The following is a 72,089-nucleotide window of genomic DNA, read 5'->3' on the forward strand; positions in this document are numbered from 1 at the left end:
TCCCTGTCTTCTGGAGCAGGACCTATTCCTGCATCTGCAGGACCAGTCAGTGCATCTCCAGCGTCCAGTCAGATGACCCCCGTCAGCATGTCGCCCAGAACCATGCCTCTGCCTCTGAAGCCACCGCAGATACCCAAAGCAGCAGGCGCACCCAGTCAGTCCAGATCCAACAGGGAAAGCAGCCCCAGCAGAGGTGAAGCTGCATCCAGAGCCCCGACCCAGGAGGGATCAGGTGCAGAAGTTCTTAGAAGCATAGGATCCCCAGCGCTTGACCCGATGCAGGTGATGATCCAGGGGATGGATGTTCTGCGTCAGGACGTTGAGGATCTGAGGAAGGACAAATAGAACCTGATTGCACATATCGTAACCGCGGTTCAAACCAAGCCAACATCAGCACCAGAGGCTTCTACTAGAACCAGCGGTGGAGGGTCGAGTCGATCAATTCCGTCAGAACTAGTCACCAGACTGGACCTTGCAGGAGTAGCACCCAGCGAACCAATTGAGCCCAGAGGATTGGGATGTCTATCATTTGATAATCCATCCAGTCTGCAGCAGACAACAGGTAATGCTTTATTTAACACTCCATCAGGATCTGATCCTCCACCTTTTTCAGGTACCCCCGCACACCAGACGTCAGGATGGCAATATGGACTTGTCATCAGCACAGCAGCTCCATCCTGCAGCCAGTTCACCAGTGGAGCCTGGATCGGAGGGCTACAGCAGACACCAGGATGGCAACCTGGATCCATAATCAGTGCAACACCAGTAACCAGTCATCTAGCACCAGGCCAATTTTCTGGAGTGCCCTGGCTAGGAGGTACACCTGCAGGTTCTTTTCCGCCTATTTCTAACCCTCTTGCAGGAGCAGGTAATTCGCTGGAGCAGCAATACCCGGAGCTGAGGGAGCTGATGTATAGGATACCAGGCGTAGCCCGTCCGTTGGAGAAAGCAACCAGAGACAGCTACGCAGACTCCCCATTCGTGGATGACATAGCCCTAATTGGTGTTCCTAAAGGATGTGTGCCTCCAGCCATGGCGCTTTATGATGGAACCACGGATCCACTTGACCATATCAACCACTACAAACAAAAAATGATTGTAATAACCGCGATCGGGCCCTTAAAGGAAGCTTGTATGTGCAAAGGATTTGGGTCAACTTTGTCTGGAGCAGCCCTGCAGTGGTTCGTCGGCCTGCCCAACAAGAGTATAGCTAACTTCGCCGACCTAGTTAATGCATTCAACTAGCAGTTCGCCAGCAGCATAAAGTCTGAGAAGGAGACCAGTGACCTCTACCGGATAGTGCAAGGGTTTGAGAAGTCCACCCGTGATTACTTGAACAGGTTTAACAAAGAAAAAGTGGCAATTTCGAGGTGCGATATAACAACCGCTAAACAAGCCTTCCGCCAAGGACTGCACCAGGATTCAGAGCTATACAAGGACCTGACCATGCATCCATGCACTACGTTTGAAGAGGTACAATCAAAGGCGATTGTTGTCATGAGATTGGAGGAAGACTCTGCACCAATCAGAAGCATCTATGATTCAGACCCAGTATCCAGAAAAGCTCTAGTAGAAAAGAGGAGCGACAAAACAGGACCCAACAGCAGAAGCGAGAATAAGGTGTCTGGAAGCACAGAAGAGAAGGACGACACATACCTACCCCCAAGAGAAGATTCAAATATTTGAGTGGACAAAGGATATGAGAAAAGCATTTAAGAAATTGAAACATTATCTCAGCACTCCGCCACTCATGTCGAAACCAGAGCCAGGGGAGCCACTATTCCTGTATATGTCAGTCACAGAAGCAGCAGCAAGTGCAGTGCTAGTACGAGAGCAGGAGGGGTCACAACATCCAATACACTACGTCATTAAGTCTCTGCTTCCTGCAGGGACCAGACCCAAGCAGAGCAGGACATTCTGAATCTGGAGGAAGACAAAGGAGAACAAGTCTGGGAGCTACATGTGGACGAAGCCTCCAACGCACGAGGAGCAGAAGTAGGATTTGTCCTCAAATCACCCCAGGGAGATCTCGTAGTCCAGGCTATACGATGTGAATTCAAGGCCACAAACAATGAAGCAGAACATGAGGCCTTGATCCTGGGTCTGGAGCTAGCTCTGGATCTGAAAATCAGACACCTCCAAGATGATGGCATACCTAGATATAGCAAAGGAGTTGACCCTCAGATTTGCCAAGTTCAACATCAAACAAATACCCAGAGACCAGAACGCAGAAGCAGATGTGCTAGCCACCTTGGGGGCAACCTTCAAAACAGGAGCCATCTCCACAATACCAATTGTCCACGTGCTGGAGCCAGCGATACTAAATCCTAAGCAAGAAGCAGGAGTGTTGTGCAGCACCAAAAGTGAAGAAGATACTCCAGACTGGAGGAAACGGTACCTGCACTGGCTGCAGAATGACACCCTGCCAACAGATAAAAAGGAGGAAATCCCTCGTTGGACCCTACCTCAGATGCCTGGATCGGAAAGAGTCTCAGGCTGTTTTGCATGCTCTCCACAGTGGAGAATGTGAAAACCATGCAGGGGGCAGGAGCCTGTCCAATAAAGTACTGAGGTAGAGATACTTTTAGCCCACAGCATTGTTGTCAGAATCGCGATTCGATCCAACGATTCTACGATTTTACGATCAAAAAATGCTTGACCGATCCTGGATCCTACGATTCTATCATAGTTGTAGAATCTTACGATCCTATTAAGTTGAAAATTTCTAGAAATGGGATCGTAATACGATCCTACGATTTTACGATCCTACGATCCGATTTCATAATAAAAAAATTAATATATATTTTTATATAATGACACCGTAAAACCCAAATTTCGTGTAAGTTGTTCATACAATGATACTAAAATCATTAATTACCAATATTTTATGAATAAATATTAATAAATAAGTGTTTTGATTTTCAATTATATGTTTTTACCAAATAAAAAATTATATTTAGTGAGTTAGTAGAATCTTGCGATTCTACGATCCGATTCTACCGATTCGATCCTACCCTCCTCATCGATCCAAAGTAGAATCCCGATCCTGACAACATTGGCCCACAGTGCGCAAAGATGCTGTATAATTTGCAAAAAGGAGTGATGCATGTCAGAGGCACGCACATGTCAGCCACCAGCATGGTCAGCAACTGGGTACTCAGCCTACCAGATACAGCTCAGCCAGGTTCTAGATTTTGCTTTGAACATTCTCTAGCTCTGAATATTTTTATGGTTCTGAAAACTTTTTGCATCTATTCTGAATTTAACATTTTCTGGTTCTGAAAATTTTCTGCGTATATTCTGAGTTCAACATTTTCTGGTTCTGAAAATTTTCTGCATATATTTTATGTTCAACATTTTTTGGTTCTGAAAAGACCCTACATGTATTCTGACCCTGATATTTCCTGATTCTGAAAGTTTTTCAAGTTATAAAACCACTTTAAATGTTTCAAATAGAGAAATTCCTTTTTAGAAACCTTTTCAAATAAATGGCCAAGTGAATAAAACGCAAACTAATATGGCAGATTTTATATTCACTACAGAAGGCGTGTGTCCGTGGCTAAGCACGTACAATAGGGACAACCAGCCTCCCGCGATGCATTAGCACCCACGCAAGCCTGGCTCCTCTGAACGAGTGGGCATACTAGACCCCTTAGCCAGCATCCAAACAGCGATGGCCAAACAACCGACGTGCATGCACAAATCAAAAGTACGCCAGAAACGACAAGATACAAAGCAAACGATTAAACACCTGCGACACTCGCAACACACGCTCAAACATAATCATTCTCAAGACACATTGATAAACATTGCATTCCCGACATATAAGTTCATAACGTGTCTACATTGGTTAGATCGCTAGATCATGCATTAGAAGGTCATCGCATACACCTAGGTTGCATTACTAACATTTCTCAGGTACCAGCTGCATATAAACTTTGTAAGCAAGTTTTGACAGAGGTTCTCAGCACCAGAAGCACCTATGCCGACCAGACGCAGATCAGTAGAGTAAAAAGGAAGCTGGACCTAGCATCCATGAGCTGGATCCATCATTCACCAGCAACGTGGGATCCAGATCCAGATGCAGAGTTAGACCCAGAAACAGGAACAGTCTCAGAGGCAGTAGTTCGAATACCAGGAGCAGCATAAGTCACTTCTTCCTTGGCATCTGGCGCGTCAACAGGAGCACCTTCCCCCTCCAGACCAGATAGCACGTCCAGGTTCAGACCCTCAGGAAATTCTGCAGCCAGCTTTCTCTCTTCTGCTTCCAAATTCCAGCACCTGCACCTTGAAGGCTAGAAAAGATTCAGTATCCAGAGCCTGTGAGAGGCGAATCTCAGCATCAAAAGTGCGACCCTCAACATCATAGAAACTTAAATCTCTCGAGAATCTGAACTTGCCAAAAGCTCCAGGGAAACTCAGCAGTAGAAGAACAAGATGCCAGAGTATATCCATTAACAGAAGCATTTTCAGAAGCAGAAACACACCCAAATGGTGGAGGAGACCCAGGGACCGGGGGCATGGTTGCAAATGAAGTAATCTCAATAGAAATAGATTCTGGCCGAAGCAGTAGCAACCCTATTTCTGGCACTAGATCGAGATGGAGAACCAGAATCTGCCTTTCTCTTCTCAGCAGGCTTAAGAGGAGCCCAGTGGCCCCTTTTCCTCCTTTGAGTCAGAATCATTTCCAAAGTAGCCTTTGACTTAGCAGATCCTGGAAGAAGGTGAGAAGCCAAGAAACAGCAGCAGCAGTACAACAAATAAAGCAGAAGTAGAGCTACATATCAGACGACATAGCATCCAGAACCAGAAATACTAATTTCCCTTCTCATCTTGAGGCTGAGAAGGAAAATTGGGGGCAATTGTTGGAGATAAAAATATCACATTTTATCCTTGATGATGTGTCACCATTTCATTAGAGGAAAGCAAAGAAAAAGGATTGGTGAGTGGGAAAAGGTGGGGACCGTTGGATTAGTCAAAGGAAACAAACACAATTTGTGTTGATAAATCCACACGTGCAAATTAAAGGGAAGTGGGGTCTTTGACTAATTCAATAACCACTTCCTATTTTTTGGGCAACAGAAGCAGAAAATCAGGAGCAGAATTTGCTGAGAGGATGAGGACTAAAACCCTAGCAAACAACCATTATATAAGAAGGGGAAAAGCAATCAAGTGGGCATCTCATCTCATTCCACACACAAACACTCTCATACTCGATATCCCGTCTTCATTTAGCAATATCCCGCTAGCAAATTAATCCTTGTATTTCCTTTCTTGCATAATTCCGTCTCGATTATAGTGCCAAATTGGTGGGATTCCGACTCCCCCCGCGGTTGTTCCCACATCGGGTTTTCCGCGTCACCAAAAATTTCTCGTGTCACTCTCTTATTTCGTTGTTTATTCGTACGTTAAATTCGTTGCATTCATTCTGTCGTTGGCCATATATTAATCACTATCACTCACTAAATTAAATCAATAGTCGGTAAATTTTTACCAAAACAATAATTGACAATTTTTTTCTTGGTTTATGTCGGTTTCTCTATTATTGACCTTAAATGCAAAGCTAAGGATTCCCATATTTCGATAACTTCCTAGTCTCACTTATCTAAAATTACTACATTTGCTCTAATTAGTCTCTCACGAGCAATTTGATACTAAATTGTGCAAATCCGTTCATGTCGAATTTGTGTCTTGCATCCCCAAAATGTAAGAAGCTACCTCCATCTTAAAACCAAACAACTCAAGCCGTCCTACACCCACACAAATATATGAGCATTGATAACAAAATTATATATCCCCTGACCCCTTTTCCGCAGCAAAAGACTTGCATAAAATCTTCCATATTCTCCTTTAATACAATGTTCTGTGAAACAACATTTTCAACATGGTAAAATTATCTTTTTCGTCCATGCTCTACACCATAGCTACAATATGCACAACCACCACAAAAAATTGGAACACCAACAAGGCAAAAATTTCTAAAATATTCGTCTTTCCTTCGCCTCGTCTCGGCAACCAACGTGACAGAAAACGGAAGAGTAGTCCCTATTAAACTCAATCTAGGCTAAGTCGCCACCTCGATTTGATCACTTCCCTGTTATTTTCCACAAAAAATGATATTAAATGATTTATCTTTACAAAAATAAAAGATGGCCAGGTGAAAGCCTTTGTTGTTGTTGTTGTTTCTTCTGGCATTGTAATTAGCATGATTTGGCCTTGTCTCTCAACTCCTCCAACGGTGTCATAGTTTCGACATAATGATACCTCCTGCAAACTGGCGAGCAGACATAGATCATAGTTATTAGCAGAGGTTTATTAGCTTAACTGGTAAAGTCATTGAGTAAAATCTGAAACCCGTTGGCATAAATAAAAGTATTTGAAGAATTAGTCAACTTGCAAATTTAGCAACATTGGCACATGGTAAAGTCATTGATCATAATTCAAGCCCATCAGCATCGATAATTTCTCCTGTGGCTCCATTTAAACTAAAAAGATCGTACCCTAGTTGGTAGTCATGGACGGTTTTCATAGCGAGTTTACTGAATGTACCTGATGAACTCTAAATGCGAAACGAACTCCTTGAACGATTAGTTCTTCTTCCTGAGGACCCCAGCGACTAAGCGACTATTTCAAGCTCTGCTAATACTCTTTTCATGTACTTCATTCGTAGTTTTACTGATTCTAGCTTGACCTGTAAAAGATTTCAAGAACTCGTATTAATGCTAAACTGTATAGAACACACTGCAGACTTGCAGAGTCCTCACAATTTCTAAGCTGGTAGTACCAATCATATAAATCATAATTGAGTGGGTCCGCAAACTGATATACTTTCAATATGCTGGAACTTATATACAGTTTCAGCTATCAAATTTTATTACCTCCAACCCTTATCCAAGCTGTAGTAACTGCCACAAAATTCCAGGTGAGGCATTGCGTCAACCCCGCAAATAAACACATCCTGATTGATCACACATAGGCTGTTACATTAGCAGAATTCCACTGATCTGAAAAAAAATACCAAAAAAAAAATTTAATTTCAAAAGTGAATAACTTGAATATAGAGAAATTATGAAAACAACTTATGCACATGCTCCCTAAACCCAACATTCCAAAACTCACATTATCACCATGAGTTACATCATTATCTCAAAATATAAGCGAAATTCACACCCTATAGACTATCCTAAGCTAAATAATGACGATCTTTGAAACATAGTTTGCGTAAAATACTTCTACAAGACATACTACCGTAAATCTTTACCGTAAATCTTTACCGAAAACATTCAAATAAGGGGAAACCCACATCCTAGTAACCTTAGGTAAGCAATTAAGCTTATTTATTCATATATGATAAAACTTTCAACCATATTATGAACGAATAAACCTCAAATAAACCTCAAACTTTCTCAAAATTAATAATAGTCAACGTATCTCAATAGCCTAAAGCTTATACACCCTCCGTCTCATTCATTTATTTAGACGGTCTTAAAACGTAAACAAGTTGCCAAAGCTCACCTATTAAAAGGACAGCACACCTTGCGTTCTTAATTGCGCCTGAATAGGGTGCAATACTTGACAGAAACACTTTATACAAGAAAATATGATACTGTATATAACAGAGTACCCAGTCGTCCCACCATGCTTGCATCTGAAGACCAATCCAAAAACAATATACGATAATCAACTTTCTTTTAGATGACGACTGATCCAGGCGGCAATTAATCGGAAACAAAATCTTCCCTATTCATCATCTTCAGAATCTGCATCAACAAAGATAACATATGTTCTGATATCGAGAAAAAAAAAATTACAAAGGAAGTTAATTAACAGAGAAATAGGCCGCTTTAATAAAGTTTGGAATGAGGCGAAAGGATCACCAGATCTTATGTCTTCACCAACTTTTCCTTTATTTCTCAGTTGCCCCCTTGTCATTGAACAAATGAGAATCCACCAGTACACGTGGAAAACAAGCAACATTAATAGCATGGTGTTGAAGACATAGTACAACGATCTTGGATAGGGCTCGGAAAGATTCATGTGATCACCCATTAAGTAGCTGTGAACGTCAGGTGGCAAGTGAGTAAAGATGACGCTAGCTATTTAAAGCAAATCACTATCGCCAACTTACTGAGAAGTGAGAACATACCTTGTGGCTCTTATACCCCAAAAGGGAAAGTATATTAGTCGCAGCATAAGCCATGAGACAGCGAAAAAACCAAAGAATATACTTGCTGCAAGTTCTTTTTCAGAATATTTGAATATCTTAGCAGCTTCCATGAATATATCACTTGCATCATGCAACGCCAAGACAATGGATCCAATTCTGAAAAACCTGTAATACTCACAGAGAAAGTAAATCATCACGTAAAATGTTTGCTACAAGAGTTTAACCCGAATAGGGGTCCATCGTCTAACATATCCGAGGGAATAGTAACATACATAAAACAAATACAAAGTAAATTGGTAACGTCAATTAACAACACAGAAGGGTTCAATAAACACCTATATCCAATCAAACTATATGTGCACCAAACTTTAGAAAGTGTACATGCCTAAAAGAAGTAGGAGGTACAGTATTCCAAGAATATAAGCACATAGAGAGCTAAAGCAAAGCAAAGCAACACTGCCAACAAAGACCACCCCTGGTAATTTTGAGTGACAAGGTATACATGTATAGGAAAGACGGCAGTACTTTTAATTTAAGTCAAACACAAATCAAACACGACCATGACGTTTCTCTTAGCTCCAAGGCAAAAATGACATACCAACATCTTTGCACTCCCAAAATTGTAGAGTTTTACTTGATGTGTGTGTGGATTAACCTGTAGATCCATATCAATAAAAAAAATAGTTTGCATTACACGCAGAAGGATGATCCAGTGACGACAAAAATAACTAAAAACAAGTTAAAATATACACAACACTCTAATTCAAGTACGATAACATTTAGAACACTCACCAGTATATTTATGAAATGCTTTTTTAATGAATTATTCTAAGACATATCCTTCGTTCTGTAAATTATATGGAATATGTTATACCTCTAAACTAAATTAAAAATTTCTCAAATAACCTACATTAAATGCTCATATTTCGCTGTTTTATATGTTAAGTTGATTACTCATGAAAAGTACTCAAACAAGAAAAAATGGCACAAAAATTTAGGGCTAAATGAATAAGTCCATTTAGAGTAGACTTGACAAATAAGGCAATCGGGTCGGGTCATTTTGAATTCGGATTATTTTAGGCTCAAATAAGATAGGGTTGTGAGGGATGCTGTGGCTCGATGGAAATGAGGTGCTAGGTGACGCGGAGGGTTTGGTGGTGGGGTCTCGAGGTAGTCGGCCAGTGGGGGTCAACGTTGGAGTAACTTTAAAAATTCAAAAAAATCAATTTATATAAGTTGGAATGACTTTAAAAAAATTACCTAACAACTAATGTATAGCATTGTGACATTGAAAGGTAATGAGTAAATAAGGTGTTAGCTAAAAAAAATACTTTATCCATTTTAGTATTATTGTTCAATGTCCCATTTTAAATTATCTTAAATTGATTGTGTTGCATGAAAAAATGATTTACAATGTTGAAAGGCAAGTGTTAACATGACTCAACAAAAAAAAATAGAAAAATTAGTTTTTTGCGACTAGAAAGGTGAATGAATGGGGCCATTGGGGGGGGGGGGGGGGGGTTGATGGTGAGATGTCATGATAAGGAAGGGATCGTGACACGTGGATAATGATGGGGTGAGGAGTCGCATAAGGTTACAAGAAGGGTTAGGGGTTACGCAAAAAATTTGGAATGGTGGTTATGCCGGAGGTACGGTGGGGGGCATAGGGGATGGTGGAAGCAAGAGGGGTAGGGTAGTTGGAAAACGTAGGATATGTATATTGCGGGCTGGTGGTTAGTTGGGGGCTGAGATAGGGGTAAAAGGGACGTCGTGGTCTAGGTATGGCGGGTGGGAGAGGAAATGAGAGAGAAGGTAGAGAATTGAGAGGACAATAAACAAGAGGGGTAATATGATCAAAAGCGTACAACAATAAGTAAAATTAAATTTATATTGCATAAATAAACAGGTTATGAAATTTACAATAATTTTATATCCACGTTTCAGATTTCATCTCTCATAAGTTAAAAATTCGAGAAAAAAACTTCGACTAAAATTAAACAACATAAACTTATAAAAAGTGTATGGGTAGACAAAGTAAATTTTCTAAAATTTAGTAATTTACTAAATCCAAAGAATACTTAAGTTTCTACTTTAAATAATACTTTCCATAGCCACCCGTGTAGTGCACGGGTTCAAAGACTAGTATATTTCTATATGACGAGTAATAGGTGAAAATACAATAGAACCCTAGAGGAAAAAAAATTTGAATTCAAAGAGTAACAATATCGATGTAAAGGAAGAATGAATGCGGTGAAGGTAAAAGATGATTAACTAAAAATTAGGGTTAAGCAGATAATAATTACCTAGTATTTGAGACCGTAACCAATGTCGAAGATCCTTTGTTTTGGTAAATTTCTACCTGTTTTAGGGTTAAAGTGGTCTTAGCGTTAGATTGATGTTAGGGTCTTATGATTGCTATTTTGGCGTTCGTATTTTGGTGACGCGGAAAACCCGATGTGGGAAACAACCGCGGGGGGAGACGGAATCCCACCAAGATTTGCACTATAATTAGAGAGGAAATACAATGTGGACAATTTTGCTATGTAATGGATGCTATAACTTTTTCTTGTAATTTTCGATGATCCTTTTGTCTTGCATTGATGCCCCTTATATAGTAGAGCTCCTCCATCTAGGGTTTCTTGCTTTTCTTCCAAGTATTCCTAGTTCGACTCGGGGTAGGACTTTCCTTCTTCCGGATATGGTAAGTGATAAAGTTTCCTTATATTACCTCCACACGGATTCTCCACCGAAACAAGACGCACGCTGGTAAGTGATAGAGTTTCCTTATGACGCACGCTGCCCTTGCTCTGGCTCCCTGGTATCCTGCCTCCTGCTCTGCTTCCAGACCCGCTTCCTTAGACTAGCCCATATCCATATTTTGGGCCTAATAGTTTGCCCCCAATTTTCCGCGATAGTCCAACCCTAATTATTTGAGCGGGAAATTGCAATGTATCGTTGAATGACTTCTCGCATACTCTTTCCCAATCCACATTTCAAAACTTCCACCTACCATTTCTTATTTAATTTCATCCGCCCCTCTACTCTCTCTCATCAATCATTTCCATCTCCTCAAAATCCTCAAAATTACGATTTCCAAAATCCATCCGCTCATCTTCCTTTCACTGTCAGCGCCGCCTCCACCTTCCGTCCTCCAGGTATTTTCATTTTTTTCTCTTTCTTCATTTACCATGGCCAAAACCCGCTTCACCTCGTCTTCGTCCACCACCATCGACCTCGTCGAGGACGAAATTTTTCCCACACAGAGAATTCTCAAAAAACCGCACTCAAGTGACTCCCACTTGACCCAAGATGACATCCCGAGAATTAAAGCTCTCCCAGGCTTAGGTGACGATGTGGTGATCCATATCCCCCAACCTGGTCAGAAAGCTGACGCCTTTCGCGAGGGGTGGATCTGCTTGTACACATACCCCTTTGTCCTTGGCCTCAGATTTCCTTTCCCCTTGATGATCCAAGAGTTCATCCGTCTGAACTCTCTACCAATGGCTCAAATTGCCCCATATGCATGGAGGATCCTTTTATCTACCGTCTCCCTCAATAACAGCCTGGATGCTGGGATTGAGCTGCCAGATCTGGCCCACAGGTTTGAGTATCGGTCACTTGGGAAGGGTCAGTACACTTTTAGGGCTGTAGAGAAGACTGAAAACTTTCTTCAGTCTGCGGCCAAAGGGAAAGACGATGGGTGGTATGAGGACTTCTTTTTTGTCAAGCTTGAATCCCTTCCTATACACGCTGATTATCTGTTCGAGCACTGGATCCTGGCCAAGAGCAAGTATACTTGCATGTTTACTTTTCTGATTGCTTCTGTTACTCACTGTTCTTACTCTTTGATTTAACGCAGAACTCAAGAACCTTGAAAAATCCGAGGACGAAGACACCTCTGTTGCTAAACTCATCTCCATCCCTGACGACCGAAGACTATTTCCCATCACGCTCTCTGTTTTTTTTTTGATGAAATGTAAGAATTTCATTAAGCGCAAACGAGCTATTACAAGCTATTCCAGTTTTAAAACATCAACAATTCTAAACCCCATATAAAAGGTTTTACAGTGACGAGCTAACTAAATTTAACCAAGTTACATCATTTATATTCAAAACCTGGATAAATTTAGTAGCCAACTTCATTTTCACCTCCTTCTTGATCTGAATTGTCATGTACTCAGGCCTCAACAGACAAGCATCAACCCGCACTTTGTTCCTTTGCATCCAGATGTGATAAAAGGCAGCCAATACAATGCACATGATAATATTATTCTGTAGAGCAGACCCCTGCCACACTCCAATCCAGTTTATCAGATTGGAATTAGGCCACGAGACATGGCAGACCTTAGCCATATCAGTAAGGATCCATTGACTGTATCTACATTGAAGAAACAAATGAAGATGACTCTCCTCTGCTTCCCCACATAATAGACAAGTTGCATCAGGCACAATGCCTAATGCCAGCAATTTATCCTTCAATTGAAGGCGTTCACGAGCTATCAACCAGCCAATGAACTGGTGTTTGGGAATACACCAGCTATTCCAAAGAACCTTATGCCATACCACTTTCTGAAATTTTGCTCTTAAAGTTCATATCCACTTTTGATTGAGTAGCCTTTAGGATCCAGAGTCCACTGATGATTTATGTATCCATGAGCAAGTTTAGTTTTAGTTCTACAAATGACCTTCCAACCCCATCTAACATCTCCAGTGGGATTATAGTCATTCCAGTCAACACCTTTTAAATACACTTGGTGAATCCATTTGACCCACAACCTATCAGGACAAGAATATATCCACCATAAAAGTTTTCCTATTGCAGCAATATTCCAGGACAGGCTATCCCTAATGCCCAACCCACCTTCATCCTTAGGAGAGCACACTTTATCCCACCCCACAGGAGGTACCTTGATATAATCAACACTCCCATCTCAAAGATAGTGTCTACAAATAGAGTTAATCTTATTCAAAACTCCTTTAGGAATAAGGAAGATGTTGATCCAGTAGTTGTATAGAGCAGTAAGGACAGAGTTGACTAGCACCAATCTACCAGAGTAGGAGAGCTTTTTTGTCCCAAATCCTCTAATCTTGGTGATAATCTTTTCAACAAGTATTTGGCATTCCTGTTTAGACAATTTCCCACAGGTAATTGGTATTCCCAAATATCTGAAAGGTAACTGACCTTCAATAAATCCAGTGACATGCAACACATCAGCTTTGATTTCTTTAGAGACTCCTTGAAAATAAGCATTAGTTTTAGTAGCATTCATCTACAACCCTGATGCTTGAGAGAAAGTACTGAAGGACCTCAATAAGACCATAATAGAGCCAATATCACCCTTAGTAAATAAAAGAAGATCATCAGCAAACATAAGATGTGATAACCTCAATTTCCCACATATTGGATAAAATTTGAATGCCATATTATCAGTTGTGAAGGCCAAAATTCTGCTAAAATACTCCATGGCCACAGTAAATAACAAAGGAGATAGGGGGTCTCCTTGTCTCAACCCCTTTGCCCCTTTGAAATGCCCAAATGTATCTCCATTTAAGACCAAAGAATAAGTAGCAGTAGACACACACTCCATAATCAGGTGGATCATATGAGTAGGGAAGTTCAGACTATTCATCATCTGTTCAAGAAAAACCCAACTTACAGAATCATAGGCTTTCTGTAAATCCACTTTAAGCATAAATCTAGGTGAAGCAGCTCTTCTATTATAACACCTGACTATGTCCTGGCAAATTAAAATGTTTTCAACAATACTCCTCCCTTTAATGAACCACTTTGATTCTCACTAATAATGTCAGGGAGTATAGTAGCAAGTCTATTTCAAATCGGCTTAGAGATACATTTATAGATCACATTACAACATGAAATTGGTCTAAACTGGGCAACACTATGGGGCAAGTCACATTTAGGGATGAGGGTTACTAAAGTATGGTTTATTTGTCTTAACAGTTTCCCTTCATGAAAAAAATCCTGAATGGCATCACAAATATCCCTCCCCACAATGTCCCAGGAATCTTTATAAAAGGCACTAGAATAGCCATCAGGCCTAGCAGCCTTGTGGCTAGGAATAGAAAACATAACCTGTTTAATTTCAGCATCAGTGACAGGGGAAAGAAGAATATTCTGGTGTTCCTCAGTACAAATTTACCCCCTCTGCACCACAGCCTTACACACTTGCCTGGTCTCAACAGAAGTACCCAACGGGGAGGTGTAGAACTGCAAGAAAGCATCATGAATGCTGCTAGTGTCCTCACACAAGACCCCCTGAGTATTAGTGATATTCAAGACCTTGTTCCTGGCCTGCCTGGATTTGATTACTTGATGGAAATATTTGGTATTGCTATCTCTTTTCTCCATCCAGGGAACCTTAGATTTCTGCACTAAAAATTCATGACTAGCATTGACCAGAAATCTAACACTATTAGATGCATCTCTCTCCATCTCAATAAGCTGAATGTTTTGAGGTTCACCCCTTAATCTGTCTTGGATATACTCCAAATGCATTTTAGCTCTATGGAAATTATTTTCAATATCAGCAAAACTCTCCTTATTCAGCTTTCTAAGATGACACTTCAAATTCTTGAGCTGTCTTGTCAGAATATACATCTTTGTGCCAAACCAATTACCTTTCCAATTAGACTGAACACAAAGTTTAAAATTCTTAGCTTGATGACACGTCTGTCGCGTACCTGTAAAAAATAACCAACTGGCTCTAACTAATATAGCTAGGGAAGTCGGGTCGAATCCACAGAGAGGTAGGAAATTGTCAGCTAAATCTAAGTTCGTCAAGTTAACCAAGTTGGGGGGTATTTAAATGTGATATTCTAAACTAATAAGAATAAAGAAGAGAAAATAAGAGAAATGAATTAAGCAGATAAAGAGAAACAGCTAAGACAGACGGTTCACCATAATCATTCAGTCAAGTAATCTAGGTCTCAGGTCAATGCAAATACGGTCTAAGGAGCAGTGAATATCTCCTTTCGGTCTCAATTCGCCCTAAAGCGTAAATAGCTTAGCTTTCGCCCTCACTACAATACCCTATTTTTCGCTACTAGTCTCGCCTTTTCCAACCTTTCGGTCCAGGTCAAGGATCACTAAGATATAAATGCCTAATCGCGTCGACTCAATTAGACAGATACAGATAGTTGCAGCATTTAAACAACAAAGACTATACCAGCATTAACCCAATAAATCGATTACTATCCCTTCATAATTATGGATCCCCTATAGTCTTAGCAGAGGGGAATTAGCTACTCATTATCATCTAATTTACAACAACAACAAATAGATAATTAAAACTAAACATGATGAGTAAACTAATAAAGATTGAATTAAAGTAATTATGATAACAATAAAGGGAAGAAAGAATTAAAGCAGTGATTAAGAATTAAGAGATTAAAGTAGAATAATAATACCAATCATATCCAAATCTGAGTAGTAAAGTATAAAGGAAGAGCAAAATCCAATCAACAGTAGCAAGGTATAGAGTAAAAATGAACGAACGAAGAGCGCAGTCACGTAGTCCCTCTACTCTGTCTTGTACTCAAAAAATCCATCCTAAAACCTAATCTATGGACTAATTACAAAACCCCATAAAATAATTAGGCGGAAAAAGTCTTTAGAAGGGTAAACCACTCGATCGAGTGGAAATAAACCACTCGATCGAGCAACTATGCGTCAAACCACTCGATCGAGTAGAAATAAACTACTCGATCGAGCACTTCTTGCTTTATCTCCTCGATTGACTCCTTAAACTGTTCGATCGATCAACTTTGAGCATATAAAGCATTCGATCGAGTAGAAAACCACTCGATCGAGCTAATTAGGCACACTAGACTCTCAAACGCCTTCCGAAACCAGCTCACACGTCTCCAAAATGTTAGATTCCAAGCTCCGGCTCCTTATTCTCCATAAAAGCATGCAATTGGGACAAATTAGGCTCGATTTAGCTCCTCCTCGACTAATTCCTGCAAATTACATAAAACGAACCAAAGTAGAATACTCGGGGGTATTTGTAGCTAGATGCTACATAAATAGTACAGAAATGCGTGTAAAAATGAGGTAAAAACCTTATATAAAAGACACGCATCAAATCTCCCCAAACCAAACCTTTGCTTGTCCCTAAGCAAATATGAATGCAACTAAGAAATAACAGTGGAATGGGACCAACGCATCAGCTACAAATCACCCACTAAAACCAATTTAATGCAATAACTGACAAAGTGGCAAATGAGAAGTGCAAACGAGTTAAATCAATGTTTCAAACTTACTGAACCGTCGACCTTGCAAGACTCAAAAGATATCGGACTCTCACGGATCGCTCGTCACTCAAAATTAGGCACAAGGTGAGTATATATATGTGAAAGTTAGGAAGAAGTAAGACACTCACCTAACTCGACCTATAAGAACATGCATGCAGTTAACATGAATAAAGTCTGTACAACCGTACATATGCATTCCAACTATACTAGTGACCAAGACACATGCCGAGGACTTACATTTGGGTAAGTGAGGTAATGGGTAAAAATGGGCTAAGATGAATTTGGATATGTGGAGTTAATAGCCAGGCTAGCAACAACGAATCCAAATATAAACTGCATCCCACTTCGTACTCAATATAGCAAGATGAAACGGTGCAAAAATTATGCACTAAGCTCACAAAACACCAAGAAATCGTCAACTCCCCATAAGATATAAATAAGACATGGGAGTGAAAATCATTATCCAATTTCTTTTTTTTCACATGATTTTTTTTCTTTATTTTTCTTCTTTTCTTATTTCGCCTTTTTTTTTCATTTTCGTTCTTTTTTTTTTTTCAACAATTCTTTTCTTTCTTTCCCTTCATTTCTTCCACCATCTTCTGAAATCATATAAAATAACCATATTGCAATAAAACATTCCAAAAACTACTCGTCACTAGCTCGGCTAGGTAGGAAATATTATAGAAAGTAGCTAATAGGACAAAAAGGCAATTTGGCTATGTAGGGCTCATGGGTAGAATGAAATAAAGGGAACTGCCTCTCCTAACATGTGTCACCATCCACAGACCGAATGCATACAGGTATTAAGAAGACTAGACTCATGCTTATGCAAATTGATGTTACATGCCTTAAAGAGAGTACTACTCAGATCCTAAAATGAAACCGGTCATGGATGTCACCAGTTTATAAAGCTCTAACCTCAGAATGTAATGTAGCTTGCCGACATATTGAATCAAGTCTATTCGTTCAGATAAGAAATAAACAAAAACTCGTAGATTATGCACCTAATCATGCCAACTAAATGTCAAGTGTATGCAGGGCTCAAGTAAGGATTCAATGTAGCGTCAATGTTCAAACGTTCCGACTCAAATTAAACATGAAAATTTTTGAAAATTTTTGAATTTTATGATTTTTATAAGATTTTAGGAATTAATTAAAATAACAATGCATGCGGAAATAAATAAACGTGCAAGCAGAAATGCAAGAAAACATGCAGACACAGATATGGATGCATACCTCCCCAAACCAAACCGTACAATGCCCTCATTGTACCAAAAATAGGGAAAGAAATGCAAACTGAGGAGAAAAGGAGGATTGGAGTCGGAAAACTTACAAAACGTCATAGGGACGAACCTCCCCAAACCGACCATGAACATGGGAGGTCAAAGAAAGTCAAGCAGTAGCTCCATAGACGTAAAACAGCAGCTGGGAAGCATAACTGCTCGATCGAGCAACTTGGAACAGCTCGATCGAGTAAATTGGTACACGAAAGGACTCGATCGACTAGAAAACCACTCGATCGAGTAAGCGTGGCTTCTGCTTTGGTCGATCGAGGACAAATATCACTCGATCGAGTGAAAATTACCCCAAAAAGTGCTCGATCGAGTAGAAAACTACTCGATCGAGTGAAGGAACCTGCAAAACACGCATTTCAAAGCTAGGAAGGCATAAGGAGTTCGTAAAACAGGGTCTAAAGTTCAACATAAAGCTAAAGAAAAATAAAATGTTCAACAAAAGTACAATAAAACAGTCTGGGCTGCCTCCCGGAGAGCGCTGGTTTAAGAGGTCCCGCATGACCTTTCTGGCTTCAAATAACTGGCGCGTTAAGCTCGTCGAAGTATAAGACTTCAACACGATTGTCTGCTTCATTCGCCTCGTGGTAATGCTTCACATAGTGGCCATTCACCTTGAACCTATGACCTTCGGAATCTTCGAGTTCCACGGATCCAAATTTGGTAACAGTCGTCACCGTATAAGGACCGCTCCACCTGGACTTCAGCTTGCCAGGAAATAATCTCAATCGGGCATTAAACAGCAGCACCTTTTGCCCAACATGATCTCCCGAGGTAGAATTCTCTTGTCATGCCATCTCTTCGTCTTTTCTTTGTAAATGCGCGAGCTATCATAGGCATTAAGCCTAAACTCTTCCAACTCATCTAGCTGCAAAAGACGATTCTGACCACACAACTTAGGATCATAGTTAAGCTCACGAATTGCCCACCAGGCCTTACATTCCAATTCAACAGGTAAGTGACACGATTTCCCATAAACTAGCCTATAAGGTGATGCACCAATTGGTGTCTTAAAGGCAGTTCTGTAGGCCCATAATGTGTCATCTAGCTTAAGACTCCAGTCCTTCCGTGATTTAGAAACTACCTTAGACAAGATCTCTTTCAACTCACGATTAGAGACCTCTACCTGACCACTAGTTTGGGGATGATACCCCAAACCACGCCGGTGTTGGACACCAACTTTAGACAGAATGGAAGTTAGTTTCTTTTCCTTAAAGTGCATTCCCCCATCACTAATGACGACCCTAGGGACACCAAATCGGGGAAATATGATCTTTTTAAACATCTTTATCACAGTCTTAGCATCACAATGAGGTGAGGCAATTGCCTCAACCCATTTTGACACATAGTCTAAAGCCACTAAGATATACCTGTTACCTTTACTAGACGGGAACGGTCCTTGGAAATCTATGCCCCAGACATCGAAGACCTCAACCTCTAAGATACCATTTTGTGGCATTTCATGTCTCTTTGAAATGTTCCCTGATCGTTGGCAAGCATCACAAGCTGAAACAAAAGACTTAGCGTCAGCAAACAAAGAGGGCCAGTAAAAACCAGACTGAAGTACCTTAGCCACGGTGCGCGATGGACCGTGGTGACCAAAATATGAAGAGGAGTGACAGCCCTCCAGGACAACTTTGGTCTCCCACTGCGGAATACACCGTCTTTAGAGACCGTCTGCACATTCCTTAAACAAACAAGGATCATCCCAGAAGTACTGCTTAGCGTTATACAAAAAACGCTTCCTCTGCTGATGAGAAAGGTCAGGCGGCAGCTTGCCACTGACAACGAAGTTAGCTATATCTGCATACCAAGGTTCTTGGTTAACAATAGACGATATAACAGTAATTAAAGTATCGTCAGGAAAAGAATCATCAATAGGTAGAGAATATTCCCTTTCTTGTCGCATCAGTCGCGACAAGTGATCAACTACAACGTTCTCAACTCCTTTCTTATCCTTAATCTGCAAATCAAACTCCTGAAGAAGGAGTATCCATCTCAGTAGCCGTGGTTTAGCCTCTTTCTTAGCAAGGGATGCCTCAAAGCTGCATGGTCAGTAAAAACAGTAACTTCTGACCCAACTAAATAAGTACGAAACTTCTCTAAGGCATAAACTACAGCTAGCAGCTCTTTCTCAGTGGTAGTATACTTCACTTGAGCCTCATCCAGAGTTCGGCTCGCATAGTAGATAGCATTAAAAGCTTTGTCTTTCCTTTGGCCTAGCACCGCTCCTAGTGCATAGCCACTCGCATCACTCATAATCTCAAACGGCAAGTCCCAGTCGGGAGGCTGTATGATCGGCGCATAGACTAAAGCCTGCTTTAACCTGTTAAAAGCAGAAAGACAATCATTAGTAAACACAAAAGGGGCATCCTTAAGTAGCAACTATATAAGTGGTTTAGCAATTTTTGAGAAGTCCTTGATAAACCGGCGATAAAAGCCAGCGTGACCAAGGAAACTCCTCACCCCCTTAACATTAACAGGAGGTGTTAATTGCTGAATCACTTCCACCTTTGCCTTATCAACTTCTTTTCCCCTATCAGAAACTAAGTGCCCTAAGACAACTCCCTCGTTGACCATAAAGTGGCACTTCTCCCAGTTCAGCACAAGATTAACCTCAATACAGCGCTGCAACACTTTCTCAAGGTTAGACAGACAGTTAGAAAAATCACTTCCATATACACTGAAATCGTCCATAAAAACTTCCATAATAGACTCAATATACTCTGAAAATATCCCCATCATGCACCTTTGAAAGGTGGCAGGGGCATTACACAAACCAAAAGGCATCCTGCGATAAGCAAAAACGCCCTGAGGACAAGTAAATGTAGTCTTAGCCTGATCGTCTGGGTGGATAGGGATCTGAAAGAACCCTGAATACCCGTCTAAATAGCAGAAAAATTTATGAGAATCTAACCTTTCTACCATTTGATCAATAAAAGGAAGGGGAAAGTGATCTTTCTTGGTGGCGGCATTGAGCTGTCTGTAATCTATGCACATCCGCCAACCAGTCACTACTCGAGTAGGTATTAATTCATTCTTAACAACAGTTGTCCCTCCTTTCTTCGGGACTACCTGTACTGGACTCACCCATTTAGAGTGACCAACAGAATAAATAATATCTGCATCTAGCAGCTTCATTACCTCAGCCATCACTACATCCTGCATCTTCTGGTTCAGCCGGCGCTGACCCTGTCTGCAAGGTTTGTGATCTTCCTCCAGCTATATCCTGTGCATACAAACATCGGGACTAATCCCCTTGATATCGTCCAGTGAATAACCCATTGTCTTCCTGTTTTTCTTAAGTACAGCTAACAAAGAAGTCAGCTGATCATTATCAAGCTTAGCACTAACAATGACTAGATATTGCTCAGTATCGTCTAAAAAGACATATTTAAGATGAGAAGGGAGAGGCTTACGTTCCGGTACCTTTACCTCAATGGAGCAAAGAGTGCTAATCATTTGTTCCACTTGCTCTTCCTCATGCTCATCTAAATCATCAACAAGCAAATCCAACGCAGCGTCATCATCGTCTGGGCTATCTGCACACTCATCAAAAAGCATAAGAGCTTCTAGTGGGTCCTTCATGAAAGAACCCGGCCAGAAGTCATAGATAGACTCGTCAATAATATCAACCGAATAGCAAGTATCCTCTATCATTGGCCGAGCCAAAGTGTTAGACAAACTGAAGGTGATCGCGTCATCCCCTACCGCAAGAGTCAAACGCCCTTGTTTGACATCAATAACGGCCCTAGTTGTACAAAGGAATGGTCTTCCTAAGATAATTTGGGTCCGGGTGTCCTCAGCTATATCTAAAACAATGAAATCTACTGGGATAAAGAGCTTGCCTATTTTCACAGGCACGTCCTCTAAGACACCTAAGGGCTTCCTAACAGATCTATCAGCCATATGTAGGGTAATGTTAGACACTTTAAAATGACTCATGTTCAGTTTCTTGCAGACAGAAAGGGGCATGACACTAACACTGGCTCCTAAATCACAGAGAGCCTTATCAATAACCATGTTGCCTATAATACAGGTAATAGAGAAGCTGCCCGGGTCTTTCATTTTAGGTGGACCCTTATTCAAAAGCAAATTACTAGAATCTTCCATAAATGAAATCGTCTCAAATTCACTTAAATTTCTCTTACGCGTCACAATATCTTTCATAAACTTAGCGTAAGTGGGTCCCTGAGTAACAAGTTCGGTAAAAGGGACGGTTACCTGGAGGTTCTTCACTACGTCCACAAACTTACCGTACTATCGCTCGATCTTTGCGTCCTTCAGACGACCTGGGAAGGGCACCCTGGTAGCAATGAGTGGACCCACAACTTTTTCCTTACCTTTATCAATGCGTGACGTCTCCACAGCAGGGGAAGATGACACGGTAGCGGAATTAGATAATAAAATAGGATCTCCGCCACCTCTGGTACTCTATCGAGTACTTTTACCACTCGATCGACCATTCTCTTCTTCTGTTTCACTCGATCGACCGGTTTTATCACTCGATCGAGTGATTTCTTCAGCAAACTTACTCGATCGAGTAAGAATATCACTCGATCGACCAACATCAAATTGTGCACTTCTCGATCGACCAGTATTTTCACTCGATCGAGTGATAAGATGAATTAATTCACTCGATCGAGTAGATAAATCACTCGATCGAGTGTCTTCAGCACACGCAGCAAGTATTTCGGTAAAAACTCATCCAAATCATCCTCCGGGGTTTCTTCAGCTATCAAAACCCCGTCTTCTGGTACTTTTGGCCCTTCATAAGTAAAGCCAACTTGGAAATTCGTTGCACTAACTGAATTGCATGTCGGTAGAAGCTCGGCTTGGTCCTTCGCGAGTGTTAACTGCGCGACTTGTTCCCTCAATTCTGCTATGACCGTTTCTTTCCTATTGCACTTCTCATCACACTGTTGTGATATGCTCATCACAAAGGATTTTAATTCAGCAATTTCTTCATTTGCAGAAGGAGAAACCGGGCAAGTGCAGATTTGGCGTAGAAGGGGTAGAGACATTCTTTATTTCCTCATACAGCTGAGAAAAAGGAACTCCTTGCTCGTATTTCCGATAAGCAAGGACACGCTCTACACTTGCCATGCATCCAATAGGGTCATGCCCTTCCTCGCCACATCTACCACATGGCTCTATGTGCTCAGTAATCGAACAAACCTATAATTGAGGCATTCTGGAAAATAGACTTACAAAGCAACGAACAACCTGCAAAACTAATCAAAACTTTGCAAAAATGAGATCAGCCTCAAGGAATAAATTCCTTGAGACGAGAGACAAACTTAATTAAAGCAACAAAATTACGACACCTCCCCGGCAACGGCGCCAAAATTTTGACACGTATGTCGCGTACCTGTCAAAAATAACCAACTGGCTCTAACTAATATAGCTAGGGAAGTCGGGTCGAATCCACAGAGAGGTAGGAAAATGTCAGCTAAATCTAAGTTCATCAAGTTAACCAAGTTGGGGGGTTTTTAAATGTGATATTCTAAACTAATAAGAATAAGGAAGAGAAAATAAGAGAAAGGAATTAAGCAGATAAAGAGAAACAGCTAAGACAGACGGTTCACCATAATCATTCAGTCAAGTAATCTAGGTCTCAGGTCAATGCAAATACGGTCTAAGGAGCAGTGAATATCTCCTTTCGGTCTCAATTCTCCCTAAAGCGTAAATAGCTTAGCTTTCGCCCTCACTACAATACCCTATTGTTCGCTACTAGTCTCGCCTTTTCCAACCTTTCGGTCCAGGTCAAGGATCACTAAGATATAAATGCCTAATCACGCCGACTCAATTAGACAGATACAAATAGTTGCAGCATTTAAACAACAAAGACTATACCAGCATTAACCCAATAAATCGATTACTATCCCTTCATAATTATGGATCCCCTATAGTCTTAGCAGAGGGGAATTAGCTACTCATTATCATCGAATTAACAAAAACAACAAATAGATAATTAAAACTAAACATGATGAGTAAACTAATAAAGATTGAATTAAAGTAATTATGATAACAATAAAGGGAAGAAAGAATTAAAGCAGTGATTAAGAATTAAGAGATTATAGTAGAATAATTATACCAATCGTATCCAAATCTGAGTAGTAAAGTATAAAGGAAGAGCAAAATCCAATCAACAGTAGCAAGGTATAGAGTAAAAATGAACGAGCGAAGAGCGCAGTCACGTAGTCCCTCTACTCTGTCTTGTACTCAAAAAATCCATCCTAAAACCTAATCTATGGACTAATTACAAAAGCCCATAAAATAATTAGGCGGAAAAAGTCTTTAGAAGGGTAAACCACTCAATCGAGTGGAAATAAACCACTCGATCGAGCAACTATGCGTCAAACCACTCGATCGAGTAGAAATAAACTACTCGATCGAGCACTTCTTGCTTTGTCTCCTCGATTAACTCCTTAAACTGTTCGATCGATCAACTTTGAGCATATAAAGCATTCGATCGAGTAGAAAACCACTCGATCGAGCTAATTAGGCACGCTAGACTTTGAAACGCCTTCCGAAACCAGCTCACGCGTCTCCAAAATGTTAGATTCCAAGCTCCGGCTCCTTATTCTCCATAAAAGCATGCAATTGGGACAAATTAGGCTCGATTTAGCTCCTCCTCGACTAATTCCTGTAAATTACATAAAATGAACCAAAGTAGAATACTCGAGGGTATTTGTAGCTAGATGCTACATAAATAGTACAGAAATGCGTGTAAAAATAAGGTAAAAACCTTATATAAAAGACACGCATCACTTGACTCCACATGTTGTAATATTTAAAGCTTCTTCTTTTCTTATCTTTATCATCAAAGGCTTGCAGGACACATGGGGTATGATAAAAAATGCCTTCACAATAGAAATGAGCATAGACAGAAGGATGATCAGAGAGCCATTGATGATTGACCAGTACTCTATCTAGTCTACTATAAACCCTAGTAGCTGGATCCTGTTTATTACACCAAGTAAAGAATGACCCACTAGCAGGGCTATCAGCCACCTCACATTCATCAACACAGGCCTTGAAGTCTTCTATTTCCTCCACAGTACTATTGCCCCCCAATCTCTCAGCAGGCACCAGCACTGTGTTAAAGTCACCACAGATGACCCATGCACCCTGAATGCTTCTTTTAAACATACACAACTTGTCCCATAAATCCTTTCTCTCATGAGTCCCATTATAAGCATAAACCATAGTTAACCAAAAACAATAACCAGACCCCAAATCAGTAATACTCATATGAATGAACTGTGGGTTATACTCAAGGAACTGGACATTAAACATATGAGGCTTCCATAAAATCCAAATTCTCCCCCCTTTGTGTAGATGAGTATTAGTAGAAATGCACCACTGACTACACAAATTATTTCTTACACGATTTTGAGACAAAGGCTTTACCTTTGTCTCAAGGAGGCCAAATAAACCTATCTGGTGATGATGCATAAACCATTTAATACTATTTTTTTTAGATTGGCTATTCAACCCCCTAACATTCCAAAATCCCCATTTATACATTACCCCCCTGAGGAGGTAATCCACTACTATTTGTACCCACTCCCACTTTAGGTGTAGCATTATAAAGAGATTCCATGAAAGTGTGCTGCCCAAATTTGATAGAACTTCTTCCAGCCTCCAGGATTTCCTGCCTACTAAGCCTAATGATATTCCTAGCAGGGATATTGTCCATATGATACTTCCCATCTCTACCCCATGACACTTGAAACAGATTAGGCTTCTCTACAGGAGTCATAATAACTGTCTCAAGAGCAGGTGCATTAGCAACAACAAGAGGGGTGGTTGCAATGACCACAGGGGGAGCAGCAGTAGGCTTAGCCTTCTGTTTAGGCCTCCACTGTTGCTTCCCTTTCTGCTGTGTTACCACTTTCTGAGCTCCATTTTACTTTGGTTTCTTACACTTTTCAGACTCATGTCCTATCCTCTGACACTTCACACAAAGCAAAGGTTTCCATTCAAACTCAACCTTAATCTGAACAAGACATCCATCCTCATCCATAAATTTGATAGACTCAGGGATAGGGGCACCAAATTTAACATCAATCATTACCCTGGCAAATCCCAGTCTAGTCTTATCAGTCGTAGCAGCATCACATCTAACAAAGGTACCCAATAAACCAGCAAGTTTAGGCAGACTCTTACCCCAGAATTTCAGAGGGAGATTATGCAGTCTTACCCAAACTGGCACATCTTTCACTTCAGACTTCTCCAGCAGCACAGCCTCACTCCACGGCCGAACAATGAGCGGCTTATTATCGAAGAGAAAGTGACCCTGCTGAAGAACTAGGTCCCTTGCAGCAACTGTCTTGAACCTCACCAAAAACACACCATTCGGGCAAAAGGAGACTCTGTCAATCGGAAATTTTGCCCATAGTCGTCTGAGGAACCCTCTCCACCACATCTACAGGCGGATTTGCACCTAGAACGAAACCATAGACAACAGTCTTCCAAAACTCCAGTTCCTCCTTGACATCCTCCTCCGTGAGGCTTAGTAAAGCACTTGGCTCTTCAGCAATGGCACCCAATCGTTCCTTCCCCTTGCTACGGCCTTGAATAACCCAATCAGATGTTGTCTCAGGAACCGTTTCAATCACCGTTTGATTCTCAGGGACCAAAGCTTCCAAGTCATACGGGGCAATTCCAACCACCGTATTGATATTAACCGTTTTCCCAATATCCCCACTCCCAGGGCCGCCTATGACCGCCGTTGAAGTAGTGGGAACATCAGCAACCTTTGGGGTAGAGTTTAGAGGAGGAAATTGTTGTGGATCTAAACAATTAATCGACATTTTTAGGGTTTTTGATATCCAGGAATCTAATTTTTAGGTTGTTTCTCTCTCTATCTTTACACTCATTTTTTTCCCCGCTCTCTGGTTTAGATAACTCTGTTGCTGAAGAAACCATGTCTTCTGATAATCATTCTCTTCTGACTTTCACATGTCTCTGCACCCATTTACTTTGGATACCAATGTCATGTGCTCTGGTGCTTACACAAGAAATAGTCGTCCCTCTACTTCTGAGATCCTGATGCTTCAAGCCAGGAAAAGAACAGCTGAATCCTCAGCTTCACATGCTTCATCCAAAAGGAGATCTGCCCTTAGACCTACTCCAGAGCCCATTGAAGTTACCCCAATATCACGTGCCCCTGGCTCCCCCATTCGCGCTGATGACCAACTGATCCGTGTCCCTGCTAACTTCGGGGATGCTGAACGTACGAACTATTGGCCTGCGCTGGAACAACTTTTAACACCAACCTGCTCCAGGATATTTAACGAGACTGTCCCTCAGGAGATGACTGACCTGGCTGCTGAACACTGCTTCCTCGTAAGTCTGCCTTCTATTGCCCCTGTCTACTTCTCTTTTTGTCTTTGTATTCTTCTAACTGGAGGCTTTCTCATGTGCCACAGGCTTTACAGAGGTCCATATACCTCCACAAGATGCTGCAGAGGGCCAAGGTTGAATGTCTGGCTTCCGTGGGAAAGAACAAAGAGCTCATGGCCACCTGCGCCAAACTGAGGGAGCAGCTCCACGCGGCCAAGAAGGAAAAGGAGGCAGCCAAAGATTAACTTGTCAGGACGCAGGAAGTCAACCGTGTTCTGACCTCTGGACTGACAAAGGCAGAGGCCTATGCTGAAGAGATGGCTGAGCTAGCCAGAAACGTGGGAGCCTACACTGCTTTTGAGGGGAGGATTGACTGCATCTGAGCTTACACTAAAAGGAAGCACACATCCTGGAACCTGGAGGAGGAGCAGGTAGAGTTTGCTCGTGCTTTCCCCAATGGTATGGATCTGAGCGCCTTATTCCCTGCTAGTGCTGAGGTCGCCAACCCTGAACCTGAGTTCCTTGCCATGGACATCTCTGGAACTATCTCTGGGGCCGACGTTGTAGGGGAGATCCTGGCAGTGGAAGCTGGTGGTGGCACTGCTGTGGCTCCTAAGGTTGTTCAGGTACCTACATCAGAGAAGCAGATGGAGCATGGGGAGCAAAGCATTGGTCAGGACGCAGATGATGAGAGGATTAACCTCTCTTAAAATTATATTTTCTGGGGACTTGTCCCAGTGTGGTGCAAGTTTTTATTTATACTTTCAAACTCTTTTTTTTTTTTTTTTGCTTTCGCCTGCTGGTGTGCAGGCTTTGAAACTATTGCGACACTTGCTATAGGTAGCAGGTGCCCTTATTTTGAAGTAATTTCGAGCCTAGCTCTTAGGCCCTTCTTTTGTTATACTTGCATTTATGCCCTTGTTTTCTGGAGTTTGATCCACATTGATATATCCAGGTGGCTGACCTGGGTCCAGGTGCACAACCCTTGCCCCTAGTGGCAGATGCTTGATAACATATTTTACCCATGACGTAAAATACCTTATCAATAGCATAGCTAATTAGAGCGTACCTTCATTGTATTTTTCTGACTAACAAGGAATGTTGCGTTCCTTGTGGTTCCAGCGTTTGTGATTTTGTGCATGCACCTATGTATATGGCCCTACATCATAGCTATGGATTTTCTGAGGTTAACGATGAGGTACGGGTGGTCTTAGTATCGTCGTATCCTGCGCGCTACCTCAAACGTATGCTCCACATGTGGCTTGACTTATTAAACGTCTCGCAGCCTCACATGGCAGGGGCTGGACCCCCAAAGTGTCTCTTGCCTGACAAGCAACCAACATCAGTGTCAAAGCCTTTCTTCCTAAAAGCGTTATAAATTCTAAAGTAGTACAAATTACTTGGTGCTATCTCATGGTGTTTCAAGGCAACAACTGGATCCAGGAAGCCACAACCTGAACTACTTGGTTTAAAAACGACTCAATTGGTTTTGAAAAATGAAAAGAAAAGAAATAAAAGCAAACAGGTTTTAAAAATATACCAACATCTAAAGCATATACTAACCCTCAAACTTTTTTTTTTGCTTCACGGACTGTTGAAAGGTCCTTTGTACACTAAAGGTTTGGTACTTTGTCAGACAAAGTACCGTTTCAGATGACGAATGTTCCAGGGCTTATCCAGGATTTGACCATGCATGGTCATCAACCTGTATGTCCCATTCTTGATAATGCTCTCGACCTAATATGATCCTTCCCAGTTGTAGGCGAACTTGCCTGCCTTGTGGTTTTTGGTATTTTCAAATACCCTTCTAAGTACTAGGTCCCCTACTGCGAGGGTCCTGACTTTGATATTCTTGTTATATGTCTTGGCTACAGATTTCTTATACGATGCCATACGTATGTAAGCGATTTCCTGTAGCTCGTCAACTGTATCTAGGCTACTAGCCATTTCAACTTGGTTCTGTTCTGCTGTCTGGCAGCCATATCTATGCATAGGTACTAGAACCTCCGAGGGTATCACTGCCTCTGCCCCATATACTAGGCTAAATGGCGTCTGGCCTGTTGCTAATTTTGGTGTCGTTCTATCTGACCAGAGTACCAATGGTAGCTCGTCTGCCCATTTTTCTCCTAGCTCTTCCAGCCGCTTTTTGAGATTCTCCACAATAATTTTATTGTTGGACTCAACTTAGCCAATGGTTTGTGGGTATCTGGGGGCTGACTTTCTCAGCGTTATGTTCCAACGTGAACAAAAGCCTTCAGTGTTATCTGATATGAACTGGGATCCGTTGTCGCATATGATTTCAGATGGTATTCCAAATCTGCTAATGATGTTGCGTTTTATAAAAGAGATCACATGTCGTTCCTTTACCTCTGTCATAGCCTCAGCTTCGATCCATTTTGAAAAATAATAAGTCATAACGAGCAGGCCCTAGGCAGCTTTCCTACTATGTCCTTTCCCCCACATCATAAATGGCCACGGGGAGATGATTAGATGCATTGGTTCTCCTGGCTGATGGATTACCAAAGCTGCCTTTTGACATGAATCACAGCATCTGGCATGGTCAACAACGTCTGCCCGCATAGTAGGCCAGAAATACCCTTGTCTTAAGATTTTGTTAGACATACTCTGTCCTTTAGCATGGTTTCCACACTCCCCGCTATGCACATCGTGCAACACTGCATCTGCTTCCTCTTTACTTAGACACCTGAGACAAGGTCCTGCTAAAGATTTTTTAAAGAGAATGTTATCTATCAAGACGTATCTAGAGGCCTTTATCCTAAAACTTTGTGCTTACTTCCTGTCCTAGGGGAGCGTCCCATCTCTCAGCCAATTCATATAAGGTGTTCTCTAGTCTGGACCTCCCTGCTGACCTTCCTATGAAACCAGGATCCTAGGTCTTTACACACGTTGTGCGTGTGCTACTTCCCCTGAGGGATGCTGGTCTGACTCCTTCTGAATGGTCAGGGTCAATACATGAGTAATTGGTATATTCGATAGTTCTACAGGTTGGAAGGTGGCTCCTAACGTGGCCAAAGCATCTTCCTCCACGTTCTGATCCCTTGGAACCTGAGTTATTTTGAATGATCTGAATTTCAATTTCTGCTTTGTGGCTATCTTTAGGTAGGCTATCATCTTTGAGTCACGTGCCACATACTCGTTGTTTACGTGGTTTACCACAAGCAACGAATCACTAAACATCCTCAGGTTCCTTACTTTAAGTCCCAGTGCCATCTGCATTCCTAATATAAGCGCCTCATACTCGGCTTCATTATTAGTTGCCTTGAACTGACACCTAACAACTTGCACTATCATATCGCCTTTAGGCGACCAGAGGACCAAACCTACACCAGCTCCTCGCGCATTCGAGGCTCCGTCAATGTATAAGGTCCAAACACCACTTTCCTGGTCACCTACTAATGTCAACATTCCTTTTTCTGCCTCCGCATGGGTAGCAGGACAGAAGTTCGAGATGAAATCTGCTAGGGCCTGGGATTTTATTGCCGTTCTGGGTTCAAATTATAAATCATATCCACTCAAGTGTACCGACCATTTAGTCATTCTCTCAGAAAGTTCAGGCTTCCTCATGATAGTTTTCAATGGATAATTAGTTACTATGTGGATGGTGTGAGATTCAAAGTACGGTCGCAATTTATAGGAAGTAGTGACCAAAGCTAATACTAATTTTTCGAAGGATGTGTACATGGTCTCTGTAGAAAGCAGAGACTTGCTGATATAATATACTGGGTGATATATCCCCTCTTGCTCTTTGACCAAGACCGCGCTTACTGCTGCTTCTGTAACCGACAGATATAGGAACAGTGGTTCCTGCTGCTGGCAAAGCCCCTGCTCTGGCTTTGCCAGCAGCGGCGGCGTGATCAAGTAGCATTTAAGTTCCATGAATGCTTTTTCGTGCTCCCCGGTCCATTCGAACTTCTGGCTCTTTCTCAATATATCATAAAATAGCTTGCACCTATCCGAGGCTCGTGAGATGAATCTGCTCAGGGTCGCCACTTTTACTGCTAGTCTTTGTACATCTTTTGGCTTTTGCGGTGATTCCAGCTGGAGGATTGCTTTGATTTGTTCCTTGCTTGCCCCAATCCCTCTCTGGGTTACCATGTACCCTAATAATTTTCCCGAGGATACTCCAAATGAACACTTGGACGGATTAAGCTTCATCTTGTACTCCCTCAATGTTTGGAAGGTGTCTGCCAAGTGCTCCATATGCTTGTTAGGTTCATATACCTATTATTAAACTCCTCTAATAATGAACTAATTAACTTGTTAATTATTTGTTCTTTAGATATAGTGCATGCATAACAAAATGAAAGATTTATAAGAAAAACAATGTCCCTTACATTGATGGTTGGTTCGAAATATAGGGCACAAGTAAGGTCACCTTCCTTCACTTGTTCTTGAGCTTAATGAGATGGATGATCCTCCTAAGACTCCAAGTATAGAAGACACTCCAATAAGTTTCACCCAAGATTAATCCCAAAAATTCCTACTAATATTAACTAGATATGTAGTAGAAATATAACCTTAATAATACTAATATTTCTAGTATTACTACCTTTAGTAATAGATTAAGTGTATTAGTATTTGTGAGAGTTTTTAGCAATTGCATGTGAGGGAAAAACTAGAGAGAAAAACAAGCAAAACTTCAACCAACAAAATGAGCAACAATATGCTCATTTAAAAGGCCAAAACCGGTGGCCACACCTAAGGCAGGAATCGTTTGCTTTTGTTTTTTTACTCCTTTGTAAAGTCTAGGTAGAGAGTAGGGAGCAAAGGTGTAAGAAGTAGTATGAAAAGGCTTGTGTGATATGTCACAATCACACTATAACCAACACAAACAAAAGACAAAATAACATCTTTTGTTTCCTTCATTTGGCCGAAATATTGGACCCATTTTGGTCCATTTTTGCCTTTTGTCATTTGTCCCACAAATGCTTATAAGTCATATGTTTAACTATCTTACATAATTAATTATTAATGTAATCATTTAACACTTAAATATTACAATTAATAATATAATATACACTCCACTTTTTGAGTAGTATACTACCATTATATCAACATATAATGGGTCCCATAATTACTAGTTAGTTAAAATTACAACTTCTTGTAACTTTAAACAACTAATTACCTCTACCTCAAAACTTATTAAATGCCTCAACTAATTTAGTAAATGAACACTTAATTACTAAATTAAATCTTATTTAATCACATTACAATAAGACGTAAAATTGCACTCCCATAATTAAGGAATTAATTAATCTGTATCGCATACAATTAATTAAATATCTATTTGGGCCTCATCCTATATATGTGACCTAAAGGGATCAACTGACCACCACCGTCACACGACAGTAATGTCAAACTCTAGTTAGCCAATCATTACCGATTAATGACGGTCAGTCGACTATATAAAGAATCATCCCTCACGTATTCTTAGCATGAGATTTAATAATGATATTTAAATCATGTGATCGCACTATTGTTGAAGACACATTTCCCAACAATCTCCCACTTGTCCTCGACAAGTGTGCGTCACCAATTCTCTTGTCCTATTACAATCTCCCACTCAATGCAATGTATCTTGCAGGTCGTACTTACACTTGATCATATCTTGAGTGGTTTTCTCGATCTGGAGATTAACTGTCTGACCGGAATTATCTATCATAGATACCTTCCGAGCGTGGCCACGCATTTCCAGTTAACTACTCCTCGAGTGGCCTTGAGATTTCAAACAGGGTGGACAATTCCTATCACCCTATTCCCTTCGTTCAGCCACAGTCCATCATAACCCAAAATATACCCAGTTTGACCTCATTTACGAAATCGTAGAGTATAAATCAAAGCTAATCATAAGTTGTGCCAACTTGGGCGAATAGTCTCTATTCAAAAGAATTGACTCATAAGAATACTATAGTAGCTCTTGCCACGACTAGGCTATATGAATTACCAGAACTCTATAAGCGGTCACTGCCCGACAGATTGTCCCATACATTCTGCCTATGTGATCGACTAGTCATCCCATATGACTCTATGGCACTTGAACTTGCCATCAATCGCATCACACTATATTTACTTCGAGACGTCACCTCATATAAGTAACTAAGGGTGAATACCATGTCAATCCAGTTCACTTTAATGGGGTTCAATTTGTCTCTACAACCCATTCGGATACGACAAGGTAGCGGGTGAGTTTAATAAAACTCAAACGATAAATGTGATTATCACATATGAATAGTCAATACACTATTACTACTTCATATTTTATAATCATTAGTGTATTATTAACACTAGTTAATAAGCAATAAAAGTTGGAAAGTAGATATACCCGATATCCGTAGATTCCAACTTTATCAATTGTTATTTCCTTCAATTCAATGTTATCTCTAATAACTTGAATTCATTTCTAAGTATTTGTCTAGTCTTCTTGCTAGACTTGGATTCTTTAACTTGAAAGATGATCCCATTGTTATTGCATAACTTGTGATAAAGTCATTTGTAGAGGGATTCACCCTTAATCCATACATTGACGATTTAATCACTATTTACTTAGAATCCTTTTGTAGAATTTGCAATGCGCGAAACTAAAACACTTTTCTTAGTTTCTCACTCCTTAGTCAATAAGTCACCCTAGGATTTCGACAAATCCCTTTTGAGTTTGGAAACTAAAGTTTGTGCAACACTTCAACACCCAACTTAGTTTGTCATCCAAACATGTGAACGAATCCTTAATTTTTCTCAAGAATCTCAAGGATGTTCTTTAAGGCTTTCACAAGACATATTATGGGAATTATCCCTTTTATTGACTTGTTATTCTCTCAGCATAAGTCACATCATGGCACGTGCGTCTGTTGGCATACATGATCATTCTAATGGCGGAAACATTAGAATTCGATTTCATGTGATCAACAACTTAATCGGTTCATAGAATGATTATGACTCCATCATAGTAATTCTACTTCCATCAACATGAATAGCCTATTTGACTTTGTTGTTGTACAATAGATGTGAAATATCTTATCCTCATAAGACTCTCAACTCTATGCCAATATTCTCTCACATAGATTCAAAATCTAGAATACTTTGCATCCCTTTCCAAGTCTCCCAATCACTCTTGCCAGAAGAGAGCATTGGTACATTATACTCAATAAGTAATACGTTATCAACATATAAGACATGGAGAAACAATTCTATCTCCCACTTAACTTCATGTATATCATGATTCTTCAATCATGTGAATGAAACAATTCACTATTATCACATGAACGAAAAGTATAATCCTTTAATGCTTGCTTAAGACCACTCTGGGATCACTTAAGAAAGCTACGCATAACATGTTAGGATACTTAGATCTTCATCTAAGATTTTGTGTTTCAAACACTTCCTTCTCTAAATTCCCATTTTAGAAAAGCGAATTCTATTTATTCTATTTGCCATTCTTCATTAAAATGAAATGCAGCAATTCCTAACACAATTTATCTTGATCAAAATCTTCATGTAAATCTTATGCATTTGTGTACTCTAAAGCTCTATTTACCTTTAAAGAGACCCTCACTTTAAAGTAAATCTACTCATGAGCAACAATTTTCGGATTGTAATGCTTCGGCTCGTGTGTAACAAGGTCATGATACTATCACTTTCACAAAGTAATATTTTGAACAATAAGACATGTGCGATAAACTCCCATTGAACTATGCTCTCATACTATCTTCATAGATAATAGTTCAATACCAACTCCCACTCTATAATTCTATTACTTTCACAAAGTAACATTTCAACTATAAGAGATGTTTGTGACGATTCAATCTACTCCCACTCTATCTCTCAGAAATATATCAATATTCATGAGAGATAGCTTTGTGAGTCACAAACATATATATTTAACGAAGTATTAGGAGTTTTACTTAGACTATGTATTAGCTTTCAAAAGGCCATCCTAACATGGCAGCTTGATAATATACGAGTCTTATCCATGTCATCTGTTTAATAGACTCTCTATTCTAGGTATCTCATGGTTGACCATTCGTTTAGAATAATGTGTCCGTATGGTATCGTAAATACCCTACTTAATGAGTTCAATAGCTCATTACAACTTTTCAGTTGATCTTTACATAAGTAAGTTGTTACTTTTAGTAATGATGACATAAGGAGAATCAAATTCATAGCTTATGGATGTATAATGATCCCATCATCATAATCGTCTATTTGATCAATTTGAGTTGTTTATCTAATGTTTCTCTACGCAAGTAATTTATGATGATGATTTTAGAACAAATAACATAATAAAACAAGTGATTTGGGTTGAAAACCAAATCACCAATATCCAAAATACAACCCGTGTTTAAAGGATACAAACCAATTTCCAAGTCACACAAGAAAATCAAAATAGTTCTAAAAACTTGAAATACATCATAAAATTAAAGACAAAGCAAATTAAAGCTAAGCTTCCAATGAACCATCACCACGGTCGGCTACTCTAGCTTCCCACATGATCCTCTAGGCTTGCTTCTCCTTGCCTTTGTCCTTGGTAGGAGGCCCTATTTACAATAAAAAGGGTAATCATCACAACTTGTATCACATACTAATTGAGATTGAAACATAAAAGATAGGGATAGTTATATACCTACGGGAATAACCTTTCCAGCTTTGATGTCGCCAAGATATTTAGAACAGTTTCTCTTCCCATGCCCAACACCACAACAATAGCGGCACTTGTCCCCGGTGGGGGCACTGTACTTGGGCTTGGAGGAGCTTGCTTCATAAGTCTTAGCTATGTTCATGTTGGGAGTTCGCTACTTTCCCTTTTTCCCGCTCTTCTTGAAGGTTCCCTTGCTCTTATGATTGACATTGAGCACATCTTTGGTGGTGCTAACACTTAGCCCCATGTCCCTTTCGGCTTGCACAAGCATTTTGTGCAACTCATCAAGGGAAACTTTCTTATCTTGCATATTAAAATTCACCCGGAATTGACCATATGCTTTGATTTTGTTGAGGGAATGAAGAATTCGATCAATTACGAGTTCATTGGGAATTTCCACCTTATGCATTTTCAAGGTCTCAACATGCTCCATAAACTTGAGCAAATGAGGGCTCACCTTTTGGCCCTCTTTGATGTTAAGATCAAATAATGCGGAAGCCGCCTCATATTGAATGACCCTAGGAGCTCGTGAAAACATGTTCACAAGCTTCATGTAGATCTCATGAGCGGTGCTAATCTTTATAGACTTCGTTGGAGTCCGGCCTCTATAGCAAATATCAACACATTTTTGATCGCGGCCGACTCCGTTTGGTAAAACTCATAGGTTTTCCTAGCGGCGGGGGTGGACCTAGTATTAGGTTCGGAGGGAGATGCCTCGGTAAGGTAACGAAACTTGTCGTCACCTTGCGCGGCCAAGCGAAGTTGCGCTTCTTAATCGGCGAAATTAGACCCATTCTTTTCTAACTTACATCGATTCATGAAGGATCGGATCCATGACACATTGGTAAGCGTGGTGGAACTAGTGGATGCGGACGTGATTGGAGTTGCCATTGCGTTTGATAAAACAAATTTGACTACAAAATAGGAAATGAAGGAATTAATTATCATCTATCGTTTTAATAATACTCGTAAATTTAACTACAAGTATTGCATTTATATAGTGACCTCCACCCAACTTCATAAATGATTCTGAGATCCAAATTCATATCAACTCGGGCACGGTGAACCGATTCATCCCTTATTAATATAACTCGGTTGATTAACACTGTAATACTACGGTTTTATGAGTCTCTGAGTACTCTATCGGGTAGGCCTTACTCTGTCGAGTAAGGGTAAGTTGCATTTTAAAAGAGTTTCTGATCTGTTGGGTACTCGATCGAGTAACGTAGATACTCGATCGAGTAAGGGGGCACTCGATCGAGTACCTCAGCTACTCGATCGAGTAGCCGGTTTACGGGGGATGATTTCTCGGATTTTGTTAATAATGCGATTAAGTATATAATAACTTCCGTCACTTTTCTTTAAACACTTTTAAAACCTAATTACTGTCAAAAAGAGAAATCAAACTACGTTCTTCGCTTCAATCGCATTGTTGGCAAATCCCGGAGTTTGGAAGGTCGGATTTCACCTTTCTTTATACCTTTGTGATCCTTGCGTCGAGGGTAATATCTACGTACCATTTTTATAGTATTTCTTTAAAGTTGGTTAAACCCTAGTATTGGGATTTGGGGGTTTTGTTGTATTTTATGATTGGTAGTGATTATATGTTTGTATATTAGGAGGAGGATTCGCAGAAGAAGCCTTTTGAGATCAACTGTGAGACCGCCTGAGTCTGATTGTGGTGCTTACTAGGTAGGGTTTCCCTACTCACTATTAGTCCCATAATGCAATGTTGGTGTAGTGTGATTGTTGAATTATATCGTATTCGTATTGTGACGGTTGTTGGTTTGATTGCTGTTTAATGGATGTGATTGTTTGTCTCTGGTTCTCGAGATGTGTTATCGGCTGAGTGGAGTCACTTGCGGGAGTGGCTTCACGCCCTAGTTTCGCCCTCCGTGGAACCCGCCACGGGAGGGGATGTGCACATTAATGGGACAGGGTTATCGCTCGGTATGATGAGCGGGGGTTAGGTGGGAATGGCTGCGGTCCCCCACTGGCAGGGCTGGTCTAGTGGACAGTCGGTGATGGAGATTGATTGGAGTGGGTGATTGTGTGTGTGACTGTTTGAGCTGTGTTGCTTACTGTGTTGTTGGTTTATATAAATTGTGTGATTAGTACTGGCCCCGTTTAATGTTTTAAAAACTGTGGTGATCCATTCGGGGATGGTGAGCGATTATTGAGCGGTATGAGTCGAGTTCTTTGGGATAGCGGGATGTGCCACCGTCTCGATGATAGAAGTCTTCATTTGTAGCTTAGTAGTTTAATAAACATTTCAGTTAGTTGCTAGACAGTTGGTTTGAGAAGTTGTATTCGTATTTTGGTTTTGGTTTTGGATTGTAACCTTTCGCTAAAGTATTACTATTTATATGTTGTTTCGTTATTGTCTATTTGATTATCATTGCCTCGGGTAACCGAGATGGTAGCATCCTTATACCTGAGTGGTCCTGGTAAGGCACTTGGAGTATGGGGGTGTTACAAAATTGTATCAGAGAAACGATCCTGAAACCTGTAACCAATAAATCTAATGAACATAGGGAGTCAATTAAAATGAACCCGGGGTAAAGGTTGTAGGAGCTAATGCAAAGGCTTAGGAGACGTCCTAAAGTCGCGAACTCGCCCTACAATTTTGAACCGGTCACATGGGGGGTATATGTCAAGGTCGTATGTGTTGCTTGTGAGCTTGTATCTGGATGTGGTGATGTATGATGTAATTATTGGACATTGGAGTAGAAAGTTGAGTTTGTGAATGAAAGGTTAGTGAAGTATATAGAACTGTTGTTTGAACAAGAAGCATGTTGGATGTTTACTATGTGGCGTTTGACAATATGATATAGTTGATTTGTTGAACATAAGAAAAGCTTGGTAGAATTTCATGCTTAACTATATTATAATGTTGAGTTTATAATGTTGCATAGTGTGTTGGGATATGTGAGATAACATGCGGGTAGTATATATGAGTCAGCATGACTCGATCGAGTATGGGGGTACTCGATCGAGAAGGTGTGGTACTCGGTCGAGTGGGTCTGACTCGATCGAGTGGGTATTTGACGATTTTGCAACCAGAATCGTGTTTTTGGGCACTCGATCGAGTACCTCGGGCACTCGATCGAGTAAGGGGTGACTCGATCGAGTAGCTGGGCTACTCGGTCGAGTATGTTAGAGATCAGAAAGTCTGTTTGGGGTCTGATGTCGGGGCACTCGATCGAGTATGGTGGGCACTCGATCGAGTAGCCTCTTACTCGATCGAGTAGGTTTAGGCACTCGATCGAGTGTGTTCTGGGCAGCCTGTTTTCGTGTTTTGAGGTTTTAGTGTGTATGTTTATATCTACCCTTTCTTATATAGTTTCAACATGCCGCCCAAGAGAAACGCTTTGTATGCGAGAGCTGAGACCATAAACATAGATGATATCGTTAAGATGTTGGAGCATCAGGATGCTCTTACTGAGGCCTTAAAGAAAGTGGGAAAGGATAAGGAGGTTCATAACTCTAAGATCAGCCTTCATATAGCGAAGTTTAACCCAAAAAAGTACAAGAGGACCGGGGAACCAAACCTTCTTGACAACTGGCATCGTGAGATGGAGAATATACTAGACCTGGTTCACTGTCCTGATGAGATGAGAGTAGAACAACCTGCGTTCTACCAGGGGGAAGCAGCTGGCGAGTGGTGGGATAAGGTGAAGGTGAGTGCTAGGGAGATGTATAAGAACCAGGGCTTACCTGCTATACCTTGGGAAGAGTTTCGTAGGGCTATGAGGAAAGAGTTTGTACCGGAGCATGTGAGGAGTAAGCTGAGAGAGGAGTTTGACGGGTTTAAGATGACATCTGACATGTTTGTGGCCGAGTACTACAGGCAGTTTAATGAGAAGTCTAGGTATGCTGAGGATATGGGTTTGAGTGAGGAAAATATGGCGCTGAGGTTTGAGAGGGGGTTGACCCCTAAGATCATGGATAAACTACCCGTGGGAGTCCTTACTGATGTTAAGGAAGCTTATGAGAAGGCTGGGAGAGCTGAGAGGTTGGTGGAGATGGCTCAGGAGAGAGTGGGTGTTGAGAAAAGAAAGGCTGAGACTGAGGGTGGTGGCCAATCTAGTCACAAGAAAGGCAACCACAATCAAGCTAGAGGTTTTTCTTCTGGGTCAGGGTTTAGTGCTGGGGCTTCCTTTGGGCGTAGCCGTGTGAGTAGTAGTGGTAGTTGGGAAATGACTTGCTTTGGCTGTGGCGGTATAGGCCACAAAAGACATGAGTGCACGAGTATGCCTGGGGCTTTTCAGGGATCGGCTCGGGGGAGCTATTCTCAGGTACCTGCACAGAGTTATGCGAGCAATAGACCATCCGGGTCATGGTCTAACCGGGGAAGTCAGAGCTATCAGGGTGGAGGTAACCGCAATGGCGGTAATTCTTATCGAAACCGATTCGAACAAAAACAACAATCGGGGTCGGGTGCCAAGCCGACCACATCAGCCAGGTACTATCCAGGGAGGTGGACAGAAGACCAGTGGAAAGCTGTTCATGAAGGACCAAGAAAGCGCTGAGGATGATGCACATGTTATCACTGGTACTTTTCTTGTTAACGGTATTCATACCTTTGTTTTGTTTGATTCAGGGGCGTCTCAGTCGTTTGTATCTTCGAGTCATGTTAAACGGTTGGGTTTGAGGGTATATGAGTCTGTAAGTGAGAAAGTTTTTATACCTTCGGGTGAGTATATGTCATGTGGGAGGTTGTATAGAGATGTGTCTATGATAGTTGGGCAAGTTGATCTACCTGTAGACTTGCTAGAGTTTCCTTTTGACGGTTTTGAGATGATAGTCGGGATGGATTGGTTGGGAAAGTATAAAGCTAAGATAGACTGTCATCAAAAGAAAGTGTCTTTGAGAGGTCCTAAGGGTTAGGGATGGCAGTGGGTCGGGGACCCGACCCAGACCCTGAGGGTCGGACCCTAATGGGTCGGGTATGGGTCTCATTTTTTCAGACCCAATGGGTATGGGTCGGGTATGGGTCTTAAGAAAATATTTCGGGTCCGGGTCTAAGTTATGAGACCCATACCCGACCCTTAGACCCTTTATTAAAGAAAAAAAAAATCAAAATTACAACTTTTTCGAATTTATCTTTTGCAGATCGTAGAAACCCAACTAAAGTCTCTTTCTCTTCCCTCATCCCATAAAGTGATAAAACCCAACCAAACTCTTCTGACAATACCACCACTCCACCACTGACACAAGAAAACCACCACCACAGCACTGATACGCGACTAACAACCACCTCTCTAATAGTCAGCGACCGACAACCACCATTAACGGAAGATTAATAAACTTATAATGTTAAAGTAGTATAATTTTTTTTTTAATATTATAGACCTTATAGCTGTTAATCTTGTTACTAAAGTGGCTGAAACTCGGACCCGTGGATAGACCCAGACCCTACCCTTACCCATAGGGTCCGGGCATGGGTCCTCAAATTTTAGACCCTTGCGGGTCTGGGTCGGGTACGGGTCCAAAGGGAAAATCTCGGGTCGGGTCCGGGTCTAGGCGGACCCTACCCAGACCCTACCCATTGCCATCCCTACTAAGGGTGTTAGTGTGTCTTATCGTGGGTTTGTGGTCAAGCCCAAAGTTAAGTTGATTGCAGCTGTCACCTTGAAGTCTTATCTGAGGAAGGGATGCCCTTTGATCTTATGCCATGTGAGAGATGACCGGATAGAGAGTCCAACAGTTGATCAGATACCAGTGGTGGGAGAGTTTGCAGATGTCTTTCCAGAGGAGATTCCGGGGTTGCCACCGAAGAGGGAGATAGATTTCACAGTTGAGTTGAAACCGGGGACGAGGCCAATCTCTAAGGCACTGTACCGGATGGGTCCTAAAGAGATGGAGGAGCTCAGGAAACAGTTAGATGATCTGATAGAGAAGGGATACATTAGACCTAGTGTATCACCGTGGGGAGCACCAGTTCTTTTTGTGAAGAAGAAAGATGGGAGTTTGAGGTTGTGCATAGACTACAGGGAGCTGAACCGAGTGACGGTGAAGAATAAGTATCCTTTGCCAAGGATAGATGACCTGTTTGATCAGTTGAGTGGTGCATCAGTCTTTTCCAAGATTGATTTGAGGTCGGGGTACCATCAGGTGAAGATTAGAGAGGTGGACATACCAAAGACAGCTTTCACGTTGAGGTATGGCCATTATGAGTACGTGGTGATGCCATTTGGGTTATCTAATGCACCGGCTGTGTTTATGGACTTGATGAACATAATCTTCAGAAAGTTTTTGGACAAGTTTGTGGTGGTGTTTATTGATGACATCTTAGTCTACTCCAAGACTAAGGAGGAGCATGAGGAGCATCTGAGGATTGTGTTGCAGACTTTGAGGGAGCATGAGTTATATGCTAAGCTGTCCAAGTGTGAGTTCTGGTTAGAGAAAGTTGCTTTTCTGGGGCATGTGATCTCTAAGGAGGGAGTAGTTGTGGATCCGACAAAGATTGAGGCAGTGACAAAGTGGGAAGCACCAAAGAATGTTGCTGAGATCAGGAGTTTCTTGGGTTTGGCTGGATACTACAGACGGTTCGTGAAAGATTTCTCCAAGATAGCTAGACCTATGACAGCTTTGATGAGGAAAGAGAACAGGTTTCGTTGGGATGAGAGTTGTGAGACGGCATTCCAAACATTAAACGAGCGTTTGACCACAGCTCCTATCTTAGCATTGCCTGAAGGGATAGAGAACTTTGAGGTTTATACAGATGCCTCAAAGAATGGGTTGAGATGTGTGTTGATGCAGAACGGTAAGGTGATTGCCTATGCTTCTAGGCAATTGAAGCCGTATGAGGAGAACTACCCTACACATGATCTAGAGTTGGGTATAGTGGTGTTTGCTCTCAAGATTTGGAGACATTACCTTTATGGGGCGACCTTTAAGGTATTTTCGGATCACAAGAGTCTCAAGTACATCTTCACTCAAAAGAAGTTGAACATGAGACAGAGGAGGTGGATGGAGCTGATTGGCGATTATGACATGGATATTATCTACCATGAAGGGAAAGCCAATGTTGTTGCAGATGCTTTGAGTAGGAAGAGTGTGCATTCTTTGTGTACAGCTCTATCTTTGATGAGGTTGAGAGATGAGGTGGGGAAGTTTGGGATACATATGATGCAGAGAGGGGATGCCATGGGAGATTTGACAGTACAGCCTGATCTTTATAATGATATTCGGGGTAAACAGACGTTGGATCCTAAGATAGTTAAGTGGAGAGCTGGAGTAGAGAAAGGGACAGTGTCTCGATTCTCTATTCATACAGATGGTAGTTTGAGATTTGACGGTAGGTGGTGTGTCCCTAATAATGAGGAGCTGAAAAAGACTATCATGACAGAGACACATTGTACACCATATTCAGTACATCCAAGTGGTGACAAACTGTACAAGGACTTGAAGAACACGTTTTGGTGGCCTGGGATGAAGAAAGAAACAGCTGAGTTTGTGGCCCGTTGTTTGACATGCCAGAGAGTTAAAGGGGAACAGAGACGACCACAAGGTAAGATTCAGTCTTTAGAGGTACCTGAGTGGAAGTGGGAATCCATTTCTATGGATTTTATCGTGGGTTTGCCGAAGAGTCAACAGGGTAACAACATGATATGGGTTATAGTGGATCGACTGACCAAGTCAGCTCACTTTGTGGCAATGAAAGATACATGGACTAAAGCACAGTTAGCCATGGCTTATCGGAAAAATGTGCTTAAGTTAAATGGAGTCCCTAAGGACATAGTGTCTGACAGAGATGCGAGATTTATATCAAGGTTTTGGAAAGAGTTGCAGGAATCTTTGGGAACAACTTTGAAGATGAGTACCACATTTCATTCTGCAATAGACGGTCAGACTGAGATAACGATCAAGACTCTTGAGGATATGTTACGAGCTTTTGTAATGGACTTTGGTGGTAGCTGGGAACAGAGGTTGGATTTGATAGAGTTTTCTTACAACAACAGCTATCACACTAGTATTGGCATGGCACCGTTTGAGGCTTTATATGGGAGGAGATATAGGAGTCCGATTTGTTGGGACGACAGTGCTGAGGCAGTAGTTCTAGGACCATAGATGGTACATGAGATGGTTGAACAGATTAAGATGATCAGGGAACGGATGAGAGCAGCTCAGGATAGGCAAAAGAGTTATGCAGATCTACATCGCCGGGATATAGAGTTTCAGGATGGGGATAAGGTTCTTCTGAAAGTGTCTCCTATGCGTGGGGTTATGAGATTTGGGAAGAAAGGCAAGCTAAGTCGGAAGTTAATCGGGCCTTATGAGATCTTAGAGCGGGTTGGAGAGGTTGCATATCGTCTGGCTTTACCAGCTACGTTAGAGAGAGTGCATAATGTGTTTCATGTATCTCAGCTGCGGAAGTATGTGAGTGACCCATCACATGTGTTAGAGGCAGAGAGCTTAGAGCTAAATGAGTCTTTATCATATCTTGAGGCACCTAAGCAGATTCTTGACCGGAAGGTTAGGAAGACTAGGAGTGGTGAGACAGTTTTGCTTAAGATCCTTTGGTCTAACCACGAGACTGAGGAAGCTACATGGGAGGCAGAGGAGGCCATGAGAGAGCGTTACCCTTTCCTTTTTTATCAGGTATGTATGGTTACGGGGACGTAACCTTGTTTCTTTTAGGGGGTAGAAGATGATCGCAAAGAGTTTTTAAGAGTTTTTATACCCTTTTTATGTTGTGTCGGTATATTTGTTGTGGTTGAGTCGGGTTGAGTTTGGGTTAGTAACATGTCTTATGATGAGTTTTGTTTTGGTTGTTGAGTCGGGAGTGTGGTAGTGTGTGTCTTTGTTTTGTTGTGGTTTGAACTTCGGGGACGAAGTTCTTTTTAAGGAGGGAAGATTGTAATACTACGGTTTTATGAGTCTCTGGGTACTCTATCGAGTAGGCCTTACTCTGTCGAGTAAGGTTGAGTTGCGGTTTAAAAGAGTTTCTGACCTGTTGGGTACTCGATCGAGTAACGTAGATACTCGATCGAGTAAGGGGGCATTCGATCGAGTACCTCAGCTACTCGATCGAGTAGCCGGCTTACGGGGGATGATTTCTTGGGTTTTGTTAATAATGCGATTAAGTATATAATAACTTCCGTCACTTTTCTTTAAACACTTTTAAAACCTAATTACTGTCAAAAAAGAGAAATCAAACTACGTTCTTCGCTTCAATCGCATTATTGGCAAATCCCGGAGTTTGGAAGGTCGGATTTCACCTTTCTTTATACCTTTGTGATCCTTGCGTCGAGGGTAAGATCTACGTACCGTTTTTATAGTATTTCTTTAAAGTTGGTTAAACCCTAGTATTGGGATTTGGAGGTTTTGTTGTATTTTGTGATTGGTAGTGATTATATGTTTGTATATTAAGAGGAGGATTCGTAGAAGAAGCCTTTTGAGATCAGCTGTGAGACCGTTTGAGTCTGATTGTGTTGCTTTCCAGGTATGGTTTGTAACACCCCCGTACTCCAAGTGCCTTACCAGGACCACTCAGGTATAAGGATACTACCATCTCGGTCGCCCGAGGCAATGAATATCATAAGACAATAAAGAAACGTACTTTAAAAGTAATTATAGTTTAAGTGATTACATGTGCAGAACCAAAACTGATAAAAGGACATACAAGTTCTCAAAACTATCTACTATCAAAATACTATCAAGCGTCAGACACAGCGGAAGACTTCTAAACTGCAACGTGGTGACTCATCCCAGCTATCCCATACGCATCGTCTCATACCGCTCAATAATCGCTCACCACCCCGAATGGATCACCGCAGTTTTTAAAACATTTAAACGGGTCGAGTACTAATCACACAATTTATATGATCCAACAACACAACAAACAACACAGCTCAAACAATCACACACACAATCACACCCACTCCAATCAATCTCGTCACCGATCGTCCTTTGGACTACCGCCAGCTGGGGGACCGCAGCCTGTTCCCACCTAAGCCCCGCTCATCATACCGAGCGATAACCCTGTCCCATTAATGTGCACATCCCCTTCCGTGGCGGGTTCCACGAAGGGCGAAACTAGGGCGTGAAGTCACTCCCGCAAGTGACTCCACTCAGCCGAGAACGCATCTCGAGAACCAGAGACAACAATCACAATCACAACCGTCACAACACAATTACGATATTAATCAATAATCACAATCAACCACCGTCACAACACAATTACGATATTAAACAATCAATCTCAACACATCAACAATCATCCCATTATGGGACTAATACCGAGTAGGAAATCCCCCGGAAAGCAACACAATCATCGACGATCTAGAAATTGTCTCAAAACCTCTCCTTTACAAATCCTTCTCCTATCACATAATCACATAATCACAATCTAACCTTAACAAATCATAAAAACCCCCAATCCCAAAATTAGGGTTTAAACAAAGTCAACCAAACGCTATAAAATTGGTATGTAGGACTTACCCTTGACGCAAGGAACACTATGATGCTAAGAACAAAGAAATCCGACACCTCTAGCTCCGAGATTTGTCAACAATGCGATTAGGATTAAGAACAAACTTGCCTTCTCTCTTAAACAGTAAATTAGGTTTTGCAAAAGTGATTTAGAAACAATGACGGAAGGTTATATATCTTAATCGCATAATTAACAAAACCCGAGAAAAACTCCCCCTAAACCGGCTACTCGATCGAGTACCCAAGGCTACTCGATCGAGTACCCCCTTACTCGATCGAGTACCCTAGTTACTCGATCGAGTACCCAACAGGTCAGAAACTATTTTATTTCGCAAAACTCCCTTACTCGACAGAGTAAGGCCTACTCGATAGAGTACCCCAAGACTCATAAATACGGAGTATTACAGTCTTCCCTCCTTAAAAAGAACTTCGTCCCCGAAGTTCAACCCATACATAAAAAAAACAACCATACTAGCTCGACCAAGACACAACAACATAACTAAGAACTCAAGAACTCGACCAAACATAGAACATGAACTTTTAACACCAACTCCACTAACTATTCCTACCTCCACAACATGGTTCACGATATCGTATCCACCACATATATATCTCTCACGACACTCACTCCATACATAACCAACTACCATCCTCTAACGCTGCTAGCTCCATAATATCATCCACTATCAAATCCAAAATCAAGACACTCATAGACATCAAACGGAATGTTACATTCTACCACCCTTAAAAGGAACTTCGTCCTCGAAGTTTACTCACACTCATAAACATCCTCATCCAACTGCCAAGACTATCGAGCTCATAACCATCATCATCCAACTGTCAACAGTATCCAAATATTCTCGCATTCCTAACATCAAACTACTACAAGCACGTCCGTGACCTTTTAACACTATCAACCACAACATATACAAATCCATATCTTATGCTACACCAACACTCTACTTCCAATTATACTACCATATGAACTACCATCAAAATCTCTTTTATCGCATCCTACTCCTCTTAAGATAAATGTTACGTCCTCGTAACTCACTAATACCAACTCCTAGATACATCTCATTACCCTCTTTACCACCACATGTCAAAGATAACCGTCTATAAACCAAACACTCACCATGCATATATCTAAGGCTCTCTTACTTAAACAATTCTCATACTTTAATTCACTCATCAAACCACCTAACTTATACCTCAAAATCTTTAGCTTAACCCAAAACTTCCACTCTTCCACATTTTCGCAACATGACATACCTCTCTATATAAACTATGTAAAACTCCCATTGCCAAAAGCATAACTCACGATCCACACCTGTTACGTACACTCACACTAGATCCTCAAGTTCTTTCTTCCATTACCGCAAAACTCATACACAACTTAACATGACACTAATTCCCAATACCCTACACTCACTGTCTCAACAAAAGATTATGAACCACCTGCATCTTTCAGATCATTACCACACATGTTCTACGAATCACTTGCCATTATCATGTCTCATCTGAAAACAAGATCTGTAACAACCTCTCACAACCGTGTCCCATCAAAAGAACATAATTATACCATGACAACAACGAAAACATATTCAACTCTATTTCATATCATACTCTACCTCATTCTTAACTTAACCTGGTAAAGAAAACATCAATAAGCAAGACAACTGTCTACATGTTCAACCAAAACTCGCAAAGAACAACAGCAAACAAAACAGCAATCTCTGTATGGCTGGTATGTACTTTCGAAACTCGAATCATAAACATCTCGCCTACTCCACCACAACCGGTGACGGCATCACAACACCGCCACCAACAGCCACACCGCAGTGCGAAAATACCCGCATCACAACACTAGATATCGTGCCCGGATCACCACCCGAGGCACCTCAACCGCATCGATAGACATCACAACATACACAATCCCATAAACACTGACTCAGCATAACTTCTCAGACAAGAAAACTTACTCAAATCCACTTATTAAATCACCACGTAACATATGATATGGATAAACAGATAAGCATCTCATGAACATCATCTCTACCATTTCACGGAATACACATGTGTTATTAATACACACAAAATTATAACTAGCCATGTCAAATTAATCAAATTATTACCTTTTTGGATATCATTCAATTAGTATACCGTGCCCAACATAAATTACAAAACAATCATATAACAACTTTATAATTATCACACCATACCACTTCTTGTGAGGTCAGAACCTCACACAAACATTTACACATATCATAGACCCGTAATCACAACCAACTAGTCAATCCTGACCACGTAAGTTACCACTCAACCTAGGTTACCTGTCACCCGAGCTTAACTCGCATGCCCCTCATCACATTCTTCCATTCGCATACCCAACACCTTCAGCCATACATAACTATACAGCTAACGCCCATTATGAGAAACCGCCTCCCAAGGCTATGTCTTATACTTCCTCACAACCATACTTATCAATTCAGTCTCTACAAAATCAGCCTCTTTAGAATTATCATCTCTCTAACATACCGTCACTCTTAACCATTAGTCATAAACCATAACACTACCACTGTCCGGACATCAAACCTTTTCACTCATCTCTAAACATCACGATTTCTTTCCTATCTTTGGTTAACATCCCAAACAACGAACATCAAACCCATCAACAAAATTACCTCAACATTATTCCCAATACTATCTTATTTGTATTGTCATCCAACTCTCCACCAAATATCTCGTATCGTTCCAATACTCCACCAACTTCTTACTCCCTTAGTTCCTCGAAACTCATTATCAATCATGTTGTCCTGAAACTCCTATATAACCATTAGCTAACATACTCGTGATACTATCACACATTTCGATGATTCCTTACCTTTATGTCACATAACTCCGGTGAACATTTTCCTCAGCTTACTTTTATCCTTCCTTTCTCTTTACACTCAATAATACCAATTAATAGTTCACCTCCTTATTCCTTCTACCTAACTCTTTAGTAAGCCCGTTACCCTTTTGTTTGTTGCTCCAAAACTCAATTTCCCTCATTTCATATTAGTACCATCTCACTCTTTCTTACCATCAATCTTTTCTTATCCTGCTCTTACTCACACTTAACATAAATCAGTCCAGACCACCTCCTGCTATTACTCACCCTGATCTCTCATGACTTACTTGCTCAAGGAAGTCACACATTAGTTTCATTTCTTAATGAACCAAATCTCCCAAACTCACTCACTATCTGCAAATCTACGTCGCGACATGTCTCCATTAAGTTCGCTATATACCACTCTTCTCAATTCCTCTTAAAACGACCTTTCATTACATATGTTCTTACTCAACACTATTTCTAGCCATCTCCCTCCATAATTCTTTACACATCTCAAGCTGCCACTATCCGCATCCTTACTTTCAATCTTTTTATTCTCACGTTCATTATACTCACATCATCCCTTGCCCATATTCTCTTACTTTTACATTACTCAACACACAATCATATCACTCATCCCGTCGCGCAAAACGTGCTCTATGCCTCAATAAACTATACCAATCTTCCTTTTCTTTTTCCACCATCTATCATAATCACATATAACTCATGTCCTCCCCACTGAACTCATATTCATCATAAGTGCCACTCTTTACATCATAAGATTGGGTAACTTACGCTTCAGGACCAACACATACGTAAAACAATGCATAAAGAAGTAATACAACACCTTTGGACTAAACATAATATGCAACGAAGTCAAAAGATAAGCATATGACCCAAAATAGGGGTCACTAGATCGAGTACAGGCCACTCGATCGAGTAAGGGACATACTCGATCGAGTAGGTGAAGATCAGAAGCACGTAAAACAAATTACCAGGGACACTCGATCGAGTAACTGACGTACTCGATCGAGTACCCCCCTACTCGATCGAATACCAAGGCTACTCGATCGAGTACCTACGCATTTCTCAGCACTGTCCAGTTTTCGTAAAACAGCCATAACTCACTCATTTCTTGGTCGCTTTGGGCATGTGACCTATCGTTAGAATCGTAAAAGAACAAGCTATCACCTCCAATTGGAATCACATTAAAATCATTTACGCATCTCAAGTTATAACAGTTTAAAGACAACTTTGCTGTAATCAGACGACATAACTATTCGATTTTCTCTTTCAAACAACTTAAACATCAACAAAGCGAATAAAAGCGACTCAATACTTGTAAAACCACTATCCCTAACCACATGTTACGACCTACAAAAACCAAACAATAACATTTGTCATGCACATAATTCATTTAACTTGCCAATCATGGCTTCCCACATGCTTTTATTCTATCACTTTTCGTAAACAAAATCACAAATACATGACATCAAGTCCCCTATTCACATGTTACTAGCATAATAACATTATAAAATAACTTTCATTATATAACATGCTTAATCATAAATCCTATTATCATACAACGATTATTCATCTTTTTCCATTAATTCATCCATCATGCCACATATTTATCCACCACATTCGTTCAACATATTCACCCAACACATGTTCAATTCACACTCCCAACTTTCTGTACTCTTACTCAAAACGACAACAACAACATGTATACTTACGCATCGCTTTATATATATATAAACAGAACACTTTTCCTTACATAATTATAACATGCCAAATTACATGTATCAATCATTATACTTTCATGCTTTACAATCAACCAACATACAATTCACGTCATCATCATCAATTCATGCAACATACTACTACATAGATACACACAGCACACAATATGCACATAACGATCCCGACACATATCCCATGGTGACCGGTTCAAAATTGTAGGGCGAGTTCGCGACTTTAGGACGTCTCCCAAGTCTTTGCATTAGCTCCTACAACCTTTACCCCGGGTTCCTTTTAATTGACTCCCTATGTTCATTAAGTTCATTGGTTACAGGTTTCAGGATCGTCTCTCTGATACCATTTGTAACACCCCCATACTCCAAGTGCCTTACCAGGACCACTCAGGTATAAGGATACTACCATCTCGGTCGCCCGAGGCAATGAATATCATAAGACAATAAAGAAACGTACTTTAAAAGTAATTATAGTTTAAGTGATTACATGTGCAGAACCAAAACTGATAAAAGGAAATACAAGTTCTCAAAACTATCTACTATCAAAATACTATCAAGCGTCAGACACAGCGGAAGACTTCTAAACTGCAACGTGGTGACTCATCCCAGCTATCCCATACGCATCGTCTCATACCGCTCAATAACCGCTCACCACCCCGAATGGATCACCACAGTTTTTAAAACATTTAAACGGGTCAAGACTAATCACACAATTTATATGATCCAACAACACAACAAACAACACAGCTCAAACAGTCACACACACACAATCACACCCACTCCAATCAATCTCCGTCACCGATTGTCCACTGGACCAGCCCGCCGATGGGGGACCGCACCGTTCCCACCTAAGCCCCGCTCATCATACCGAGCGATAACCCGTCCCATTAATGTGCACATCCCCTTCCGTGGCGGGTTCCACGAAGGGCGAAACTAGGGCGTGAAGTCACTCCCGCAAGTGACTCCACTCAGCCGAGAACGCATCTCGAGAACCAGAGACAACAATCACAATCACAACCGTCACAACACAATTACGATATTAATCAATAATCACAATCAACCACCGTCACAACACAATTACGATATTAAACAATCAATCTCAACACATCAACAATCATCCCATTATGGGACTAATACCGAGTAGGAAATCCCCCGGAAAGCAACACAATCATCGACGATCTAGCAAATTGTCTCAAAACCTCTCCTTTACAAATCCTTCTCCTATCACATAATCACATAATCACAATCTAACCTTAACAAATCATAAAAACCCCCAATCCCAAAATTAGGGTTTAAACAAAGTCAACCAAACGCTATAAAATTGGTATGTAGGACTTACCCTTGACGCAAGGAACACTATGATGCCAAGAACAAAGAAATCCGACACCTCTAGCTCCGAGATTTGTCAACAATGCGATTAGGATTAAGAACAAACTTGCCTTCTCTCTTAAACAGTAAATTAGGTTTTGCAAAAGTGATTTAGAAACAATGACGGAAGGTTATATATCTTAATCGCATAATTAACAAAACCCGAGAAAAACTCCCCCTAAACCGGCTACTCGATCGAGTACCCAAGGCTACTCGATCGAGTACCCCCTTACTCGATCGAGTACCCTAGTTACTCGATCGAGTACCCAACAGGTCAGAAACTATTTTATTTTGCAAAACTCCCTTACTCGACAGAGTAAGGCCTACTCGATAGAGTACCCCAAGACTCATAAATACGGAGTATTACATGGTTTCCCTACTCAGTATTAGTCCCATAATGCAATGTTGGTGTAGTGTGATTGTTGAATTATATCGTATTCGTATTGTGACGGTTGTTGGTTTGATTGTTGTTTAATGGATGTGATTGTTTGTCTCTGGTTCTCGAGATGCGTTCTCGGCTGAGTGGAGTCACTTGCGGGAGTGGCTTCACGCCCTAGTTTCGCCCTCCGTGGAACCCGCCACGGGAGGGGATGTGCACATTAATGGGACAGGGTTATCGCTCGGTATGATGAGCGGGGCTTAGGTGGGAACGGCTGCGGTCCCCCACTGGCAGGGCTGGTCCAGTGGACAGTCGGTGACGGAGATTGATTGGAGTGGGTGATTGTGTGTGTGACTGTTTGAGCTGTGTTGCTTACTGTGTTGTTGGTTTACATAAATTGTGTGATTAGTACTGACCCGTTTAATGTTTTAAAAACTGTGGTGATCCATTCGGGGATGGTGAGCAGTTATTGAGCAGGTATGAGTCGAGTTACTGGGATAGATGGGATCTGCCACCCTCTGATGATAGAAGTCTTCCGCTGTAGCTTAGTAGTTTAATAAACATTTCAGTTAGTTGCTAGACAGTTGGTTTGAGAACTTGTATTCGTATTTTGGTTTTGGTTTTGGATTGTAACCTTTCGCTATAGTATTACTATTTAAATGTTGTTTCGTTATTGTCTATTTGTTTATCATTGCCTCGGTTAACCGAGATGGTAGCATCCTTATACCTGAGTGGTCCTGGTAAGGCACTTGGAGTATGAGGGTGTTACAAACACTTTAATCGATTCTACTTTTAGAACTCTCGGTCGATAAAAATTACTCTAATTTTCATCTTAAGCCCGGAACACATGCGACTACGGTCAACAATACTTCCGTTGAGCTCAATCCAAATTTCGATGTAATAACATTTTACTACCTCACTTCGCCAACGTAACAAGGTTTGTATTACGGTAAAGCCGGCTTAACTCCCTTATGAAATTGGTACTTCATGGGTTTCTACTTTTTGGCAAGGCTAATTCTCAATTATTATATGTGAGAGGTCTTGTCAATTTATTATCTATCACGTTTTAAGTGATCTAAAGCGGTGAACTACGACAATTATAATTGACACGGTCGATGACTCGAAATGATATGCATGTGTTGTTATGGCGATTTGGCAATGCATGCAACATATTAAAATAAATGCAATGCAATAAATAAATAAAATTCCTAGTATAGCCTTTCCTAAAATAGAAAAACAAATAATCTATTACATATTCGGAAACCAACTCCTTTGGTCCCTTGAATCTTCAAGTGGCACGCCTCCCAAGACACCGTCTTCGTCGGATCACTTTTCCGAATGGCACCGTCTTTGAAGATACTCCATAATTACAAATAATAATAAAAATACAAAGCTATTCCTATTATACATTTGTAAAATGGAAAAACTAATAAAAATAAAAGTGATACGAGATCACATTAAATTACAACCGAATAAATATTCCCTTTCATTACGGGTAATATCGATTAAAACTAAGGTCATACTAAGATAAAATTATAATTCAAAATTATATAAATAAAAGACATTCAACAATTGAAATATGCAGCATTATAATATGTACCTATCATGCCAAATGATGTGCCAAATCGCCCTATTTAACTTATGTCGTACATATAACCCGGTTTTATGGAAATGCGTGATAATAACCCTTTTAAAATCACTAATTAACACTTAAATCACATCTAAGCTCAAGTTAATTATCCTAACACTTTTTAGGACTCAAAAATTAGTCATCACTAAATTTTTTGATAATAATTCAACTTGATTTAATTTTATGCTCATTTTTTACCTTAAAATCATTGTTTATATGAAATAAATCCAAATTAATTTATAAAAATTCCAAAATTTGAATTTTAAATTTTTGAACATTCTGGAATAATTCCATGACACTCATAATGTCAAAAATCATTGTTAAAATTTCGAATTAATTTTGAGGAAATATAGTTGCATTTTATCGGTTTTATCTCATAAAATACATAAAGTATCGGAAAATTAATCCAATAATTTTTACATATTTAGATCTGATTAGTGGGATATTTATGAAATTTAAAATAATTTTCTCAAGCCATGAAATACGTTTTAGCTAATTATGCTAAAATAGTCACTATTTATGCCATTTTTACTTTAAAAATTCATAAATCATGTTAAAAGAGATCTTTTAATCTAGAAATTTACATACTCTCTTTAAATTATTCATGTGACATCATATTAAAAGTTCATGGCTTAATTCGAGATTAACTATTTTTAACCATTTTACATCTTTTAATCCATTTTTATCTCATAAAATCCATAAATCATGCAATATTAATCAAATTAACTCGAATTTTTACACACAACTTTTAAAATATGCATGTGAGATCATATAAAATGTCCAAGGTAAGAAACGTAGTTTAACTATTTTTAGCATTTTAATTCCCATTTTAGTCATAAAAATGTAATAAAATCACTAAAAATCATAAAAATGAGCAATAAATTTCCATAAATCATAAAAATGACCTAAAAATAATTTAGGACCATAATATATAACATTCTTGGTGATTTCGTGGCTTATACTTATAAATCACAAATTTTTTGTTTTATATGTTAACATTTTAACTCGGAAAAACAATAACCGATTATGCATGCAACATCCTTATGCTCTGATACCACTTGTTAGGTCATATATCTATTATTAGACTCCTATAATAGTGAACTAATTAACTTGTTAATTATTTGTTCTTTAGATCTAGTGCATGCATAACAAAATGAAAGATTTATAAGAAAAACATGGTCCCTTACATTGATGGTTGGTTCGAAATATAGGGCACAAGTAAGGTCACCTTCCTTCACTTGTTTTTGAGCTTAATGAGATGGATGATCCTCCTAAGACTCCAAGTATAAAAGACACTCCAATAAGTTGCACCCAAGATTAATCCCAAAAATTCCTACTAATATTAACTAGATATGTAGTAGAAATATAACCTTAATAATACTAATATTTCTAGTAATACTACCTTTAGTAATAGATTAAGTATATTAGTATTTGTGAGAGTTTTTAGCAATTGCATGTGAGGGAAAAACTAGAGAGAAAAACAAGCAAAACTTCAACCAACAAAATGAGCAACAATATGCTCATTTAAAAGGCCAAAACCGATGGCCACACCTAAGGTAGGAATCTTTTGCTTTTGTTTTTTTACTCCTTTGTAAAGTCTAAGTAGAGAGTAGGGAGCAAAGGTGTAAGAAGTAGTATGAAAAGGCTTGTGTGATATGTCACAATCACACTATAACCAACACAAACAAAAGACAAAATAGCATCTTTTGTTTCCTTCATTTAGCCGAAATATTGGACCCATTTTGGTCCATTTTTGCCTTTTGTCATTTGTCCCACAAATGCTTATAAGTCATATGTTTAACTATCTTACATAATTAATTATTAATGTAATCATTTAACACTTAAATATTACAATTAATAATATAATATACACTCCACTTTTTGAGTAGTATACTACCATTATATCAACATATAATGGGTCCCATAATTACTAGTTAGTTAAAATTACAATTTCTTGTAACTTTAAACAACTAATTACCTGTACCTCAAAACTTATTAAATGCCTCAACTAATTTACTAAATTAACACTTAATTATTAAATTAAATCTTATTTAATCACATTACAATAAGACGTAAAATTGCACTCCCATAATTAAGGAATTAATTAATCTGTAACGCATACAATTAATTAAATATCTATTTGGGCCTCATCCTATAGGTGTGACCTAAAGGGGTCAACTGACCACCACCGTCACACGACAGTAATGTCAAACTCTAGTTAGCCAATCATTACCGATTAATGACGGTCAGTCGACTATATAAAGAATCATCCCTCACGTATTCTTAGCATGAGATTTAATAATGATATTTAAATCATGTAATCGCACTATTGTTGAGGACACATTTCCCAACAATGCATACCTGCTTTTTTGGATTTTACCACCATATCATCTATGTACACTTCAATTGTCTTCCCTATTTGTTGTTTAAACATTTTATTTACCAAACACTGGTAGGTGGACCCGACGTTCTTCATGCCAAAGGGCAAGACATTGTAGCAGTATATGCCTCGTTCCGACATGAATGCCGTCTTTTCTTGTTCTTGTGGGTGCATTTTGATCTGATTGTAACCACTCCAGGCATCTAGAAAGGTAAGCACCTCGTTTCCAGCCGTGGCATCCACCATTGCATCGATATGGGGCAGTGGAAAAAGGTCATTGGGACAAGCTTTGTTTAGATCTGTGAAGTCTACACATACCCTCCACTTTCCATTTTTCTTGGGTACCACTACCACGTTAGAGACCCATTCAGAGTAGCTGACTTCTCTGATTTTCCCCGCTGCCAAGAGACTGTCTACTTCCTTGTTAATAACTTCATTTCGTTCTGCCGCGAACTTCCTTCTCTTCTGATGTACTGGGGTACAACCTGGGTTCACGCTTAACTTATGTGAAATAACAGATGGGTCTATGCCAACCATGTCATCATGGGACCAAGCAAAATAGTCCATGTTCATTTTTAGAAACTGGGTCAGTCGATCACGCAGCTCTCCACTGCAGGTTGCTCCAATTAGCACTGTTCTCTCCGGGTGTGCCTTGTCTAGGTGAATATGGTCTAGTTCCTCCGAGGGTGGCTCCTTGTATTCCTTCGAGGTACCCCGGTCTTGTAATTGCTATGAGGGGAGCTTAGTTGTGGCTTTCAGGGCTTGCGTGTAGCAACTTCTGGATTCTTCGCGGTCCCCTTTCACCGTGACCACGCCCCACGGGGTTGGGAATTTGAGACACTGATGATATGTCGAAGGGACTGCCTTCATCTGATGCAGCCACGATCTTCCTAGTATTAGGTTGTAAGTAGTCGGACCCTCAATGACTAAGTACCTCGCCAATTTGTTAACTCCCTCTATATACGTTGGAATGGTTATCTCACCTACCGAATGTGCTGTCTCACCACTAAATCCCACCAGCGGTACAGACTTTTTTATCAAATTTTCTTTGTCGAAGCCCATGATTCTGAGAGTTTCCAGCATAATGAGATTCACGGAGCTTCCGGTATCCACTAATACCTTTCGCACGGTGCAGTTCCCAATGGATAACGTTATGGTAAGGGTGTCATGGTGTTGTTCTGCGCCGTTTCCTACGTCATTTTCGTCGAACATTACCAAGATTAAATCACTCTGGCCCACCCTGTACTTACATTCTGGATGATCTCCTTTGCTTTCGGTGGCTCTCCTCTTGGCTGCTGAGTATGTCAAACCTGATAGCTCGGATCCACCTGTTATCACGGTAATCATCTTTGTGCATACGGGTGGAGCAGAAGGAAGCACCTGGTTTGCTGTTTCTCTCTTATCCTGCTTGCCCCCACATGATAATAGGTGCTCCATATTCCCCTTGTGTACCTGGAACTTTAATTCCCTGCACAACCTGTAGCAATCTTCTGTTCTGTGTCCGATATCCTGATGTCATTCACATCTTTTGCTGCTGCCCCGGTCATCATTGGGCCGGCTTTGCGTAGGAGGCTTCGACCACCTTACCTGGTCACCCAATTCCCTTACTGCTTTCAACAATCCTTCCATTCCTGTGTTGAACCCATAATCAGATAGCCTAGGAGGATGCGGAGAGTCATTTACTTGTTGGATTTTTTCTGCTACTCTGCTGATATTCTGTCTGTTACATGGCCTGGCTCTCTCGTCCTTCTTTTCTGTTGGAATTTTTCTGTTTGTTTTGTCAAAGTTTGCCATTCCCTTTCTAGCCTTTATATCCTCTTCCAACCTTAATGTCGTGGTGGCTCTCTCCTGAACTTCCTTGAATCTTTCGCATGAATGCATTGTTAACTCCTTGTAGAGGTCTGATTCCTTGTCCAGGCCCTGCCTGAAGGCGTTAATGACTGTGGATGTGTCGCAGCCTCGTATGGAAACTTTTTCTGTATTGAACCTGGTGACGTAGTCCTTGATTGATTCGCCGATCTCTTGGACAATCCTGTATAGATCACTTGGCTGTTTTGGTGTTCTTCGGCTGCTAGAGAATTGCTAATTGAAGGCATTGACCAGGTCAGCTAATGAAGATATGGATCCGTTGGGTAGGCCAACAAACCATTGTAGCGCTGCCCATGTCAGGGTTGAGCCAAATCCTTTACACATGCATGCCTCATTCGAAGCTCCTACTGCTATAGTTACCATCATTTTCTGCTTAAATTGGCTAATGTGATCATGGGGGTCTGTGGTCCCATCGAAAAGAGTCATCGTTGGGACACTGGATCCCTATGGCAAAGCGACTGCAGCTATATCGGTGGTAAAGGGCGAGTCAGCGTAACTTTCTGGTGCAGCCATTTCCATGGGCAGTGGCATTCCTGGAATTCTCCGGAGGAGTCTCCGTAGTTCCTGGTACTGCTGTTCTATGTATGCCTCCCTACCAGTGAGTCGCCGATACTCATGTGGCTGTTGATCCATAGTTCTTGCGAAATTCTGCTGCTGTGATATTGGTGGTTGGGGTATTTGCGATGTTTCTACGCCCAAACCATTTACCCAGGTGTACTCGGTTCTGTTTAGGGTTGTAGATGCTAACCTGCTCTGTTGATGCTCTTCTGTGCCTGACATGGGTGTTGGATCCTGACGTGTTGGCTCGTTATCCGGTGTTAGTGCCCCCAATACTACTGGGATCAGACCTCTTCTTGGATGTGGTGTTGTTTCCATGTCCAACCGAGTTACCATGTCATGTGGCAGCGCGCGTGTCTGCCTCCGGCCTCTATCTCCTTCTGCCAGCGCTCCGGATCTAGCTTCCCTCATCCAAGTGGCTGAACTGGCAGCGTGGTCCTTCAACTCGTTGATCTAGGCTCGGAGGAGGTTGTTATCCTCTTCCATCTGGGATCTCATGTTCCTATTTTCACTTTGCATTATTCGGATTGTCCTTCCTAGGGTGTCTAGTCCGCTTTTCATGATGCTGGTAGGACTCGGTGGGGTCTGAGCCTGCTGTCTGAGTTTCCCTTCTCTCTCTGGCTGTGGTACTCCCTGCCTGCCCTGGACGGTCCCCGAGTCTCTAACTTGAGTTCTTTCTGATGGCCGGTTTGCTGCTGCCTGGGAGCTTTGGCTATTCTTGACGGCCGGCACCTTAGTAGCGCCGGTTCACTGGGCCGAAGTTGCGCGTGCTGTTGATGTGGAGGGAGGCGGTGCCCGTGGTGCTGGGGTGCCGCCTGCATTACCTGAACCGGATTTTGGTTGTCCTGACATGCTACTTTGTTCTGCGAATTGACTAACGAAAACGACCACTATGCCCCACGGTGGGCGCCAAACTGTTTTGGTAAATTTCTACCTGTTTTAGGGTTAAAGTGATCTTAGCGTTAGATTGATGTTAGGTTCTTATGATTGTTATTTTGGCGTTTGTACGTTAGGTTGTATACGTAGTAAAAAAAAGAGCACAAGCAATTTTGGTGACGCGGAAAACCCGATGTGGGAAACAACCGCGGGGGGAGACGGAATCCCACCAAGATTTGCACTATAATTCGAGAGGAAATACAATGTGGACAATTTTGATATGTAATGGATGCTAGAGCTTTTTCTTGTAATTTTCGATGATCCCTTTGTCTTGCATTGATGCCCCTTATATAGTAGAGCTCCTCCATCTAGGGTTTCTTGCTTTTCTTCCAAGTATTCCTAGTTTGAAGCGGGATAGGACTTTCCTTCTTCCGGATATGGTAAGTGATAGAGTTTCCTTATATTACCTCCACACGGATTCTCCACTGAAACAAGACCCATGCCTTATGACGCACGCTGCCCTTGCTCTGGCTCCCTGGTATCCTGCCTCCTGCTCTGCTTCCAGACCCGCTTCCTTAGACTAGCCCATATCCAGATTTTGGGCCTAACATCCTTGATAAATCTGCCATCGACACCAGTACAACACCTTAGCACTGCCTTTCTCGATTAATTAATTAATGAATTGTTCCAATGCTAACAAATACATAGGAGGAACAAAGTGAAAAAGGAAGGAGAGACTGGTATGAGGAAAATGAGGTGTGAATAATAAAATAGCAAAGAAGTGAAGCTCTAATTCGTATCAACAATACTCAGAAAAAATTGTAACCTTTTCAACCCTAGATCTTGTTCACTATTGTTGTTGTTGTTGTTCTTTTTCTTCCCGATTATGATGGGATCATTCCTGCAGATATCGTCAATTAGAACACAAAATGAACCAATCAAACAGAAAATCATTAGGATAACAACTCCAAAAGTAATCAGTCACCGAAAAATGAACCCCAAAAAAATAGAACGCATATAAATCAGTACACAACAGCTTATCAAATCGAAACCCAAAACCGGTGGTATGTGGGTAAAGACGATGAGCGTTTGCGAGCACTGGTATGAATCATCATATAATATATATATCATCATATATTTCTCTAAAGCAATAGCCAATCTTGCTGACATGGCATCTTAGTTTTTCTTCACAAACTGACGTGGCGGTAAATGAGAGACATTAGAATCATAGGAAAAAAAACTTCATTCACAAAATAAAACAGTCGTACAATATAGCATATGGAATATTATTAGCTAAGAAACTTGCATTTTTGGGATTTGATGAATCCTAAAATTATGGACACTTCCTAAACTTTAGCTAACAAGTAACTAATTCAATGTGTACACAATCTTGAAAAAAAATTACAATCTTTTAAATGATTGATTTATTTGACTTAATTATAGAAACACATTTTATATTTTTATCTTCACAAATCCAATAACTTATAATAATCTTATTATTTGAGCATTAAATACTGAAGTCGCAACATAATAGCGTTTGATTTTGTGAAATTTACTCACATTATACGCAACATAATTTGCTACCATAACTTAGGAAATAAGTAAATATTTTCTGAATTATTTTTGAAATATTTTCCTATAAATCAACTTTTTCCGCCATCACTTACATATGTAACCCAAAAGTTCCTAAAATTTATCAGCAATAAATTTATTTTTAGATTAAACTATTCGTATAATAGAGATGATAGAGATTTTTTTCGCCCTAAAATAATGCCCATTTTGTTTTTAAAAAACGCCCTACAAAAGTCCATATAAATTACTCTCATCAATTGTTCAATTCACCGAACCTTAACACAAATTTTACAAGTACACTATGGCCAACAATTGCACTGTGGAAGCTACTGTAGTCTGAAGAGATCTGTGTAAGTGTTATCAAAAATCAAATTAGTTACCTATATGATCGTCATAGTTATTACAGTCTTATATTACCAACTTGAACCAAGAGCAAGATGAAAATCAAGGTGCTATACGTTAGTAGGATCGATCAATCGAACAAAACTGAAACTTGCTTTTGCTAAATATTAATACTCACCATCAATGACGGTCCATTCGATGTAGCTATACCTAACTTAAGTTAAAATTGGAGAAATAGAAGCTACAACTACCTAGCTTTGCGAATTTAAAATAAATTAATTCCAATTTTTAGAAAATGAATAGAAATTTACAAAATAAAATTGTAAGAGAATAGAAGAATGTTATCCGGGTGTGGGTTTAGACATCTATCAAATATTTTTTCTTTCTTTCTTTAATATTCATTTTTCAATCTATTTGAGTGAGTTATATCTTTGTTATTTTTTATTTTTTTTCTTAATGTAATAGTTGTTTCAATATATATCATGTTATCCAAAATTTTGTTTCCCTAATATATTTACATGTACTATGTACATCTTATAGTAAATGAAATCAATTTTAAATCTCTTGATTAACTTCCGAACCTTTTATATTTTACTATCACGCTTCAAGTTAAAATCAGGCATATTACCGCATATAAGCTAAATTTTTGGTATAGCTAAGCATGCGAGTTGTATATGTAGCTTCGTCATACATTGGATTTAAATATGTTCCCTCTTGATGCTTAAGAGTGGATTTGATATTGAACCTATGAAGTCAGATTCATGCTAATAATCTTTATAAGGTCATAGTTGTTGTTATAAAATAGTGTTGCCTACTTTAATACACATTATAATTAACATTATGAACTAAACCATAAAGAAGTTAACCATTATACTTTAATTATATCCAAGCATTTTGATTTCTGAGTTTAATAATAGACCCGTGAATTTCACGGGTTTAAAACTAGTAGAATGAAAGGGTAAATAATTGAGAATATCGAAGCCTCGAAGGTAAGAGACGTAGGAAGGAGGAGAATTGGGTGGCTTAGGAATGAGGATGGATGGGAGACGTGGAATGAAGGAAAGCCAAGGCAGGATTGGGGTTAGTTGAAGGAAGGGTTATTGAGTATTGGGCCGCATCAACTCGCCAAAAGAAAACCAAAACAACCAGCCCAAAAAGCCAAGTAAAACCGACCCAGCCAAGCCATTCTCAACTATTCACAATACTGTTCATAAGGAATAGTGATCACCCTTACTCACTTTTATATAAGGGGTGGATAAAAGACAGGGCCGGCCCGGAGAATTCGGGGGCCCTGTTCGAAAAATTAGTTTGGGGCCCTCATGCTATAGTATTTGTAAATACGGATTATATAATTTGTGTTTTAGAATGATAATGGAAAATTTATCGACTAATTTATACTATGGTACAATTAACTATCTAAATCAGCCATAACATTTAAACATTACTAAACAATAGAACAAATTACACAAATGAATCGACATTTAACGTAATGTATAAAGTAATATTGTTCCATATATTCGTTAATTCAAGGAGAAGAAGAACTAAAAAGTAAAATTAGGAACTCACCGTATCCGTATGCCACGAGCCCACGACGCCAACACATATAATGTTTGACCATTTTTTGGGTGTTGTTTTTTCAGCAATACCGTTTTTTTATTGTGTTTGATAATACTCAATTAACTTTGAGTAATAGAACATAAGAAATGAAAAAAAGAGAAAAAAAACAATTGATAAACAGATTGTGGCAAATTGAATGGCAAAATAGGAAAGATTTGGTAAATATGTTGAATATGGATTATGGAAGGTAAGTGAATGTCGTCAATCAAAACATACTAACCTATTTCCAAAGTTGTATTTTACCAATTCAACCAAAAAATAACATCTACAAGGTTCGATCCCGCGTCGTCTACTCAATACTCATGGCAACTACTTACCACTACACCATAACTAACATGCTAAAACTTTATACTCAGATAAAATATTTTAGGGGCCCCTAAATTTATGAGGCCCTGTGCGACCGCACCGCTCGCACACCCTAAAGGCCGGCCCTGATAAAAGATGGATGTAATTTGTAACCACTTTTGATTTCATTGTTGTATAGTTGAAATGGTCACAAACTAACTTAAAATATTTACTGTTTTCGTATGTTTCATAACTTAATATGTCTTGACTTTGGTTAAAAACGTAGGTAGATAATATTGTTTGTTAAATTAGGTACTTTTTTATGTATTTGGGCAATATTTAATTTGTAACCACTTTAAACTTCATTGTTGTATAGTTGAATTGGATACAAACTGACTTAAAATGTTTACAGTTTTTGTATGTATTTGGGTAATATGTAGTTTGTAACCATTTTAGATATCATTGTTGTATAGTTAAAATGGTCACAAACAGACAAACTGTTTACATTTTTTGTTTGTTTAATGAGTTAAACTATCGTATTTTAATATTGCTAAATTGGTTTGTTCATTTTGGTGTTGTTAGATGTTGACGAAGTTGTGACAAATGAACCGATTAGGCAGTTAAAGGCTCAAGGAAAGAAGAAAGTTGTTTCCAATACCCGCACCAGGGAAAAGGACCGCTGCCAAGAAACCGCGGCATTGTGAATGTTCTGTTGTACATAGTTGTTTACATTTCTAAATATAGTAACATATTATTCAAAAATGTGAACATAGTGGACATTTATATTGGTAATTACAAATATAGTGTTACCATGTTTGAAAAACATTTACATATTCATTTATTATGTTAGCAGAAATATCGTTCACATTTTTTTCAATAATGTTTCGTGTTTGAAAAGATTTTACATGTTGGAAAAAATTTGTTCACATTTTTATCAGTAATGTTACCAAATTGTAAATGCTAATGTAACACCCCGTAAATTTTAAGACCTTTATTATATTTTAAAAGTAATATTTAAGCTATTTTAATCTAATATTAATTTATTTGAAATAAAATTTATTTGATAAAATATAATCTTATTTTATTTTGAAGAAATGTAATTATTTTTGATAGTTTAGAAATGTTTAAAAGTGATTTAAACTATATTTAACCTTTCCCTTTGATAAAATAGATTTCGGATAAAAGTCGTAAAATTGTGATTTTCCCATTTCTTACGGTCATTGGGTAAATGAGTTTGGATATTGGGCATATGAGTACGTAATCTTTTAGTAAAATTGTGTTTAAGAACTTTAATATTCTCGGAAATCGTGTTCGACGAATATTTCTAATTACCGTCGAAGCGAACCCAAAACGTAAACAATTGACCACCCTCCCCTTGCCATTTGGATCGACCAACCCCCGTTCATTTGTCCCCTCTTTCAATCTTCATTTCCTCCATTCTCAATATATCTCCTCCTTCTCTCAAACACCAAAAACCTATCAAAATAACCTCCTTACAATCCCTAAAACCACCATAAATCCTTCATTTCTCCACCAATTTGCATAAAAATTATATATTCGGAATCCTCTCTTCATTTCCCATCTAATAGTAAACTCTATTTTCATTTCCCCCAATTTTGTTTAAGACACATTTTTCTAGGGTTTCGAGTTAAGGTTAATTAACATGTTTTTATTGTTTGTATAGGTGAAGATTTTGAAGATGAGTTAGGGGACTCATATATTGTAGAAGATGATGAGTGATTTCGGTTTCTAGGGCTCTTTCTCAAGTGTTATAGTTCTCTTTTTCTAGCTTAAGGTAACTATTCCGAGTCACTCGACGAATTAATGTCACATTAGTAGTTGTATTTGTTGTTTGTTGTTGTTTGTTGTCGTTTGTTGTTGTTTGAGACGATCTCGTTGATAAATGAATGAATGGAGTAAGATGAGTATGCTTATGTTTAATTTATGTTACCCATTTGTATATTATTGTTTGGAAGAAATTTGGATGAGGAATTATGTGTTGTGACAAGTTCGTGTTTTGGCTGGAACGCATCAGTACCAGACCGAGACGGTTTCCAGTGTTTCCAAAAATATGACAGATTGAACGGCATCGAAAAATTAGGCGGTTTAGCCACTTGAATCACTCAATTTGGAGTCCGTATGAGTAAATGGCGTCGTTTTATCGATTAAAATTTATAGAAAAGTTTACCCTTGTGTGAGACGGTTATTTATGCTATTTTATTATGCGAGAATCTTGTGGAATTAGTTATTTTGTAAGTTGGAATGTTTTCTTTATGTTGATAGTGTTCACATGATAGAAATTGGAAGTGGCATGAGAATGATATTGTGATGAATTTTGTGATTTGGGCCAAAGTAGGCCAAGACTCTGAGCTGGGCCAGATTGACCGAACGAGTTTGGTCAAACTAGGTTTAAACCGGTCAGGCTCGATTTGACCGATGACCCGTCGCGGGACTCGGGTCGAGGGTTTGTCTTTGAGGTGAGATTGGTTGCTATTGGATGTTTTATGTTATGCCTTGATATTTGTAATTATCATTTCACATGTTGGTTGTTGGATGCTTTGGATGCCTTATGCTTGAGTCTTATTGCCTCTTTTCCGTATTAGCTTGTTCTCATGGATTATGGTATTGTTGGTTAGCTGGAATTTGGATTATTGTTGATATTGGAGATATTTGATACGTGCATTTTATATAGTCTTTTTAGCCTATTATATGCACGTATTTCTACGCTTTTATCGTAGTTTATGCTACGAAATGCCCCGAATATGCTACTTTGGGTTATTTTGTCTTATTTGCAGGAATGAACCCAAAAGGAGTGAATTCAAGCCATTTATCGTCCGTTTTACATGCATTTGGAGGAAGAGTGATTTGGAGCGGAATTATAGCTGTCTAGGGACGCGTGAAGCTGTTTCGGGAGCTAAAAGGACAAGTCAGAGTCAAACTAACGTGATTAATGAGCTGCCGAAGTCAAGATCCACTCGATCGAGTGATTTATTAGTCGGTCGAGTGGTTTTAGGTTGAATAATTAGTCGATCGAGCACTTTGTATGGTCGATCGACCAGTTACATATTAGTGTTTAGTCGATCAAGCACTTTGTTTGGTCGATCGAACGGTCTAAGCTCGAGTTTGCTCGATCGAGTAGTTTTAAACCACTCGATCGAGTGGATTCGCTTTGGGCTTGGGCTTTTTAGCTTATTTCCGTCATTAGGTTAATTAATAATCCTATTTTCTTATAAATAGGAAGGTAATTCGACAGTTTAAGGGGGCTTCTCCTCTCTGATTATTTCATATACACGGTTACTGTTACTTTTGTTCTTCCTTATTTCCGGATCATTTTAATTCAGTAATTCTTTCTTCTATTTCTTACTCTTATTTAATGTTTATTGTTCTTACTTCCTTTATTCTTGTTCTTCTTTATTCCATGTCTAGCTAATTCCCTTAATATGTTAGGATTAGGGAAGCCGTGGTAGCAATATGTTAGGATTTACATGATTAGATTAGTTTTGCGATAAGAATTGTATTAAGCAATATAATTGTTATTAGGTTTAATGTATGCATGCAGGAGACCATTTATTTAGTTACCCCCGACCTGGATCGAAAGATTGGAAGGGAAGGCTTGCTTAATTACAATAGGTGATACCTAATTAGGGCGAAAACTAAGTTAGGAGACCCTAGGGCGATTAGAGACCGAAAGGGTATAATCGTAGGTTTAAGGACCGAAAGGTGACGACCTCGCTCTTCTTATCAATAATCTAATCGACTCAGTTGACCTGATAGTGTAGCTGCCACGGTAGACCGACTCCTAGCATATTTCCCTTCTCTTACTGTTATTTTCACTCATCCTTATCTCTCTCGCCTTAGCTTATTTAGTTTAGTCAAACAATCAATTCAACCCCCAATAGTGACATTAGACAGATAGAATAGACAAGTAGATAGTAAACCGCCTCCCTGTGGAGATCGACCCTACTTACCGCTGACTTCTGTTAGTAGTAGATAGGTATTTATATTTGGTACGAAACGACAGTATCAAATTTTGGCGCCGTTGCCTGGGAGGCAACTATTTATTTACTTGTTTTATTTGTCTGTTTTTAGCCTCAAGGAATTTATTCCTTGAGGCAGTTCTAATCTTTTGCTTGAGTGTTGTTTTGATAGGCCTTACAGGTACTACCTAGACAGTTCTATGTGAAAGATCGTCAAAGGGAAGGCTTGAGTACCTTTGACCGGTCACTTATGTCCCATTTTATGGCGCAGCAGGTGACTCACTGCGGGAGATGTGGTGCTGCTGAGCACAATGCAGCCCTTTGCATGGCAGATAATGACACGCTCCTCGAGTTCAGGCTTTGGGGACGAGCTAGCCAATCCTCTGTAGTTGTGCCGCCACATCCACCCTATCAATGGCCACCGCAACAAGATCTTCCTGATATACAGAAAGAAGAGGTTGCGGAGCTGAAATCGTTGTTGGAGACACTTGCATTCCAAGTGCAAGATTATGATAGACGCACTTGTGCGCGATTTGATAAGCTCGAGTCTGAAATTGCTCAGTTAGCAGCTAAGTCGGATAGTTGGCAACCAGAAGAGGTATACGTCACCGAGATCGGTTTTTCCCTTGAAGAAACCGTGTTACCCAATGCTGAGGATGATGTTTATGACTCGGACGACGAATTTCTATCATATTTCAAAAGCTTACGCGAAGATTTCAGCCCTGTACAGGAAGAATCACTCGATCGAGTGGCTTATATTAGTCGATCGAGCTAATTTCCAGAAGAAAGTCCTCGATCGAGTGATACTTCTACTCGATCGAGTGAAATGCAGGAGGAAAGTACTCGATCGAGTAATAATTCTACTCGATCGAGTGAGTTGGCCATTAGGAGCTTTGATTCGTCACTTGGGTTCATTCTAGATGACGATTTTGATGATGATAACGGTTACGGTGAATCACCCCTTTTCAAGGCCGAGTTGGATGCACTTGAGGCTGCGATTTACGGGCTGAAATCCACTGAGGAAGGTGACAAGGAAGCAGCTGAGTCGGTAATTGCTCCTAGCACGGAAGAGGTAATATCTTCCTTTGTCAATGATTCCGTCATTGAGAGCGATCAACCTGAGGTAGTAAATGATAATTTATTTATTGTCTGTTTAAATAGTAAATTGCCTCGTTTAACTTATGCTTTGCGTTCTAATTCTTTGCCCCTTCCTAGTAGGTCGTACAATTTAACGATTTTTCACCGTCCTTATCATCACAAAATTGTTAATTTGAAATGGAGCCCCACTTTATCGTCTATTGCTCCCGTGCTCCTATATTTTGTGGATAAATTTAGGAGCTCACATAGGAAATTTGTTAGACTTAAATGCTTACATATTTTTATTTCCTATTCCTTTATTCCACTTTGGTGCTACTTATGCTTTTGTGTAGCACATGCGCAGATGTACGATCTTATACTGCGTGCTTTGAGCTGTTTTGATTGTGACTAATTAGAGGCTTGAAGAAACGAAAGGTCGAGCTGGGACCTGACTGAAGCTAGCGCTACCCGGGAGGCAACCCGGAGATTTAATTTTAATTATCTATTTTATTTCAGTTGTAATAAATGGTCTTCGTACCATAAACTATTTTAGTATGCTTGTTTAGTTAGTTGCGGGCTATTTTTATTTGCGTTTTGCAGGAACACATTGAGGATCACTCGATCGAGTACTTTTTGTACTCGATCGAGCACTTTTGCTGCTAAATCCTTTCGATCGAGCATTTCTTTTACTCGATCGAGCACCTGCAATAAGAAAACTACTCGATCGACCACTATCCCTCTCGATCGAGCAGTTTTGGATGCCCATTTACTCGTTTGACTTGGATTAGCTTCTTGTGACGGTTTTTCGGGCCTTTAGCAACCTCCCATGTTCATGGTCGGTTTGGGGAGGTCTCTTTATTCGCGCAATCTTGTAAGCTTTCCGTATTTACTCTCTTTCTCCTTTAGTTTGCGTTTCCTTTCCATGTTTTGGTACAATGGGGGCATTGTACGGTTTGGTTTGGGGAGGTTATGCATCCATATCCGCGTCTGCATATTGTTTTTATTGCATTTCAGTTATCACGTTTAAGTTATGCTTGCATTGTTGTTTATTTTTGTTAAAATTCAAAAACCTCATAAAAAATTAAAAAATTTCAAAAAATTTCAAAAAATTTCACGTTTATTTTTGCATATAGGTTGAGTCGGAACGGTAGATTTCTATGATGATATTGCACTATTATTTGTCTTTTTGCTTAAGCCTTGCATTGAGCTGTTATTTTTAGCTTTGTCTATTGCATATCTACGAGTTAATGTTAAATTTAGCTGAACATATAGACTTGACCTGAAATTTTGGCAACCTACTTATAATTTCTAAGGAATTAGAGCCTTATAAACTGGTGTCATTTGTGACCAGTTTCATGTAGGATTGTGAGTAGTTACTCCTTGCATAACATGTATCGTCAATTTGCACGTATATGAAATTCAATTGCTTTTTGCCGTCATACATTCGGGTTAGTGGTTGGTGTCACATGTAGGGAGGTGCTTACAAATTCCCTTTTCTTTCATCTTTACCCATAAACTTCACATTAGCCAAATTTGCCTGTTGGCCCTTAACTACATTCCAAATTTAGCCTGTCTTGTCAAGCTAGTTTAGATTATTTTTGCGGTATATTGTCTATTGTATCAAGTTTGGCTTGTGTCTATTGATTCAGAATTGGTACTTTATGAAGAAAAGGAGAAAAAAAACGTGAAAAAGAAAGAAAAAGAGAAAAAAAAAAGAAGTTGAAAAGAAAAGGAAACCGAGGAAAAAAAAAAGAATTCGAAAAAAAAAAGAAGAAAAAAGATGTTGTTTGTAGATCGGTTTCGCTCCTATATTCTAACTTATATCATTTGAGGAGTTTTTCCAGTTCAGTTTGGTGAGTTTTGTGCCAAATGAAGGGCATGTGCTTAATCCCATAATTGAGTTGGAATCGGATGTTGCCATATGGTTTTGTTTAGGTACTAGCTTGATCACCTATACCTCCACATTCCCATAAATATTCTGCCTTTTCTTACCCATTGCCTCACTTTACCATATTTTTGTAAGCCCTCGGCTGTGACAGGACCTTGTTTGGTTGAATGTATGTACGGTAGCTAGAATTGTCTATCATATCAGTTGCATGCATGTTTATGTGGGTCGTAGTTTAGGTGAGCGACTATATTTCTTTCTCTCTTACATTCATATGCTTACCCTTTGCTTCATGAGAGAAGAGTGACCCGTGAGAGTCCACTATTAAAGGTCTTGCAAGGTCGACGGTTCAGCTTTATTATAAACATCCTATAACTCATTTGCTTTTGACTGTTTGCTATAAGTGTTAGTTTGCTTGCATTAAATTGGCTTAAGTGGGCATTTGTAGCTAGCTCTGAGTTATCTTTTCCGTTCCATTAGTTGCATTTAGTTTACTCGAGGACGAGTAAAGGTTTGGTTTGGGGAGATTTGATACGTGCATTTTATATAGTCTTTTTAGCCTATTCTATGCACGTATTTCTACGCTTTTATCGTAGTTTATGCTACAAAATGCCCCGAATATGCTACTTTGGGTTATTTTGTCTTATTTGCAGGAATGAACCCAAAAGGAGTGAATTCAAGCCATTTATCGTCCGTTTTGCATGCATTTGGAGGAAGAGTGAATTTGGAGCGGAATTATAGCTGTCTTGGGACGCGTGAAGCTGTTTCGGGAGCTAAAAGGACAAGTCAAAGTCAAACTAACGTGATTAATGAGCTGCTGAAGTCAAGATCCACTCGATCGAGTGATTTATTAGTCGGTCGAGTGGTTTTAGGTTGAATAATTAGTCGATCGAGCACTTTGTATGGTCGATTGACCAGTTCCATATTAGTGTTTAGTCGATCGAGCACTTTGTTTTGTCGATCGAACGGTCTAAGCTCGAGTTTGCTTGATCGAGTTGTTTAAAACCCCTCGATTGAGTGGATTCGCTATGGGCTTGGGCTTTTTAGCTTATTTCCGTCATTAGGTTAATTAATAATCCTATTTTCTTATAAATAGGAAGGTAATTCGACAGTTTAAGGGGGCTTCTCCTTTCTGATTATTTCATATACACGGTTACTGTTACTTTTGTTCTTCCTTATTTCCGGATCATTTTAATTCAGTAATTCTTTCTTCTCTTTCTTACTCTTATTTAATGTTTATTGTTCTTACTTCCTTTATTCTTGTTCTTCTTTATTCCATGTCTAGCTAATTCCCTTAATATGTTAGGATTAGAGAAACCGTGGTAGCAATATGTTAGGATTGACATGGTTAGATTAGTTTTGCGATAAGAATTGTATTAAGCAATATAATTGTTATTAGGTTGAATGTATGCATGCAGGAGACCATTTATTTAGTTACCCCCGACTTGGATCGAAAGATTGGAAG

The 72,089-nt window shown here is 40.0% G+C and overlaps 2 protein-coding genes across 2 annotated transcripts; both read right to left on the reverse strand.

Moving 5' to 3' along the window:
* Positions 1-28,824: 28,824 nt before the first annotated feature.
* LOC141638561 (uncharacterized) lies at positions 28,825-57,139 on the reverse strand. Its single transcript, XM_074447968.1, has 5 exons — positions 56,548-57,139; positions 30,631-31,292; positions 29,994-30,573; positions 29,608-29,804; positions 28,825-29,229 (listed from the first exon to the last, which is right to left on the reverse strand). Exons 1-5 carry the CDS (start codon positions 57,137-57,139, stop codon positions 28,825-28,827), a joined length of 2,436 nt encoding a protein of 811 aa, XP_074304069.1.
* A 156-nt stretch (positions 57,140-57,295) lies between these two features.
* Positions 57,296-58,861, reverse strand: LOC141638577 (uncharacterized). The gene is made up of 3 exons (XM_074447969.1): positions 58,766-58,861; positions 58,154-58,648; positions 57,296-58,075 (listed from the first exon to the last, which is right to left on the reverse strand). The coding sequence occupies exons 1-3, from the start codon at positions 58,859-58,861 to the stop codon at positions 57,296-57,298; spliced, it is 1,371 nt and encodes a 456-aa protein (XP_074304070.1).
* Between the last annotated feature and the right edge of the window lie 13,228 nt (positions 58,862-72,089).

Source organism: Silene latifolia, chromosome 2 (assembly GCF_048544455.1).
Source record: "Silene latifolia isolate original U9 population chromosome 2, ASM4854445v1, whole genome shotgun sequence".
NCBI classification, from domain to species: domain Eukaryota; kingdom Viridiplantae; phylum Streptophyta; class Magnoliopsida; order Caryophyllales; family Caryophyllaceae; genus Silene; species Silene latifolia.

What these genes read in the sequence shown, in the direction of transcription:
- LOC141638561 (XM_074447968.1), bottom strand. Translation starts at nt 57,139, where the DNA reads ATGAACATGGACTATTTTGCTTGGTCCCATGATGACATGGTTGGCATA. An exon ending in GGAAGTAGCACACGCACAAC is followed by an intron (nt 29,805 to 29,993) that starts GTGTGTAAAGAC and finishes AATCTTTAGCAG; the next exon opens with GACCTTGTCTCAGGTGTCTA. An exon ending in CATGTCAAAAGGCAGCTTTG is followed by an intron (nt 29,230 to 29,607) that starts GTAATCCATCAG and finishes AATCTCAAAAAG; the next exon opens with CGGCTGGAAGAGCTAGGAGA.
- LOC141638577 (XM_074447969.1), bottom strand. Translation starts at nt 58,861, where the DNA reads ATGACTCTTTTCGATGGGACCACAGACCCCCATGATCACATTAGCCAA. An exon ending in CAGTAGGAGCTTCGAATGAG is followed by an intron (nt 58,649 to 58,765) that starts GCATGCATGTGT and finishes GCCTTCAATTAG; the next exon opens with CAATTCTCTAGCAGCCGAAG. An exon ending in TAAGGGAATTGGGTGACCAG is followed by an intron (nt 58,076 to 58,153) that starts GTAAGGTGGTCG and finishes GAATGACATCAG; the next exon opens with GATATCGGACACAGAACAGA.